Below are 71350 nucleotides of genomic sequence, written 5' to 3' on the forward strand. Positions count from 1 at the left end.
CGGGAGTGGGTGGTCAAGCCTGGCTCCCCCCTCCTGCTGGCAAGGCCAACCTGCCGGAGCCGCCCGTGTCGGCAACTCGGGGGCCGCCCTCTTTCTGGCTCCAGGGTCAAGTATTTCAACCAGGAAGCAGCTCAATATTTCACGTTCTTTGTTTGGAAACTGTTAGCTTTGAATAGGAAAATTCCGAGAGACCGGGAAGGAAAGACGGAGGAAAGTGGTTTCCTTCCTCCAGGTTCCCCCCCGCTCCCCCGTCCCCCCCACCCCCACCTCCCCATTTCTCTCCCTCCCCCCTCTCCCCCCCCAACGGCCCCAAGGTTAGTCAGCACCAGAGTATTCAAGTCTCTCCTGGAGGAACGGAGGCCCCGGGCCACAGTCAGCAGGCTGACACTAAACCTTTCTCGTATGTGCAGCGGCGCTTCGACTGGGGGCCGTCTTCTTCATCGTCCTCCTCCTCCTCCTCCTCTTCCTCCTCGTCCTCGGAGCTGTCCAGCGTGAGATCCACTACGTCGGCGCTGGGTTTCCCATTCTCGCTGTTCCCATTGGGGGGAGGTAAAAGGCTGTTCACATCAGAGGAGCCTGAGAAGGGCCCAAGGTGGGAAGGTTAAGATTTCACAAAAGCAGCTCCACTCTTCAGCGAGGGGGCCGGCCCCTAAGGAGGCCGACCAGCTGTAGTGCTCCTTCCAACTGCCCCTCCCCGCCTCGGCCTTCCCGCCCCCAGCGCCCCCTTTCCGGCCCAGCGAAGCTCCAGGGTCGGAGACTCAGCAGCCTCTCCTAATGGGGTCTTGCGCTCCGCAAGGGCCCGGCCGATGACCCTCGGCCCGCCTTGCTGCCGTGGCAGCGCCCCCCCCCAGGTTAAGTCAGCTGCCGGAGGGAGGATCCTTCCGCGGAGGCAACTCTGCAGCGAGGTGCACCTGCCGAGCCCCCCCCGCGGGCCGACGGATGCCGCCTCTTCGGAAGTTGGGTGCCTTAGTGCGGAGGTGCACTAAAAGGGCTGGCACTCTAGCTCCAAACCCTACTGTGCCCAGAGACCGGCAACGGCTCCACTCCTCAGCCATCCTGGGGGTGGCCCCTCTTGGGGGGGGGGGGGGAACGGGACACGGAGAAGTTGAAAACCTTGGATACTCCCAGAGACTGGGTTAGGTGTCAAGCCATTCAAACTGCCCCCCCCTCCCATTCCCCAACCACTTCGTCACCCCCATTTACCCACCAAGCACAAGAATGGGGCATTGGGGACTGCAGCTCCTCTCTTTCTCAGCTCGGATTGGACACCAGGAGCCATCTACCAGGTACTCGATCTCATCTGCGTCCTCGCACTCGGTCAGGATCTTCGACAGGAGCCTGGGAAGGGGTTGGGGGACGATGACGACAACAATAATACTACTAATAACAAGAGGAAGAGGAAGACTAAAGAGCCCCGTTCCAGCTCATCGTCACCGCTCTGAGCCAGCCTATGAGACCCTCTAGACCGTAAGCTCGTTGCGGGCAGCCAATGTGTCTACCAACTCTCTGTGTTGGCCTCTCCCAAGTGCTTAGTACAGTGCTCTGCACACAGCAAACGGTCAATAAATACCACTGATTGATCAGAAGGTGTCCAGGGGCACCATCCAATGTCACTGGGGCAGCTCCTCTGCCCTCCCAGGTCAGAATCCAAATGGGACTGGGCGACTGGCTTACTTAGGTCACCGGCTTGCTTCCTTCAACTCACGAGCCACGGCCTCTGCCACTACCATCCTGATCGGGAAGCCAGTCGCCCCTCGGGGAAGACACTCTCCGCCCCCTGCCCCAAGTACGAGTCTCGGCTGCACCCTGACTTCCAGAGTCAAGAGGGCCACCGTCACTGGATACACGGGACAGGGAAGGTCCCTGCGGGATAACCCCCAGGGTGAAGATAATGTCGGGCGCTCTCTTTGCAGCCTTGACCCGAGGCACCCGGAGACTCTCAGGTCCCCACCACCCAAGTGGAAAGTGGCTACTGGAGCTGAGGGGGCCTCGCCCCGCCCAGGGCCAACTCGCAGTGCCCTCCCCCGCGGCCCAAAACCAACACCTGAGAAATAAGCCAGAATCCCAGTCTCCTCGAGTGCCGATCGGCCCGAGGCGCTCCACTCCAGTCCATTCCAGGGTCCGAAGTGCCGGTCACCTCCCCCTCGGAGGACAACTTGGATACGGGAAGCTACTTCCCACTGCGCTAAGAAAGCAGCAAGGATTAGGCGTGGAGACACGGCTGGGTTCCGCAGCGGCTGAGATGCCGACTGCATTTACAGTGGACCCGAGTGCACGGAATTGTGCGATCTGCCCGTGTCAAGACGATGGTGTTTATTAAATGCTCACTGTGTGCCAAGCACTGTGCTGAGTGCGGAGAGAAATGCAAGATGATTCGTTCAGACCCGATCCCTGTCTCACGTGGCTGGCTCTCTAATTGGAGTCTACAAGGCTGCGCCGCTCCCCCACCCTTCCCCACACTGCCAAAGGGGATTCAGATCGAGGCTGCCATCAAAGGGCCAGCGCGACCACTGCTTCTGCAAAACAACTGATGGGTACAGGCTTGGCCTCTTGGAAATGAAGTTGTACAGCAGTGCATCACTTTGAAGGAAATCTAGTCACCATCAGGTGGAAGGATTTCCCTCCGGGTTTGGGCAGCTACCCGGCTCTCCCCTCTGAGCTCAGTCTGGACAGGAGTCAGGGGCCATCAGCTCCCCTCTTGCAGGGCCTTCCCTGTGTTTTGCGGCTGGGACTTTATGCAGAGATCTATGTCTCTGCTATCTCTGACTGCTTACGGACCTTATTCTGAGGTGGCGATCAGGCCCTTTTCAATTAAAAAAAAAAATCATCATCATCATTATTCCCGCTCCCCACTCCCAAATTTTGCCTTTAAAAAGTTTGGGAACAAATCTATTTCAGATCCCCCAATATTTAGGATACCCGGGGCCCATTTTTTGCCACCTGCTCTGGATTGAGAGCGGACACTGGGTATTTCAAGCTTACCCTCGCTCCAAGTCTTAAGACTTGCTGGTAAGGGGAACCCTAACCCTACTCTGACCCCAAAGAAAACCAGGTATTTACCCATCAATGACTATTTCGGCCCGCCCATCTTCCCCCATCTTGGGGTTTACGGTAATAAAATCCAAATAGAGAGTTCCGGCCCACAAGTACCGGTCCTGGACTAGGAGGTAAGACTGGGGTTCCAATCCTGTCTCCTCCACTGTTTTATGACCTTGGACATAGGGGGCCTATTGTCCAACTTGAGAGTGGACAGTTTCCAGCTGGTCGGTCCCCTCCCCAGGACTGTGTGTTGGGGGAGGGGAAGAGAGGCATCCTGGAGGGCCCATCAGTGGCCAATCTCCTTTCTGGCCTCCAGAAATAAAGGAGATTGAGGTGAGAAGTTTTCACTTCCTAGGAAAGCACCTGATTGACCACAGTGGTCTCTCTGAGGTAGCCGCCGGTCCCGCAGACACCCGGGAAGGGAGCTAGGGCCACGGTGAAGCTGGTGTCTGTCCCTTCAGCAGGCAACTGACTGGGGGGAACCTGACCGGCCAGCACCAGGGCCAAGCGAGCCTGGGGTGGCAGACTTGGAAGTCGGCCTACATATGTTGAAGAGTGTCTCCACCTGCTGGCGGGGAAGGACCCCGCCCTGGTGGAGGGTGTGAAATGGGTTAGGGGACCTCCAGTCCAGAGGCGCCATCTTTTCATTTTAAGCATGATGGCAGACTTGAGGAGGAATGGCCAGGGGGTGGGGAGAGGGAGGAAGAGTGATGGAAAGAAGAAGAAGAGGGAGGAGAGCAGAAGAAGGGCAGGAAAGAGGAGAGAGGGGAAGAATGAACAGGAGACAGGAAGTGGGAAGAAGAGAAAGGACAAGGTACTCACTGGCGTTTCTCCTCTTCCTCCTCCACCACCACTTTCTGCATCCTCGCTGGGGGCTGGGCAGTTCCCCCAGCCCCGACCCCGGGGCCCGGTGGGGAGGCGCCGTCCACCTGTCAGCCTTTCCCCGGCCCGGTCCGTTGGGGTGACTCGGGGGGATCCGCCAGAGGTGGGGCTGTGGCTGGCAGGCCTTCCCCAGGGTCGAAAGGCAGCGCGGTTCCTCTCACTCCTTCCCCAGATACCCGGGAGGAGGGGAGTCCACCGGCCTCACCCTTGCCCAAATGGCGTGTGTGTGTGCACGTGTGTTGCTTGACCCCAGTGAAGACCAGAGAAGTTGCGGTGGGCGCCTCTTCCTCCTCCTGCCAGCAGGGGGCAAAAGGTGGCGCCATCTTGGTTCTCCCTCCTACTTAGCCCCTGAGTCCCGGGTGGGACCCGATTATCCTGTATCTGTACCCCGGTGCTTAGTACAGTGCTTGGCACATAGTAAGCACTTATCAAATACCACAATCTCGGTCCATCTCTGGCCCCTCTCAAACATCGAAGGTGGGGTGCAAGGGGCTGGCTGAGGCCGCCGGCCCCGTCCTCAGAGCGATGGGCATAACGCTAATGGCTTCGCCCCCTCGATGCCAACTTCAAGGGAGCAATCGCTCCCACCGCCTGATCGGAGACCCGGGGAGCCGATCTGTGGACCGGCGTCCCAGGGGATGGGAGAAGGAACGGCTGCCTGACTCTCCCATTAACCCCAAACGATCGATCAATCCACCGATCGGGGCTGGATCGGAGAAGGCACCGCGGGAGGTTGGAGCCCAGAGAGAGAGAACGACCCCAGGCCTGAGAGCATGAAATGCCTCGCGTGGACTCACCCATCTATTATTAGCTGGTCATAGGGGGCAGGTTTGTCACAGACAGGGCACGTCCAAGTTGGCTTCTTTTCATTCATTTGGAGGTAAAACACGGCATCAAAGCACTGCAGGTGGGCGCACGTCTCTGCCCGGCAAGGCATAGACAGCCGCATCTTCACCAACTGCAGGATAGGCACAGAGTTAACCAACCGGAGAACGGCATCGAGGAGAAAGGAGGATCTGCTACATCCTCACTCCAAAGAACAAGGGACAATATGCGTAAGGAAGCTTCCCTCTGGAGCCGCAAGGGGAGGGCTACCGTTGGGGATAGACGGTGTAGAGGCGACAGCGGGAGACAGAGACATGGTCACCTGGGACCTACACACCCGCAACGCAGGGCATTGACCTCGGCTTGGGATGCTGGTCAATGGCTCTCTTCACCCTGTCCCAAAAGAAGGGCCCCTGTAGGGGTTTTCAGCGACTCACTGGACAGATGAGAGACACCCGGACACCGGTGGTGGCGATTTCACTGTCGGGATCCAGACGCAACTTCTCTTTAACTGCAGGATTGGGGATGGGGGAGAGGGAGGAGAGAGAGGGAGCGTGAAGACAGAATGAAGAGAGAGGGAGGGAGAGGGGAAGAAAGGGGGGGAGAGAGAACACACTTTTCACCTTGGGAAAAATCGAGCAGTAATATAGCTCCAGTCCCTTTGAAAGGCAGCGAAAATGAAGATCACTTGGGTGCGAACGCTCGAGTCCCCCACCCAACCTCCATTCGTGCCTGCGACTGTCACGGTCGCCCAATACGTTGTCGGTCCTCAGAACAGAGGCCTTCCGTTGGGAAGAAAAATAAAATGCTGGAAGCCTACATCCTCACCTCCCCTAAAGACTCCCCCTCTCTGACGGACAACATTCCCCCCCAGTCTCGTCTCTACCTCTCCGATCCCTTCTCCCTCGTTCCACCCCTCCCATCCCCAACCCGCTTTCTACGTAAAGAGGAATTATACAAAATGTGCAGGAGCACATCTGCTCTTCTGACATAACATTTGGGACGAGATAAAAATAAACACCGACCCATAGTCTTGAGGGCCTAAGTTACAAGAATTAGCCACAGCGCTGGCACTACTTGTATGTTGCTGACGTTCCCTATCACTGGGCGCATCCCTTCTCACGCTAGTCAGAAAAGGGACGAGAACGATACTTGCCAGTATATATTCCTGCTGACGGCAGCTTTTCTCTGGACCCGTCTGTAAGGCCTTATCTGTGGAAAGCTGCCCCAGAGGCCAGTGCAGCATATGATCCCCTGGCAAGCCAACTGCTGAGAGGAGAGCCTGTCTGCATCTTACCATAACAGAAGACACCTGAGCCCAGAGCCACACTTAGAGGCATAAAGAAGCTGAGAGGTCCTGCAGGACTTTCTCCCATCTCTTCCCTCCCAGTTTTGCGAAGGAGTGGGGAAGAACCAAAGGGAAGCACAAGGGAAAATAACTTTGATGTTTCCAACTACAATCGTTTTGAAACGTGACAAATTCCAACATAAATACACAACCCCAGGGCTTAGTGCTAGAGCACTCAGAAAAGTTCTGGAGTTGCTCTGGAAGTTGGGTCAGGAGGCCGTGAAGTTCCTAACTAGGGTTCTCTCCTCTCCTAATAAAGCAACTCTCAATCGAGGTGGAATACTCAACGCCTGAACTGATTATTCAGGTGTTCCTTGCTTTCTCTCCTTCCTTCAGCTACCTTGAAGGTTTCTCTACCCCCACTGGCACCTTCTACGACAAAGTGGGAACAGAAAGAAAGGGAAGTAGCTCTAATATGAATTTGGTGGGACTACTAGATAGGATGGAGGTTTGGGATTACTTGCAGTTTCATTTATCCCTTCCACCTCTCCATTCGCCCTTAAACATACAGATCAGAGTTGGCTTCGGACAGAAAGCAAGGTCAGTGGTCGTCTCGGGGCAGTGTGCGGCAAAGGCGGCGGCATGTTTCTTGACTTTCTCAAGATGGCCGCCACTTGGTGACCTCGACAAGATGGCGCCCTCACCAGGTCTTTCAAAGATGGTCCCCACACATGCACAGCATCTCTGCTGCTCCCCAGCTTCCTCTGACACCGTACATGTGTGGCTGCCATCTTTGTTTCATTTGTACAGTATTTCCCTTTCCCCCTTGCCTCGCATCCCTCCTGCTGACCCCAGAAATGAAAATGTCTGTCCAGGTTTGCTTTTGGGTTTTTTTTTTGTTTTTTAATTCAAGCACCACAGGATCTCCGATTTCCTTCCCATCTCCCCCCTGCCATCTCCCTCAGGCCAGGAAGCTTCTGGCAGTTGGGCTGTGGGGTGGAATGTTTCAGTTGAGGGGAGGGAAGGGATAAGAGGAGTGCAGTGGGTGGGGCAGCGTAAGGCCAGCCAGGCCATCTCGGTGAGGCCAAGCAGGGGCCAGAGGGCACATGGGCTCACAAGGGAGACCACAGCAAACCCCTTCAAACTATGAGGTGGCCACCCCCCTCAGTCCCGACTCTACCCTGCCCCAGAGGCCTGGATAACACTGCTATCTACTACTACAGACCCCAGGAGCTACTAGGGCTCTCCGGGGGTATCGGGCCAGAGGGCTTGCGTGCATTCCTATATCCATCCTTCCACCCTGGAACCCAGGGGGCCTTTTCTGCCACCTCGGCAGCTGGGGCTCAGGGGAGACACCAAGAGGGGTCAGCTCTGCCCATCTGGCTGGGGCAACGGGTGGGGAAGGAAAGGACCTGGGGGCGTCTGGACTGCAAAGCGCAGGAATGGCTGTCTAAAGTACAAGACGGGAGTGGCCCTACCGTTTCCCCCTCTGCCCAGCACCTGCCCAGGCAAGCATGCATTGGGAGGAAAGAGAGGTTGCTGACTAGTCTGGGAGTGGGTCTCATGGGTCCCATATTCCTTTTTGGCTCAGACACTGATTTCTCTCTCTCGCTTTCTGTGTCCTGTTTTCCTTTTTCAGTCTGAGATGGAAAGAGAGACCCAAAGAGAGGCTTAGAGGGGGAGAGCGACTGAGGCAGGCAAAGACAGAAAAAGGCAGACAGAGATCCAGAGTGACACAAATTGCCACTGGAGACCAACAACGGGGTCTTTAGCACATTATCTGAGCTTTCTTGCAACATGCTAATGACCAACTGGAGAGGGAGTTTTTAACTTCCCCCCAAGACCAACAATTCAGTACCCCCCACCCTGCTGTTTTAGTAAATAACTCCCTCTGAGTCAGAGTGGTACTTGGTAGCTTAGCAAAAATAAAAAAAGAAGGTTTCAAAATCATTAGAAGAGGCTGTTACTTCGCTCTTAACATTAGGCTCCCCCTGTGCTAAATTAGAGCTGCACAGCGAGCAACCCATGAAATCAAGTCTGCCTCCCCCCCCCCCCCCCCCCCGGAGCTTTTCTCCCTGACCACCACCTTCACCCCAATCTTTTTTTAAATAGTTATTTAAGCACATACTCTGTGCCAGGCACTGTACTAAGCACTGGGGTAGATACAAGCTAATCAGGTTGGTCAGAGTCCATGTCCCATATGGGGTGCGCCGTCTTAATCCCCAATTTACAGATGAGCTAACAGAGGAGTGACGTGACTTGGCCACGGTCACACAGCAGGCAAGTGGCAGAACCCAGGTCCTCTGCTTCCCAGGCCCAGGCTCTTTCCACTAGGCCACTCTGCTTCTGCTTAATCTCTTTTGACTCCTTTTCCTCTGCTTTCCAACACTCTCAGGTATCTCCTACCTAAAAACCCTCCCTCGATCCCCCCGGCACCCTCCGGGCATTACCCCATCTCCCTCCTACCACTTCTCTCCAAACTCCTAGAGTTGTTTACATGCACTGCCTCTGCTTCCTCTCCTTGACCGCCTATCTGGCTTCCGCCCCTCCACTGTACTGAGATTGCCTCCTCCAAGGTCACCAATGACCTCTTCCTTGCCAAATCTCCTGGTTTCTACTCCATTCTAATCCTCCTTGACCTTTCAGCACTCTGTGATGTTTGTTTTATGGTACTTGTTAAGCATTTACTACGCGTCAAACACTGTTCTAAGCGCTGGGGTAGGTACAAGTCCATTAGGTCAGACGGAGTCCCTGACCCGCATGGGACTCGCAGCCTTAAAGGAGAGGGAGAATAGATATTGAATCTCCATTTTACAGCTGAGGGAACAGGCACAGAGAAGTTAAGTGACTTGCCCAAGGGGACGCAGTTAGCAATTGGCAGAGCAGGGATTAGAACCCAGGTCCTCTGACTCCCAGGCCCGTGTTCTTTCCACCAGGCCACACTGCTTCCCTTCTCTACCACTGTGGGCCACCCCCACCTGGAAACACTAATAATGATGATGATGATAACACCAATGATAATGGTATTTGTTAGGCATTAAGTGCTAAGTACCATACTAAGCACTGGGGAAGAGAGGAGATAATCAGGTTGGACACAGTCCCGTAGGAAGGAGAACAGGTACTGAATCCCCATTTTACAGATGAGGAAACTAAGGCACATTCTGCTAGACCACCCTGCTTCCCACTATAATTTCTCTAACTCTGTCCTCTCCTGGTTCTCCTACCTCTCAGGCTGTTCCTTCTCAGTCTCTTTCACCAGCTCTACCTTCCTAAATACGGAATATCCCTCATGGCTCAATATTCTGGATCTCTTTCTGGTCTCCATTTACATCCACCCCCTTGAGGAGCTCATTCGCTCCCTTGGCTTCACCTACCGACGACTACCAAATTACCCTGGGAGTTCGCGTGGCCTAATGTAAAGGGCCCGGACCTGGGAGTCAGAAGACTTGGATTCTCACCCCAGCTCTGCCACTGGCCTGAGTGACCACATGCAAGTCACTTCGTTTCTTTGCGCTTCAGTTTCTTCATCTGTAAAATGCAGATACCACATCTGTTCTCCCTCCTACTTAAACTGTGAGCCCCATGTGGGACAAGGATGTCTCCCAACTTCTCCAAAACCTCCACTGGCTACCCATCCATCTCCCCATCAAGCAGAACACCTCACCGTCTGCTCTAAGGCAATCAGGCCTCTTTCCCATTACCTATCCTCTTCTCCCTTCCCACTACAATCCAGCCCACACACTTCACTCCTCTAATACCAACCTAATCACCGTGTCTCAAACTCATCTTTCCCACGTCGACCCCTTGCCCGCACCCTCCCCTCCTGCCTGGAACGCCCTCCGCCTTCACATCTGGCAGGCCAGTACTCCTCTCCATCTTTGAAGTCTTTTTAAAATCATCTCCTCCAGGAACACTTACTTGACCAATCTCGTCTCCCCACCCTATTTCCCTCCCTATTGCATCACCTAGGCACTTGAGTCTGCACATCCTAAGCACTTAGGAACTGGTCCCACCCTCACAGCACTTATGTACACATATATGTCCACTTGGTTGCTTCCCCTAACTGTAATTTAAACGTCTGCCTTCTTCACTACCACTTCTTTCAGTGAAATGCTTGTGCCCACTTACCCTACTGTACTTTCCCAAGCACTTTAGAGGCTTTCCCCAGCTAAGCCCTCAACTCCCCCGACCTGCCCTTCCACCGACATCACATTGGCTATGCTCGCCTTAGGCCCTTTGATACTCTCACCCCAGCCCCACAGCCCTTATGTACATTACCTTACACCCTGCCGTCTCCCCTCTCTGTGATTTAACGTTGGCCTCCCCCTGTGGATCGTAAGCTCCTTGTGGGCAGGGTCTACCAACTCTATTGATTTATACTTTCCCCAAACGCTTAGTACAGCGTGCTGCATGCAGTAAGTGCTCAATACGTACTGCCGGTAACAGTGGTTTTCCCCAGAATCTATCCCTTTTCTTGAAAAATATCCATCCCAGATTGGCACTCTCTCGAAGCCCGGGCCCCTCCGATAATTCATCAGCTGTCGTGAATAGGCTAACAGTCAGGTGGGAAGCGGAGTCGACCACTCAGTGGTATTTATGGAGCACTTACAGTGTGCAGAACACTGCACTAAGTGCTTGGGAGAGCATAACACAAAAGAGTCGGCAGAGGTTCCCCCAAGGAGCTTACCGACTAGAGGGGGAAGACAGGTTTCAGACTGATATATACACCAGTGTCGTGGGGATGGAGGAGGGGTGAAAATATCAGAGCGTTGAAAGAGAACAGACTGGAGCGCCCGGGTGGGCCAGAACTCTGACGGAGAGGAGGAGCGGTGGGGAACGATACTTGCGTAGCGGTTCGGCTGCCGCTATCCCGGCTGCAGGGATCAAGCCCAGCTCTCTCCCCGGCTGACGGCACCACCCACTTCTGCGAGGGCACACGCCCCATCAGCTCCAGGATGGCGACCCGCGCCTGCCGGATCGGACCCGGGCCTCCAAGGGTACTGCCCCGGCAGGTGCTGGATCCGTCAGGTGGGGGTGCCGCCATTCATTCATTCAGTAAATCGTATTTATTGTGTGAGGAGCACTGTACTGAGCGCATGGAGAGTACACCTCGGCAACAGATAGAATCGATCCCTAGCCGACAATGGGCTCACGGTCTAGAAGCGGGGAGGCAGACAACCAAAGAAAGCAAAACAAGTAGGCAGGCATCAATAGCGTCAATATAAACAAACAATTATAGATATGTACACGCCACCAGAGTGATGGGTGATAAACGCTCCTCCATAAAACACTTCACCTAAAGTGCCATGGCACGGGATGGGATGGCGCCAGGTGCCTCAATGGTGAGTGGCACTTGGAATTTCCCAGCCTAGATCGTTGTGGACCGGGAACGGGTCTCTCCACAGAGTAGGCACTCAAATACCACCGATGGATCGAGAGAGCAACAGAAGGCAGCTGCTGCTCGCTCACTCTGCAGCCAGTGGCTCTCTCTCTCCTCATTCTTCCCTACAATCCTCAATGGTACTTCCTGAGTGCTTACTGTGTGCAGAGAGCACTGTCCTAGGAGCTTGGGAGAGTCCAATACCACAGAGTTGGTAGATATGTTCCCTGCCCACAACGAGCTCACGGTCTAGAGGGGGAGACAACAATATAAATAAATCCACCACTGAGCACCTACTGTGTACAGAGCCTCCAACTAGTTATTTGGGAACCCACAAAAGACAGCTTGGAGGAGCTTACAATCTCTTATTGGTCCTTTCTGGCTCTGGGTACCCTGACATTCCAGCTTGTCAGAAGACTGACAGGTTGACGACAGAACCGAAGTCTTAACTATACTACTTACGCTCAAGAGAGCTCTCACCTTGAACTGACGTATGATCCAATGATATAGGATCGTTGGATCCTCTATCCAATGATAGTCAGCGTTTCCAAGGAGAACGGAAGGCACCTTGCATTAATGAACATCCTTGCAACATCATCACAGATGAGGAAACGGGGTAAAAGGTCTGGAAGGCCCCCTGCCCCATCTTAAACCCGCCAGACTACAGCTCTCCCCACCCACCCGATTTCAAAGCCTTCCTACATCCTTCTGGAAGCCTTCCTCAAGGAATTCAAAACAGCCTAGTCATCTCAATCCGCCAGCCCCGCTTAGCGCAGAATATTGTTACATCCTCTGCTTCACATTCTCTGTAAATCATTTCTGTCCCTCTCCTCCACAGACTGTGAGCTCCTTGAAGACGGGGCACTCGGGTCTTGTGCCCTACCTTGGAGCAGGGTAGTAAGCGCTTAGCTTACTGTTTCTGTTGTACTTTCATTCATTCATTTACTGAGCACGTACTGTGTACAGAGCACTGTACTAAGCGCTTGGGAGAGTACAATGTAACAATAAACAGATACATTCCCTGCCCACAATGAGCCAGGCGTTTACTACCGTGCTTCACGCTCAGGAATCACTGAAAGGTTGAAAACCCAATAAGCTGTGTGACCTTGGACAAGTCACTTGACTTCTCTGTGCCTCAGTGTCCTCACCTGCAAAATGGGGACTCGATACCAGGGCTCCCTCCTCAGGCTGTGACCCCCTTGAGGGACAGGGACTATACCCAGCCTGATTAACATGTATCGATCTCCACGCTTAGAACAGTGCTTGCCACCTAGTAAGCGCTTAAATACTATCAAAAAAATATATAAAAACACAAAAAAACTACCAGTCTCCTCATCCTCTGTTGTCCACTGAGAAGCTGTGTAGCCTAGTGGAAAAATTTTTGAGTTTCTTTTTTGAGTTTTTGTGGTATTTGTTAAGTGCTTACTATGTGCCAGGCTCTGTACTAAGCCCAGGAAGGATCCCAGGCCTGGAAGGCAAAGGATGTGGGTTCTATTCCCGGCTCTGCCATGTACCTGCTGTGAAACCTTGGGCAAGTCACTTCACTTTTCTGGGCCTCAGTTCCCCCATCTGCAAAATGGAGATTCAATACTTGTTCTCCTTCCTATTTAGAGTGGGAGCCCCATGTGGGACCTAATCATCTTGTATCTGCCCCAGTGCTTAGCACATAAGTAAGCACTTAGACATCATGATTATCATTTCACTGTTCATTACTACCTCTTTCAGAAATGGGCAGGGAAAATACAGAAGAGGCAACATAAACCAGGCGATTGTATTCCCCATTAGCAGTTCTGGTAAAAGCACTGGTGAGGGAAGAGGTTAGTTGTAAGCCCGTCAAACGGCAGGGACTGTCTCTATCTGTTGCCGACTTGTTCATCCCAAGCGCTTAGTACAGTGCTCTGCACATAGTAAGCGCTCAATAAATACTATTGAATGAATGAATGGTTTGTTTGTTTTTTTTTTTTTTAACAGCATTTGTTAAGCACTCACTATGTGCCAGGCACTGAGCTAACCAAGTAGAGACAAGCAAATCGGGTTGGACCCAATCCCGGTCCCACATGGGCCTTGATCTTAATCCCCATTTTACAGATGAAGTAACCGAGGCAAAGAGAAGTGAAGTGATTTGCCCAGTATCCCAGAATGGACAAGTGGAGGACGCAGGATTAAAACCCAGGTCCTCTGGCTCCCAGACCTGTGCTCTTTCCACTAGGCCACACTGCTTGACGCCTTCCTGAAATACCTGTCCCCTCCGATAGACAATCTTCGCTTTTCTTCTCCTCAGCTCATAACCTCTCAACTACGACCTCAGCATTTACGCATGCTACAACTTCTGCACTTATCAATTTACGTACTCTAAAGCACTTACTCATCCTTGCAGTCTCCTTTTGGGTAACTAGCTGAATCTCTCTGTCCTAATGATACATAATTTTCTGGGTGCATATCTGACCTGTTAGATTGCATTCAGTTGTCCTTTCTACTCTTAGATGGTGAAATTCATCTATGAATGCATGTGTGACTGGAAAAGTCATTGCAGGATTCATAATCCCAACCATACTCTCATGTTTCCCTGCAGCTTCTGACACACGTTTTTTGCTTTTGCCTCATCTCATTATCACCCCTCAGGGTCGCACCTGTAGAGTCTCCAGTACTCTGCCAGTCTCGGCTCCGGGAGGGAGAGTCAAGCAGAGGCCTACCCATTCCATTCCTCGCTTGGGCAGCAGCTAGCAAGTGGAAGGCAACCTGCTACATGTCAAAAGTCTTTGAATTCAAAAGTCTTTTGAATGACTTTGAATGAGAAGCAGCGTGGCTCAGTGGAAAGAGCACGGGCTTTGGAGTCAGAGGTCATGGGTTCAAATCCTGGCTCGGTCATTTGTCAGCTGTGTGACTTTGGGCAAGTCACTTAACTTCTCGGTGCCTCAGTTCCCTCATCTGTAAAATGGGGATGAAGACTGTGAGCCCCACGTGGGACAACCTGATTCCCTTGTCTACTCCAGCGCTTAGAACAGTGCTCGGCACATAGTAAGCGCTTAACAAATACCAACATTATTATTATTATTAAAAGTCACCCATGCTGGGCAGCGGCGGCATGGGAGAGAGTCGAGGGCGGAGACGCGAGTTTACTGTGCGGAAGGTGGTGATGGTAAACCGCTTCCGTGTTTTTACCAAGAAAACTCTCTGGATCCACTACCGGAACGACTGCAGACGGAGAGCGGGGCGTTCTGGGAGAGATGTGTCTGTGGTGACGCTATGGGTCGGAAACGACTCAACGGCATAAGACATCTCATTATTCTCACAGAGCTTCTGCTCAAAGAAAGTGGCTCCTGTTTCGATTTTTTTTAATGGTATTTGTTAAGTGCTATGTGCCAGGCACTGTGTATTAAGCACTGGGGTAGATCCAAGCTAATCAAGTTGGACACAGCCTCTGTCCCGCATAGGGCTCACAGACTTAATGCCCATTTTAAAGATGAGGTAACAGGCACAGAGAACGATGATGATGATGGCATTTGTTAAGTACTTACTATGTGCCAAGCACTGTTCTAAGCACTGGGGTAGATACAAGGTAATCAGGCTGTCCCGTGGGGCTCACAGACTTCATCCTTGACCAAGGTCACACAGTAAATAAATGGCAGAGACAGAGTTGGAATTCAGGTCCTCCTGACTCCCCCGCTGACTATCTACTAGGCCACGCTGCTTCTCGATTAAAGTATGCCACAGGGGTCTGTCCTGGGCAACGGTCTCCCGGCATTCTGTTGGGATGCAGCACTGTCTGAGGAGTGGCCTAATTAAAAGAGCCAGGGCCTGGGAGTCAGAGGACTTGGGTTCATTCCATCCCCCCGCCGCCCCCCGCAAGTCCCACAGCACTTATGTACACATCTGTAATTTATTTATTTTTATTAATGTCTGTCTCTCCCCCAAGACCGTAAGCTCGCTGTGGGGAGGGAATGTGAATGTCTTTATTGCTGGATCACACTCTCCCAAGTGCTTAGTACAGTGCTCTGCATACGGTAAGTGTTCAATAAATGCGATTGAATGAACGAATGAGATGGAATGACATGGACTGCATCCAACCTGATTAGCTTGTATCTACTCCAGTGCTTAGTACAGTGAAAATGGCAAATCTCTAATGTGTTAGCACAAGGAGTCTTTTTGCCGCACAGGATGTGAAAACACTCTGCAAGTTACATTCTGATAATGTACAGAGGTTCACTGAACTCCCTCACTCCCCTGTCCTTCCCATTTTTTCACTGCCCAACCCACAGTAAGATTTCTCTGCTCTTGTGCTCAAGCCACAGACTGCTGCTGGTGGGATCCAGAGACTAGGTCGATCTCGTCCACCTCAACCTCATCCTCACCTGCTTTAACTCTGCCCCCTCATCCACCCAGCAACAATATTTCTCCAACCTTACTGACTCCAATACCCACTACCCGAGTCAGCTGTTTCTAGTATTTTACTTCCTCCTTAAACCTTTTCTCCTCCCGTCCACTTCCATCTTTTACCCCTGATGATCTTGGCACCTATTTCATTGCTAAAATTAAAATCAGCAGGGAGAAACACCTCGAAATCTCTCTCTTACCTCTCCAGTCCCTACCCGCTTCCAACCCCTCATCCACTCTCATCCTTCCCTGCCAGGTCTCAAAGAGATTCTGCCTCCTTTTGGGATCCTTTCGCACCTTATTAAATCACTTGCACCCTCCTTTCTCCCCTCCTTGACCTTGAGCTCTTTAAACAGCTCTCTAATTTCAGTGGCTCTTTTTATCCACATATTTCCTATCCTAAACAAAACCCTCCTTCAACCCCAGTGCATGCTCCAGCTATGGCCCCATCCCCCTCCTACCACTCCTATTTCAAACTCCTCGAACAAGCTGCTTACACCTGTAGCCTCCATGTCCCCCCTTCCAAATCCCTCCTGAACTCTCTGCAATCTGGCTTCCACCCCCTCTACTCCATTGAAACTACTCTCTCCAAAATCACCAATGACTGCCTCCTTGCCAAATCTAACAGACTCTATGTAATAATAATATCAGTTACCATTATTGTTATTAGTTACCATTATTTATTAAGCGCTTACTATATGCCGAGCACTGTTCTAAGATCTGGGTTAGATACAAGGTAATCAGGTTGTCCCACGTGGGGCTCGCAGTCTTAATCCCCATTTTACAGACGAGGGAACTGAGGCACAAAGAAGTGAAGTGACTTGCCCAAAGTCATACCGCTGACAAGTGGCAGAGTCGGGATTAGAACCCACCACCTCTGACTCCCCCAAGCCCATGCTCTTGCCACTAAGCCACGCTGCTTCTCAAATACAATGCCATCAGATCATACACAGTCCCTGTCCTACATGAGGCTCACAGGGAAGGAGAACAGGCATTGAATCCCCTTTTTACAGATGAGGAAACTGAAGCACAGAGAAGCAGGTAAATGGCAGAGATAGGATTAGAACATAGGTCCTCTGACTCCCAGGCCTAGGTTCTTTCCATTAGGCCATGCTGCTTCCATCCTCTTTGACGGCTCAGCTATCTTTGATACTGTGGACCTTCTTCTCCTGGAAACTCTAAGTTTGGCTTCACAGACGCATCCTCTCCTGGTTCCCCTCTTATCGCTCCGGCTGCTCATTCTCGGTCTCTTTGGCGGGCTCCTCCTCCACCTCCCATCCCCTCCCTAACTGTGGGGGTTCCTCAAGGCTCAGGTCTGGGTCCCCTTCTATCCTCCACCTCCACCCACTCCTCTGAAGAACTCACTCACTTCCACGGCTTCAGCTACCATCTCTATGCCGATGATTCCCAAATCTACCCCTCCAGCCCCAATGCTTCTCCTCCTCTGCAGTCACACATTTTCTCCTGTCTTCGTGACATCTCTACCTGGAAGCCCTACTGACACCTCAAACTTAACATATCTAAAATTGAACTCCTCTTCCTTCCCAAATCCTCTCCCCCTTCCAACTTTCCCATCATTGTTGACATGACCACAATCCTGTTTCACAAGCCCACCCTATTTTCCCTCCTTACTGCAACACACATGGATTTGAAGCCCTACCCTCCCCATTGCCTAGATTCACACCCCACCTCCTCATAGCACTTATGTATGTACTCGGTTGCTTCCCTACCTGTAATATATTTTAGTATATTTTAGCTGTAGTATTGTAAACTCAAGAGCAGGGATCATGTCTACTTACTCCACTGTACACTCCCTAGGGCTTAGTACGGTGCTCTGCAATCAGAAAATACCCAATACCATTGATTTAATCGATCCCCAAAAAATACTAAGTGTGTTAAGCAGGGCAGAGCAGTATAGACTTTGAGCTGTGGACAAGGATCCCCTGGAGCCGGCTGATATATTATTACCTTGGTTTTCTCTACACTTACTGCCAGTACCTTATGTCTGTCTCATTTGACAAAGTGGCTTCCAAAAAGCTGCAAATGTCTTTTGGGGGGGGGGGGGGGCCCTAGGGCACGGTAATCTAAGTACAGGCTTTGGATGAATTCCCCTCTAGACTGTAAGCTCGGTACAGGCAAGTAACATGTCTACCTACTCTGTTGTGTTGTACTCTCCCAAGTGCTTAATTCGGTGCTCTGCATGTAGTAAGCGCTCCATAAATAGCATTGACTGAATCACCCAATAGGATCAGGGTTAGATCTGCATCTGCCTTTCTCCCTCAGGCTCTAAACTCCTTGAGTCCAGTGACTCTACCTTCTAGTCTTAATGTTCCTGAGTAGCTATAATACACTGCTGCATATGCAGTTGGGCTCGTTGGGGGCAGGGAGCCTCTCTGCTGATTCTGTTGTATTGTCCTAAGCACTTACTAGAGTGCTCTGCACAAAATAAACACTCAATAAATATGACTGACTGCTCAATAAATACTAGTGGTGATGCTGGAAATCTGTTGAGTTGGAAAAGTTTCTATTCTAGCACCTGCATCCGGATTTCATTAGATAAGCATTGCCTATGTGCTTGGCTCTGTGCCCCTTAAGCCCTCTGATACTCACCCCAGCCCCACAGCACTTATGTACATATCCTTAGACTATTTCCCCTATCCCTAAGAAGTGTGGTATTTGTGGTTCACTTTTTCAAAGTACATGGCCAGGTTATCAGGGGCAAGATATGGAGGAGGGCTGGGGGGGTGAGGAGGGAGTCAAACATCTGAAACAACTGGCAAGGGCAACAGGTATGAGGGTCAATAAGGATGGAGAAATAACGCTGCTGGGCAGAGGAGAGGGCAGAGCTAAAGCAGGCAAGGATGAATTTGAGATGGATAAGGTTTGTCTGATACCTGGATTTCCACCAGCAGTGCTTTACTGCTTGTGCATAGGAGCAAAGGGAGCAGACCGTTGAAGTGATCCAGGGTTTTGGGTTAGTGGTACGAGATTGGTGAAGAGATAGGGGAGCAAGTGAGTTGCGTTCTGTAGAGAGGGTAGTGTTGGCATCAATTTGGTCATCATAGGAAGGTGGTTTGAGTATGGAGACTAAATGGGGGATGACGACTGGAGAAAATTGGTGCTGGTTAACAGATGGGAAGTGTGTGCAGGGGGAACGGGACAGATTTGCGGGGAGGGGGTGTGTGGGAGAGAAGGCAGGTGAGGAGGCTGTGGTCAGAAAGAGGAATTTCAGAGTTGGGGAGGGTAGAGATTATACGGTGAAGGGAGACAATGAGATCGAGAGTGTGTGTCCAAGTTGGTGAGTGGGTGAGGTGGGATGGAGCAGGTCGGTGGAGTTGAGGATAGAAAGCGGGCAGCGGCAGGGTCGTCAATCAATACCATCGATCGACTGATCCTCCGGCATGGCTCCTTAGAATAAAGTGAACAGGAGCGGTCCACTCCTCATCCCGGCTTTATCCCCATCGGAGGTGGGGAACGAATCAGATGAGGCATCCCTAACTTTGACCCAGCCAGCATGCCGTCGTGAAGTAGTCTCTGAATCCTAATGGGCTTTTCAGGGCGGACAAATTTAGGAAACACACGTCCTGAGTTAGCTTTAAAGCTCAGCTCCGAAGTTTTCATACGGTCTAGAAAAAACACATATTGGCGTTCTGCTGCTCCCTGTCCTTTTCCTCAATGTGACATGCCGCAAAGATCACGTCCGCTGTGATTTGAAGCCACATTGTGATTCTGACGAGATCTTGCCGTTAGGTGTTCGGCATAGCTTGGGATCTCTTACTCTTTCGCATCCCTCCACCCTGTCAAACATGTTTCTTAAACTGATCTGCACGTCGCTGCACGTTTCTGTAACCCTCACTCTCATCTGAGTCATAAGATGCTGCAAAAGGCGTCGGGGGTGCAGTCATACTTTTGCTGCAAGTAGACTTTTTCCTCTTGGTATCATTTGCATCAAGCCAATTTTGCTGCCTTCATCTGACTAGGTCCAGTGTCTCTGATGGCTGCCTGGTAGAGAGTACTGCAGACAAATGCCCATCACTCTTTATTTAAGAGACTGGAGGTGGGATTCCCTGTCCAGAGATAGGACTGTTGAACTGTTGACTGTACTGCAGCGCTCCTTTTGGCTGTCCTCATTCTCCAGGAGCTTAGCTATCTTGGCAGTTTGGAAGCTACTTGGGAGAGTGATGAGCGTATTAAATAATGGTCTGTCCAGCACACACACACAAACAATTATATTGATAGAGAGAGAAAGTTGCCCTACCTATTCCAAGACACCACTGACCACGAAGCTCACCTATGAGCACATATGTGACTGAAAAGGCCAGTGCGGAACCCACAGTCCCAGCCTCACGGGGCACACACAAAGGCTGACCCCGGTTGTGCGGTCATGTTTGATGTCCGCGGTGCCTGGTGTCGGATTCTCTTTTGCCTCCTCATCTCTTGTTCCTTACGAAGCTTGTACTTAAGAGCTGCTCCTCCCTCGATCTGCATTTGTGACTGTTCTTATGGCTACTCCTAGAGAGCACTGAATCTACCACCCAGGTTCGCCCAAGTAGGCGGTGTTTTTGACCGGAGCCAGCCCCTGCTTAGTCTTGGTAAGGGTGGGGGAAGGATTTCTGTCCTCTCCGTCTGTTCTCCAGATGGGATGGCTGCCGATCAGTGAGCTGGCTCCAAAAGGTAAGCCCACAGACCTTAATTAAGCTGATGGAAAGGTAGGCTCAGGAAGTGGGGGTGGTTGACCTATTTTGAGGATTTTTTTTTTTATAGAATTTGTAAAGCGCTTACTATGGGGCAGGTACTGTACTAAGCACTGGGGTAGATAGAAACTAATCGGGTTGGACATGGTTCATGTCCCGCAAGGGGCTCACAGTCTTAATCCTCATTTGACAGATGAAGTCACGGAGGCACAGAGAAGTTAAGTGACTTGCCCATGGTCACCCAGCATCACATGTGGTGGATCCGGGACTGGAACCCAAGTCCTTCCGACTCCCTGGCCCATGCTCTATCCACTAGACCACACTGCTTCTCTAAATCTACACTGGCCTTGCTGGTGAGTATCCTAGTTGATGGTTTTAAATGTGTGAATTTCTTCTCTAATTCAAATATTACTTATGAGCAGAGGAGTAATGGGAGTTTCACCATTCTTCAAAATCCTCAGGCCGAGTTACCTTGGGGATTTTGGAGACTCCCCATCTCTCTCTTGTTCCTTTTAAATGCCTGTTCTGGAGAAGGGATGTCTTTAATGCTCCTCCCGCTGGGTATGTGAGTAAAGGGGCCCCTTATCTAACAGCAATCCCCTGCACGCAACCACGGTCTCCATGTCTTAACATCCACTTCCCACACTTCACCTTGACAGTAGGGAGGAATTTGCTGGGTCTGGCCTTCAGGAGCCTTGTGCAAATCTGTCAGCGCGCCTCCGGCGGAAATAACTGCCCACCCCTAAATTAGACAGTGGTTTACCAAGGGAGACTAATGCGAAAATGGCTGCAAACCCCAGCCCCATCGCTATGGTGATTCAAACCAGGCTGGCCAGAGGGGTCATACCGAGCCCTGGGCTGAAGTGCGGGGGAAGAATTGAGGCTGGAAAGCTGATGCTGAGTCATGGGGAGGCCAGCAGTTGCTATAGTATTTTTACTCCTCCCGAGGGTGAACCTTCTGAACGCATGAAGTAGAGGGAGACGGGCCAAGGATGGAGATTATTAGCATGCCATTTTACACAGGGAAGGAAGAGGAGGCAGAGTGGCTGAGTTGCCACAGATCACAGAACGAACATGCACCCGAGGCAAACCGCATCTAAATAGAGAGAAAGCAGAGAAATGATACCATCGTTGGCAGCCTCGTTTTCAATTCAACGACTGGAGCTGTAGGAGCAATTCTGCACAGCCGGGCTGGCTAACTCTGAGTCAAGCTCTAAGAGACAGGATAACCGATGCAGCCCTAGGGTAAGCTTCCTGACAGGTCCCTGGATTTTACTTCATTGGCAGTGGCTAAACAGGGTGCTGGTGGCCCAGCAGTACTTCCTCTTGCCCACCCCGGCCTGCCTTGGTTGGATTGGGAGATCCTGAAATTCGTTCAATCACATTTCTTGAGTGCTTATTGTGTGCTGAGCACTGTACTAAGCCCTTGGGAAAGGACGATACAGCAGTAAAGAAATGCTGGGAAGGTGTTTAAGCCATACTGAACCTATAGGTCACAAGCTATGGTTAGCTTTTTTTTTTTTTTCTTTTTATGGTCTCTATTAAGTGCTGTTCTAAGCGCTGGGGTAGGTACACGTTAATTAGGTCGGGGACAGTCCCCGTCCCGCGTGGGTCTCACAGTCCAAGCAGGAAGGAGAAAAGGTACTTAATCCCCATTTTACAGGTGAGGAAACTGAGGGACAGAGAAGTGAAGAAATGACTTGCCCAAGTCCATAAAGCAACCGACTGGCAGAGCAACTGGCAGATCCAGGATTAGAACCCTGGTCTTCTGCCTCCCGGGCCCGTGCTGGGGCCAAGCTGCTTCTCCGAGTTAGGCCTCAAACTGTTATTGTTACACTGGCTGGGTGGCTGGGTGTTAGGTCTGACCCACATTTAAGCAAGGCAGAAGCAACATTATCAAAGGAAAATTTCTCCCCCAAGCCACCATAAGGCTAATAAAAATAACACTACTACTAATAACCACGGTATTTTTTCAGCACTTACTCCATGCCCAGCACTGATCTACACACTAAGCACAAGATAATCAGGTCCGACACAATCCCCGTCCCGCACAGGCTCATAGTCTAAATAGGAAGGAGGTCAGGTACTAACTCTCCATTTTAAAGATGAGGAAACAGATGCAGAGAAGCTAAGTGACTCGACCGAGTCTCAGCAGACACACGGAGGTGCTGGAATGAAAACCCGGACCCTCTGACTGCCAGGTCCGAGCTCTTTCCACTAGGCCACACTGCTTCTCCAACAGGGTACTGACATTAGCATCATTAGAAATACGTGCAACTGTTAACTCTTCCCCCCGCCCCCAAATCGCTCCTCCCTCAGGCCCTCACGGAAACATTGTTCAGTGGGTGGGGAGCAGGGCCGGGACGTGCCTAGACAGGTTTCCTCCGAGTAGACTAGAAATCACGCGGGGAGAGAAACACGTTGGTAGATGGCTTCTCCTGACAGAGCCTCACTGAGGGGGCATTCTCTGTGCTAGGTTTGCCGAACCAGCATGAGGCACCCTCTGGATTCTCTGATCTTCGAGAAGAGGGGTTCTCAATTCAGTGGCTCAGTGGGAAGTCCAGGATTCAGAGAAGAGGGAAAGGCCAAAGCCGACCTTGGGCCCAACACGATCGACTTTGGATCACGTACCCTTACCGGGCTTCTAGGGTGGGGAGGAAGGGGCAGTCTAAGGTCCAGACAAGCCACCGGTCAAAAGAAGATCTACCGCGCCCTATGGGTGCAGGGTCTCGGCTCACTTCCCTTTCTTTTGGGAGCGAGCCTAAGGGCTTACCGAGGGCCTTGCAGAGCTCCGGGTGTTTCACGCCAATGTTTTTCAACCTCTGCAGCAATTCTGATGAGGTCAGTTGCCGCACTAAGTACAAACCCACTGAATAACTCTGGAAACAGAAAGGGGAGGGTGAGAGGAAAGAATTAGGAACTGGCCACCTGCAAATCCCAGCCGGCCGGGCCACTAGCTCTGGGGCACTTACTTTTCCGTAGTTCCCCCAGGTGACAGTGATGCGATTTGTTGCTGAAGATAGGTACATGAGGTTTGTGAGATTAATTGGACGGCAGGGTCGTTTGGGCTCCACTCCGGGCTTGTTGGATGGATAGTAACCCTGAAAATAGGAGGCACGGGTTTTATTAGACGGGAGAGAGAGGTCCCTCTGGCCATCTTAAAAGAAAAACCTGATCGTTTAGCAAACTTCGCATGTCAAGTGGGGCGGTTTTACAAGGATTTTTTTTTGCAGACTCCCCACTGCCACCCCACCACCGTTTCCTCCTCCTCTTCCAACAGCAGCTCATCGGTCTCCGTGAATAGCAACCTCTCGCCTTCTGCAGCAAAGGAACACTTCGAGGATGAGGAGGCTTACCGGGACTGAGCAGTAGCTGTGATTCACTTTCACTGCAATGTTGGGAGGGTACTGATCCTCCTGAGGGCAGCTTGTGTCTGTGTAACAGATCCTGCAAGGAGAGAGAGAGAGAGAGAGAGCAGACTGGAGTTACAAAGCCGAAAAACCGCCTATCGCCACTCCGTTCCCCCCGCCCCCACCAGTGCCCCTCTTTTCACTGGGAATCAACCCCAGGTCCTTTCCAGCTCTCCCGAAACCCCGCTGAAGGGCTGAGAAAAACTGGCCGTTTCAGAAAAAACTCCTTCATCCCCAGGGAAGTGGAGAGCCGGGTGCACAGCACTGTGCTAGGGGCTATAGAGTACGCCAAAAAAAAAAAAGGAGACATAGAATCTGGGTCCTGAAGGAGTTTGAAATCTAATTGGCGGGGGCAAGAAACATAAAAACAGCAAGTGTGGTGTGTGTTAAGCGCTCAGGCTGTGTCAAGCACTGTGACAAAGAGCTGAGGGGAGATACAAGCTAATCGGGTCAGACACAGTCCCCGTCCCACACCGGGCTCACAGGCTAAGTACCAAGGAGAACAGATATCGAATACCCATTTTCACAGAGGAGGAAACTGAGGAACAGTGAAATGAAGTGACTTGCTCGAGGTCACCCAGCAGGCAAGAGGCAGAGGCGGGATTAGAACCGCCTCTAATTAGAATCCCGGCTCCTTCCACTAGGCCACAGTGCTTCTCTAAAACTGATGAATGTCAAGAGTAGAGAGAGAACAGATGTAGGTGACAGATCCGGTGAAGAGATAAATACACATCTGAGGCGACTGACGGGACAGCCTTGACCAGAAACAGGGGGGTTAGTCAGGAGTATCTCCAATTTTCTTAGGGCCGACATTACTCAGCAGCTACAGAAAGAGCTTCCTATCCCTAGGTTGTTGGTCCATATCTTCGCAATTCCAGGGAACGTGAACTTACCTTAGGACAACTTGAACAGATTTCACCCCGGGCTGCAACTCCCTGACAGGGCAAGGGAGCGAGAGAGAAAGAAAAATTCAGGTCATTAAAAAAGATGAACACCTACAACGTCAATGCCTAAGTATCACAGTTAAAAATCTGGTTATAATGGCATTCAAGGAATCAAGAAATTAATGGTACCCTTGCCAGATACACTAACGGGGGAAAATGCGTCAGAGTTTGACTTCTGTGGCCAATTCTCTGGAACCAGGATACACGAGACGCTACCTCAGGTAACGTTCTACAAGAGAGTGTTAAAGTCAGCTTCTCCTAGACCGGACTGACTTTACGTAATGCTTTTTGTCCAGACCTCTTTCCGGGTGCTTTCATCTCTCCTCACTTGGCATTTCTGGGCTCTGTACAAGCACCTCTTGCGGGAAGAATTTTCGGTGCAGCACGAGTACGGTCAACTTTTAACAATGAACATACCTCAGAAAAAAGCATCAGCAGGGTGGAGCATGAGGAGAGAGCACAGGAGGGGGAAAAAAAATCCCCAAAACAAAGAATGGGTAGTGGGAAGGAAGGAAGGTTAAGGGAAAATAAGCAATGAAAGTCTTAACTGGGATCGGAGGGACTGAATAGTCCAAATCCCTGCCCGGCAGAGTCACTCGAGTGGATTTTCCTGCTCATCCCAGCTAAGAGTGGAAGTGCTAATGGTGTTACAGGAGGAAAAGGAGCGGTGAGGCCTCTCCTACCCTGATGGCCCCCACAGTGCTGACTGGGCTTTTCCCACCCTCAGCGCTCCATCTAACACATCTCAAACATTTCAGCCAAACTCTTGTAAGGTAGGAGGTCCCTGGGAGCCCCCCGATGACGGCGAGTGGGAAGGAAGCAGCCCCTCCTGCCCCTTGTGTCTGGAAGGCCTCCAGCAGACAGAGGGGAGCCTCAGCCCTGTTTCACCCATGGTGAAACAGGCACAGAGCAGCTAAATAACTTGCCAGAAAGTCAGTCACGGCCAGAACAGGAACCTCACAGTTCAGGGCTCTAGCCACTCAATTGCCGTTGTCAAGGAAGACTGAAGTGAGGGAAATGAAATCAGTGACAGACAGTATGTGAATGAACAAAGTTAACCCCCGCTCCCTCCCCTGCCCCCCTTCCCCCCCGGCAAAAAAAAAATATATATATATCCCTGGATCCATTCAGTTGGCTCCCTCAGGGCTGTTGATAAGCCAGTCAGTTTCTCTGGGCGGTTGAGGGCGCTTCCAGCTGGACATAGGATGATCAAGACTTCACAAGGAGTAGCATCAGACACCCAAACCAAACACTAGACACACGTCCCCACAGCATCTGGCCTTTCGTAAGCAGTCCAAATTGTCAAGGAGAACTAATCAATTCCATTGCCATGGGACAGATTATTCTCTTCCTCCTCCCACCAGCCAACTGTGAGGCTCCTTCCACTCTCGCGCAGACTCTCCTCCAGGTGGATTGTGGAAGGAGAGAATTAGGTAGTGCTGCTTTTGGAGAAGCTAGGAAACGTGAGCCAAAATGGACGTCACGAGCTAGCGGGAGATTCTGTGCTCTGTTTAACATGGGGTGAAGCTGTTTAGCGTTCAAGTGAAATCTCAAAGACCTCATCAGCTTGGCTCCAGTTTCGCCTGTTCGATGCATGGCAAGGAGAGCACTAACTAGTTAAGGAAGGCAACAGACTTCTCGCTGGAGATTTGAGATACAAAATAGACAATGCGTCTTCAGAATACTGCCCTCCTAACTTGCTGACCTTCGCCGAGAAAGTGCAATAACGGCAACCATTTCGGGTCATCTGAAATGGCCGATTTTCCGTCCCCGGAACCCTGCCTCCATCACACTGCCACATGTGTGACTCCGATGCAATCGGCATCCTTAAGGGCTGCAACAGACTAGGGTCTGTTTGGAAATGTTGGGACAGAATAGGCACATGCCACCATCCACGTGCATGCGGTCAGCTCCCGGGTCCAAGCCCACTGGGCTGAGCATCTCGGCTTCTTTCCTCCACTCCTTGCCGGCCTGCTAACCGACACCCTGGCCTGCGGCTCATCGTGTCTCTGGCCCAGGCACTGGACTGACGAGCCCTCTCTGACCCCAGCATCTAGAACACTGCGCAGCCTTGCCACTGCAAATGATATCGTGCTGGGCGGCTACAATGAGCGAGGGAGGGGCACAGGGGAGAGATGCCGATCCATCACCCAGTTTCAGGCTAACTGTTTGGGGCAAGAACCAGCCACCGGCGGTTAGGAGGCCCGCCAGGAAAGGGATGGCTGGCAACACCGTTACCAAGTCAGTGAGAGTCAGAGTCCCGGAAGGAGTCAGAGAGATCCAGCTTTACCAGGGGAAACTGTTAAGTGAGCAAAAAGTACCTGGAGTTTCTGATCAGCTCCACTTGTCTTGGTGTCAATGCAAAAATGCATGGACTCTCCTGAAGCTTCTCATTATTCTGTGGGACTGAGACAAAAGAAAGAGGAGCAGAATTTATAGTCCAGAAACACTGCAAAACGGACGCCAAGCAAGTTCCCTTTTCTACTAAAAGCTCCTCAAACCAAAGAAAAAAGACGGAGACCAAATTATTTTGTCACAGAAACTTCTTCCCTTGGATTTCTTTCAAGTGAAATTAAAATGGGGGGGGGGGGGGGCAGAGACAAGACCCGTGGGACTCAGCGGTTCATACTAATAAACCATGAGAAATAACCAGCCCTTTTTCATGGCAACGGTTTGAAAGATTTATCTTCAAATGACTCATCACGGTCCACGTTTCGTTAGCGGAACCTTCGGGGTACGGGAGATTTGACTCCCCACAAATGAATTTCCGGCTCTAGGGACAATGAGTCAACAACTGGAGATTAAAGGGGGTTGGGAACACACACCTTTATAAACAAAAACCAATCAAGAATAACCTCAAACCTTCCAAAATACCAGACCAGCTCCACAATAGAGCCGTCGGGCAACCAAAGATGCAGATGATCACCCGAAGAGGAAAAGGCGTAAGGATAGAGCACTTTCCAATTTCCCACCTCAAAAGGGGATTTTTCCGGGTATTTTCCCAAGAACCTGGTAATTGTTTTGTATTCATTCCAGCATAGCCACTACTCAAGGAAATCTGCAGGATGACTGGGTTTCCCTACTCAGACGTCAAACTGCAAGAAGTCTCAAGAACAACACCCACCTTCCCCAAAACCAATCTCACAAGGTGGGGGGAGAGGGGAGGGGTAGACAACCAGAGGGGTCGGGGGTGGGCAGGGACAGAGAGTTGCGCTAGAGGAATGGATAGGCGGTTCGCATCGGAGATGTCTTATCTCTGTTGCCTGATTTATTCATCAAGATCATTTCTATTTTTCTTTGAGAGCCAGTCGGAACGCTAACCTCTGTGTCTGCAGCATTTGGTAAGGAGCACAGCTGGCTCCTGGTTGCCAGAGGGACGCATTTGCCTGGGAAGCTGAGGGAGGCGGAGGTAGCTGAGACCTTGCGGGGGGAGGACAGCTGGCTGGATCCCAAATGATCCCTTCGCTGTCCAGAGGTGCTTACCTCAGAGCACCAGGTGGTGATAGCGGCCTGAAGGGGAGGAGGATTGGGGTTGGTTTTGAGGAGGTCCCCGATTCTCCCCCATTCCCAGAAGGGAAAAACAGGAGGGCTTTAGGGGACAACACGAGGCTTCCTTCGGTGGCTCCGGGCGGGGGGAGCTCTATCAGCCGGGAGAAGGGCTGAGGAGACCCCAGTCCGCCCCACGGGTAAAAGCTCCAGGCTCGAGGAGCAGCACGAGCCAGGGGACGGAAACTGAAGAGTTGAAAGCGAGGTCAAGTTGGAAGGCGAGCTTGAGAGGAGTGAAGCGTGTGAACTTGGGAGTGGCAGGTGAAGAGAGCCGATGCACAAGATGGAGAAAACGGGTGGAGAGTTTTGAAGCCGGGGGCAAGGGATCTTTGCTTGATGCACGGAGAGATGGGCAGCCGCTAGTGGCTTTGGAGGACTGGAGAGATGTGCTCATCTGGGAAGCAGCACAGAGTAAGGGGAAGGAGGTGGTTGGGGAGGGAGGCTGGCGGCCCAGCTTGAACAAGGATGAGATGGTTGTTTGGTGGAGGGGAAAGGGCAAATCTGGGAAATGTTGTGGAGGAAGAAATCAGTAAGATTTAGGAGTGGTTGATTGAACATATGGGCTGAAAGATCAGTTGCTCTTTCCCCCACAGCCCAGAGAGCAATGGCCTCCACAGCCACCCACTGGACATGGATGCTTCACAGGAATCCAAACTTGAAGTGCCCATAAAATGAAAGGCAAAAAAAAAAAAAAAAAAAACTAAAAAAAAAACAACCACCTAGTGCAGGTGCAGTTTTCCTTCCTACAAGGATACAGAATCTGCAACCTTGTGTCTGGAGACCAAGATGAAGAGGTGGCATTGGAATCTCCATCACCTATCGCCCAATCTGCTTGAGATGGCCAGGAAGTATGGAATGGGGGCCACGGGGGGCCAAGATGAGCCAAGAATCCCTTGCCATAGTCACTTGGGTGGGGACACACCAAATAGGGATGAAAAACTGGGTTTCAGCTTCATCTCTCTCATCACAGCCAGCTAAGCACAAATGTCCACAGGGTAAAGGTATGTACATGGATTCAAAGGAAGAAAATGATCAGACGCATCTCTAGGACACCTCTACTTCGATGTCCTGCCGTCACCTCAAACTTAACACGATGACAACAGAATTCTTTATCTTCCCACCCAAACTCTGTCCTTCCCATCACCATAGATGGCACCACCATCCTTCCTGCCTCACAAGCCAATAACCATGGCATCATCCTTGACACCTCTCTCTCATTCAACCTATATATTCAATCCAATCACTAAATCCTGTTGGTTCGGCCTTCATGACGTCACTAAAATCCACCCTTTCCTCTCCATCCAAACTGCTTCCACATTAATCCAAGCACTTACCCTACCCTGCCTGTATCAGCCTCTATGCTGACCTCCCTGCCTCCTGTCTTCCCCCACTCCAGTCCATACTTCACTCTGTTACATTTTTCTCCAAAACCATTCGGTCCATGTCTCCCCACTCCTCAAGAACCCCCAGTGGTTGCCCATCTACCTCCACATCAAACAGAAACTCCTTACCATCGGCTTTAAAGCCCTCGATCACCTTGCCCCCTCTTACCTCACCTCACTATTCTCCTACTACGACCCAGCCAGCACGCTTCGCCCCTCTAAAGCTAACTTATTCACCGTACCTCACAGACAGAGGAGGAGCAGGCAAAAGAAAACGAGAAGAATTGGCCAGAGAGATATGGGGGGGGGGGGGACCAGGAAAGGACTGTGTCACAAAAACCTAAGTTAGATAGTTTTCAGGAGAATACTTTCTACTTAAACACCTGTGGTAAAATAGGCCAGGGACTGTGCCCAACCTGATCATTTTGTATCTACCTCAACTCTTAGTACAGGGCACACAGCTCTTCAAAAGCAGCAGCATGGCCAAGCGGGAGTCAATCCTGGCTCTGCCGCTCGTCCGTGTGACCCAGGGCAAGTCACTTAACTTCTCCATGCCTCAGTTACTTCATCTGTAAAATGGGGGTTAAGACTAAGCCCTGTGTGGGACGGGGATTGTGTCCAACCTGGTTATCTTGGATCTACCCCAGCGTTGGGTACAGTGCCTGACACACAGTAAGTGCTTAATAGATACCATTGAAGAAAACCCCCATGATTATTTATTAAGTACTTAGTTTGGGGGTGCACGACTGAATCCCTCTTCCAGGCCAAAGCACATGGTCTTGGAGGATCTGGTCTGAATACATGGTACGGAGCCTCTGTAATCATTCTCTCACCAGCTTAGACTGTGAGCCCCATGTGGGGCAGGGACTGTGTCCGACCTGATTAGCTTGTATCTGCCCCAGAGCTTAGTACAGTGCCTGGCACATAAGCGCTTAACAGGTTAAAGTCTCAGTGAGTGAACCTCTAACTGAATTTCTTTTTACATTCTTCTTGATGGTAATTTGGATTAAATATTTGTTGCTGGTCGTCGTTCTTTCAGCCACACTTACTAAGGGTTGAGAAGAGTTGCCATTCAGACCCTGCCTTCTGAATGCTCTGGGTGCAGGAAGGATGGAAGTGCTACTCTATATCATATATAGGTCAGCAAGGAGGTCCCAGTCTCATATATCTCATCAGTCAAATACAGAAACACATATTAGACTCTATCGTAATCTCCCATAACCTCAGGTTTCTCTCCTCTAGGACCTCTAGATACAAATCTGAAGGTCTCCTCTAGTCTTTTTATATTACTGTAACATAGCTATACTTTATATATTACAAATTTATTGATGTTGACTTCTGTCTCCCCTCTAGACTGTAAACTCCTTGTGGGCAGGGAATGTGTCTGCCAACTCTGTTACACTGTCCTCTCCCAGTACAGAGCTCTGCAGATAGAAAGCACTCAAATACCAATGAGGATAATGGTCCAACCCAAGGCTCTCCTCTGTGGCCCCCCAACCCACAACCTGACCCTTTAACCAGCTAAAATAAGCCTCCTGTCCCTCACTGGCTGGCCGCGCCTACCACCTTGCTCCTAGGCAAAATACTCAGATTACAGATTACGCTTGTACCGTCCAGAAGAGCATCCCCATCTCTCACACCAAAATGCTTCTGTCTGACCCGATTTACTAAGTAGGAATTTCCTCTCTAAACTGAATAACATTCCAACTTGGAACTCCACAGTTCATTAGGATATGTCTCTGAATCAATCCAATTGTGAGTGAGGCCAGGTAAAAAGAAGAGAGCTGACCGAGTTCCTTAAGGCTAATGGTAAGGAGTTTCGGTTTGATACATTCATTCAGTCGTATTTTTTAAGCGCTTACTGTGTGCAGAGCACTGTGTGATGAGGAGCCAAATGGGTAATCGTCGGAGGTTTCTGAGGAGTGAGGAGATATGTGCAGAAGGACGTTTTAGAAAGATGATCCGGGGAGCAGAGCGAAGCATAGACTGGAGAAGGGAGTCGGGAAACGGGCAGATCAGTAGTCAAGCCAGGATATGTCGAGTATCTAGACCGGGCTGGTGGCCATTTGGATGGAGAAGGGGCAGATGGAGGAAATGTTGTAGAGAGGGGAGAAAATAAAAATTGACAGGATTTAGCAAGAGACTGAATGTGGGAGTTGGAAGAGGGAGGAGTTATGGATAATGCTACGGTTGTGGGCTCCACAGTTGGGGAGGATGGTGTTGTCAGCCATGTTGAGAAAGTTAGGTGGAAGGGAGGGCTTGGAGGACAGACGGGGAGTTCAATTTGGGGACATCGTGAGCTGGAGGTCCTGGCAAGACAGCCATCCACGGGGAGATGTCCTGCAGATAAGTGAAAATGCGGGGGGAGGGGGAAAAGGCGGGGCTAGCAAGAGGTGATAGCTAAAACTGTGGGAGCGGATGTGTTCTCTAAGTAGAAAATATGAGGCGAATAAGGGACCCGGAACAGAGGCTTGAGGGACACCTTAAATTAAGGGGGGAGGGGCATAAGAGGAGCCAGCAAAAGTGATTAAGAGGTAGGAGAAAAACCAGGAAAATCTTTGTTAATGAAACCAAGAGTTAAATGTTTCCAGAAGGAGGGAGTGGTCCATGATATCAAAGGCAGCTATGAGGTCAAGTCTCTCTCAACTTCTCGTTACCACTTGGACTTAAACACGGCCAAGCGCTTCTCTTCCATAATTCTCCCTCGCCCAGCTCTGCTGAACCTGTGGTGGCTTGCAGCCCCATCTTGCTCATAGCCCAAATCTAGAATCTTGGCTCCTTCTCAACGTCTTAATATCCTCCAGTCACCAAAACGTCACCTCACTGTCCGTTTTTTTGAATCCAGCACTTTTTGGTCATTTCCCCAGTTTTTAAAAAATGGTATCTGATAAGTGCTTACTATCTGCCACACACCCTACTAAGTGCTGGGGGGAGCTACAAGGTAATCAGGTTGGGTACAATCCCCATCCAACATGGGGCTCACAGTTTTAAACCCCATTGTACAGATGAGGTAACCGAGGCACAGAGAAGTGCAGTGACTTGCCCAGGGTGACAGAGCAGACAACTGGTGAAGCTGGGATTAGAACCCAGGTTCTCTGACTCCCAGGCCTGGGCTCTTTCAACCAGGCCACACTGCTTCTCTGTGCTGTAACCTCTTTGGTCTCCCTGACTGAGGCCTCTTGGCCTTTGAAGATCTAAGACTTTGATTCTTTTCTCTCTCTCCCATCTCCTCGAGGGCATCAGCACCTACAATGATGGTCCTACTGACCCTGCCCACTTTCACCCTCTTCTCAACTGACCTTTCACTCCATCCCGCATCACCCTCACGCCAACTTGGGCATACACCAGACACCGTGCCACTCCTCGCTCTTCAACCATACCCTCCTAACCCTGCCACCTCACCCATATCTCCTCACTCCCTCTATCTGCCCTCTGCCTCCACAGACCTCCAAACTAGAGCCTCCAACTACCTTGCCCCACCTGGACCACCTTGCCTCGCGTTCCCTCCTCTCTCTTGAAGCTGAAGTCCAGGTCCTCAATACTGCCCTTCCAACATATTCAACCCCCACCTCCCCACCCCCGATCTTCCTCCATTACTCTCGCACCACCAGCCTCCAGCTCTGGATCTCCCCCACAGTCCGTTTCCTGCTCTCATGCAGCTGAGCAATGTTGGCAGAAATCCCAAATCCAGCCTGACTTTTCCACTTCAAATTCACCCTGGCTTGCTACAATTCAGCCTCTCTTCTCCTCAAGAACACTACTTTTCCTCTCTCTGACTCCCATACCCACATACTCCAGACCTTTAACTCCCTCCTAAAGCACCCACTGGCCCCACTTCTAACCTCACAGATTATTTTACGGGCAAAACTGACACCATAATACACGAACATCTCTAAGTCCCTTCTCTCCCACTTGTGAGCCCCACCCTAGACAGGGACCGTGTCTGATCGTTTAACTTGTACCCTCATCGCTTGGACTGACTGCCGTTAATTCCTCAACTCCCACTCCCCCTTCCTAGCTGCCTCAAAGAGATCTCAAATATCTATCCCCACGCCCCGGGCTTCTGACTTCATCCCCCTCACCTCTTAGAAGACACATCGGCCCACCTTTCTCGACTCCCTGACCGCTACCTTCAACCCGCTCACTCTCTGGTGGCTCTTTTCCCTCCGCCTTCAACATACTCATCTCCTTTTATCCAAATAAAAGCAACAAAAGCAGCCTTCTCTAGATCTCACTGCCCCTGCTAGCTATTGCCCCGTCTCCCTGCTCCAGATCCTCCACTGGATTGTCTGTATTGGCTGCCTTCTCATCCCGTTTTTCCACCCTCTTCATTTCCACCAAGATTGCAGTCTCCAAGGTCACCAATGAACACCACCTAGCCATGGCCAATAAGCACCACTCTGTCCTACTCGTCCCTGACCCCTTGGCCGCCTTCAACACTGTGGAACTCTCCTTCCTCTGGGAAGTGCTACCACACCTTGGTTCCACCAACCCAGATGCCAGAGTCGGAGTTTGACCCAACTTTAAAATCGAGGCGGTTCATGGTTATTTATGGGGTGATGACAGGAGGAGAGGAGAAAAGAGATCTGGAAAAACTGACATCATTCCCCTGAGCCAGCTTGGGTAAAAGATTATACAGCTCCTAAGCAGTGTGGCCTAGTGGAAAGAGCCCGGCCCTGACCAGAAGACCCGGATTCTAATCCCAGCTCTGCCACTTGTCTACTGTGTGACTTTAGGCAAGTCCCTTCACTTCTCTGTGCCTCAGTGCCCATCTGTAAAATGGGGATTTAAATACCTGGTCTCCCTCCTACTTAGACTGTGAGCCTCATGGGGGACGGGGACCGTGTCTGACCTGATGAACTTGTATCTACCCCAGCACTTAGAATAGTGCCTGACATGTGGTGAGCACTTAATAAACAACATCATTATAATTACTAATTCAGGAGTGAGACCATCCCAAACAAAGACCCAGAACTCTGGCTGAATAGGTGCTATGATGTGCTTTCACACCCTGGGAAAGGGATGGATAAATTTGGGGTACAGTTGGAGGAATGCAAGTGGGATGGCAAACTAAGGTGCAGAAGGAATCAGGTAGGGCATCGCTCCAGGATGGTCCATCTCGGGGAAGAAAAATGTTTTTGTGAACACTGCGGGCAGCTCGGGACACGCTTCAGCTGTGGGTTTGAGTGCCACATCGCTACCAGTTATAGCAAAAGAGCACGGGAGGACGGACTGCAATTCAACCCATCGATGGTATTTATTGAGCGCTTACTGTGTGCAGAGCATTGTACTAAACGCTTTGGAGAGTCCACTACAAGAGAGTTGGGAAAGAGGTTCCCTGCCCACAAGGAGCTTAGAGTCTCTTCAATTACATCAGGTGGAATCTCTGTGGTAAAACCAGGCACGTATTCGTGGAAGGCCCCATAGACCAGTCACATTTAAGTTCCAGCAGAGGAAGAGGGCAGTGGCTGGGGAGGGGAGACACAGAGAAGGAACCAGAGGGACCGTGAGAAGATTGGAGAAGTCACTGAAATGGATTCAGGCAAGCTGACAAGATAAATGTGATGGGCAGAAGAACCAGGAGAGCATGGGATGTGGCATATGGGGTGAGTTTAGGGAAGAGAAATGGGACACCCTGGTAATTTGAGAAACACAGTTGAAGACCCAAGAAAGCATGAGGCAGGTGGAAAGGGAGCCGGTACGGGGCACGTCACAGTGACTGACTGGACAGAAGTACAATGGTACTGAGGGGGGGTTGAAAAAGCAGAAAAGCAGAAAAGGGAGGTGGTAGTTTTGGAATAGCTGGTTGGGGCTGTGGATATGTGAGTCAATGAGGGAGGAAGAGAAGTGATGTCGAGAAGAAAACGGAGCTGAGAAAGTATGAAAGTATGAATTTGAGGGTGTAGGGGGGAGAAGAGTTGGCTCAGAGCCTGGATTTCTGCCATCTGGGTTTAGCCACTCGGGCGCAGGAGTGGAAGAAGTGAACTGTGGGTTCAGGGCTGCTGTGGGTTGGAGACTGGAGACTGTAAGCTCACTGGGGCAGCAAACGTGTCTTCCAATTCTGTTGTACTATACTCTCCCAAGTGCTTAGTACAATGCTCTGCACCCAGTTAGCGCTCAACAAATAAGACTGACTGGATGCGTGTGAGAATGACAGAAGGATGGGGGGGGGGGGGGGGGCAAGGGAGTTGAAACTGGTAGAGAGGGCGGAATTGAGGACATGTATTTTTGTAACTAAGGATGGGATGGAGCTTAGACTAGGTTACATGGCCTTGGGGTAAGCGGACTGGGTTCAGAGTACCGAGACCGTGATAGAAAGGGAGGACCAAATTTGAGGGGCAGGAAGTGTGGGTGAGGTGACAGGTCAGAAGACTGTGAGAGTGGTGAATGAGAGTTAGTGAGGTTAGAGATGAGGCATCATTTGCAGATGACAAGATCAAGTATGTGTTCATGCTGCTGAGTAGCTGAGGGGGCGTGTGGTAAGAGGTCGGCGGAGGAGAGTGGGGAAGAGGGCGGCCGGGGAGGATGGGGGTGTCCGTGGGATCGTCAATGTGAAGGCTGAAGTCCCCAGGGGTTAGCGAGAGAAGGGAGTGAACGGGAAGGCGAGGAAAGTGTTAAAATCGGGAAGAAACACAGAGGTGGGACCAGGAGGGTGGTAGATAACAGTGACCGGTAGCTGTCGAGGGTGACGGAGAAAGACAGTTTGGAGCTCGGAGGAAGAAGAGACAGCAGAAGCGAATGGGACACAGCGGGCGAGGAGCAGTGCTTTCCACCCCCATTCCACAGGAGCCGGGGGGGCGGCGGGAGAAGATGGAGGGGGGGGGGGAGTGTGCTCACAAGCACACACGCGGCGGGGGAAACAGTGTCATCAGGTGAACGCCAAGTCTCCATGATGGCACGGAGGAGGAGTGAGTCAGGAACAGGATGAAAGGGAGTTTGCCCACGGAGCAGCGTGGGTTCCACCAACGCCAGAGATATCGAGCTGTGTAAGAGGAAACGAGGACTTTGTGGGGACAGCTGGAGAGGGTCACGGATGAGGGGTGGGAAGGAGGAGGGGGCATTCTTTCCTCTCGCAAAGCCTAAGAGTGGGAGAGGCACCTGCCAATCCTCTGTCCTCCTCTCAGTTGTTAGGGGAGGGGAAGGAAGGGAGCGCAACTGCTGGCTTGGGGTACGTGGGGTGGCCAGCACTGCGTGAGGTATTGGCGTGGTGCTCAGGTGGTCTGGCTGTGCTGATTTGGGGGACGGGGGAGGTTTTCATCTGTCTTTGGATGCTCCACTCCATCAGCCAGCTTTGATGCTGTTGATCTGTTAATTCTACTTTCAAATCAATGGTATCTATTGAGTACTTACTGTGTGCAGACCACTGTCCTAGCACTTGGGAGAGTATGCCACAACAGAATTGACGGACGCAAAGCGTTTAGTTCAGTGCCCTGCCCACAGTAGGCGCTCTGTAAGTAGTGAAGATAAGCAGGTTTCGGGTGCCCCTGTGCCCCTCTAGCCCCAATCACGCATGTGGTGGTTCCACAGATGCACATTCATTCATTCATTCAATAGTATTTATTGAGCGCTTACTATGTGCAGAGCACTGTACTAAGCGCTTGGGATGAACAAGTCGGCAACAGATAGAGACAGTCCCTGCCGTTTGACGGGCTTACAGTCTAATCGGGGGAGATGGACAGACAAGAACAATGGCACTAAACAGCGTCAAGGGGAAGAACATCTCGTAAAAACAATGGCAACTAAATAGAATCAAGGCGATGTACAATTCATTAACAAAATAAATAGGGTAACGAAAATATATACAGTTGAGCGGACAAGTACAGTGCTGTGGGGATGGGAAGGGAGAGGTGGAGGAGCAGAGGGAAAAGGGGAAAATGAGGCTTAAGCTGCGGAGAGGTAAAGGGGGGATGGCAGATCTGACCCTTGGGACTAAAACTCCTAGCTAAAACCCCTGGGGTTTAAGGAAGGACACCCTGGGAAGGAGCCCAGTCTGACTGCTGGCTTTAGCTTGACCTAGGTCTTATTTGTGCTCTCATTAGGCTCTTAGACATCAGGACCAGAGCTAGTCTGTACCCAATTCAGGCCCGTGTGGGGCTCCATCTCCTGGCACCCCCACCCCAAGTTCTCATAAGAGAATCCCAGAATATTCCCTCTCCAGTGGTTGCCTAACAGCTTCCATATCAAACAAAAAACTCCTATTGACTTCAAAGCTCTCCATCACCTTGCCCCTTCTTACCCCACCTCCCTTCTCTCCTTCTCCAGCCCAGCCCGCACACTCCGCTCCTCTGGTGCTAACCTTCTCACCATGCCTCCATCTCGCCTGTCTTGCCGCCGATCCCCGGGCCGGGTCCTACCTCTGGCCTGGAACGCCTTCCCTCCCCAAATCTGCCAATCACTCTTCCCTCCTTCAAAGCCCTCCTGAAGGCCCACCTCCTCCAAGAGGCCTTCCCGGACTAAACCCCCTTTATCTCAGCTCCCCCTCCCTTCTGCGTCACCTGGACTCGCTCCCTTTGCCCTCCCCCCAGCCCCACTGCACTTATGTATATGTATCTATAATTCTGTGTATTTATACTGACGCCTCTTTACTTGTTTTGATGTCTGCCTCCCCGCCTCTAGACTGTAAGACAGTCTCTCTCTATTGCTGCATTGTATTTTCCGAGCACTCGGTACGGTGCCCTGCACACAGTAAGTGCTCACTAAATACGACTGAATGAACGCGAGGAGGAAGAGAGATGGGTCAGTGGTATACAATGTCTAGGTCCAGAAGATGGAGGCTATATCTTTTCTATCTCTTTCCAGCTTTCATCCCATCTCCCTGCCCCATTCCCCCATTCCTGTCCAAACTCCTTGAATGAGTCATCTACGATCATTCCCTTTCTTCCCCTCCAACTCACTTCTTAATCCACCGCAATCTGGTTTCCACTCCCTCCGTTCCACTGAGACTACACTCTCCAGGTCACCAATGACCTAATCTAATGAGCTCTATTCTAGCCTGACCCCTCTCACCCTCTCGGCCACCCTTCTCTTGGAAATGCAATCCTCCCTTGGTTTTACTGACCTCTCGGTTTTCGTCCGACCTTTCACGCTGCTGCCTCTCCATCTCTTTCACAGGCTCTTCTTTTGCCTCTCCCTTCCTAACTACGGGGGATCCGCAAGGCATTCTCGATCTCCTGCTCGTCTCGCTTTACTCCCGCTCCCCTGCTCGTCTGACAGGCCGCCACTCTCCCCAGCTTCAAAGCCCTGCTGAAATCACATCTCCTCCAAGAGGCCTTCCCTGACTAAACCCTCGTTTCCCCACGCTACTCACCCTACTTTCCGCGTTGCCTACCTGCGCCTGTACTCCTTAAGCGCTCTGCTGCTCACTCCAGCCCCACAGCGCTTCCGCACCTATCCTTAGCCTCTGCTGTTTCCGTCATCTGTAATTTCTTAACGTTTGTCTCTCCACCACTGAACTGTAAGCTCCTTGAGGGGTGTCTACCATCGCTATTGAGTTGTCCTCTCCCAAATGCTCTATACAGTGCTCTGCACATAGCAAGGGCTCAATCGATACCACTGACTGCTCGGTGAGCTAACTGGCTCACACCATTTCAACTGTATTTACTGAGGGCTTATTGTGTGTGGCGCTCTGTACTAAGCGCTTGGGAGAATACTATATGGAAAATGACTCCCACGTCTACCCAGCGAGCTCAAACATCCCTCACATTCTTCTTACCTCCAGGATGTTGCCACACAAATTTTCCACGGGCACCTCATACTCGATATGTCTAAAAACCAAACTCCTCGCCTTCCCTTCCAAACCCGCTCCTCTTTCTAACTTTCCCATCCTCATCGACGGCATCATCCTCCCCGTTCCAGAAGCCCGGAAGCTTCATTTTTCTCCTCAGCTCCTCGCTGTCATTCAATTAGCACATCTGGTCTGGTGTTAAATTCTGCCCGTTTGTCCTCCACATTTCCTGGATCCATCTCTTCCTGGCCATCCAAACGGTCCACAGCCCAACTACGCTACTGCAACAGCTCCCCAACTCATCTGCCGGTCTTCCGTCGGTCCCTTCTTCGATCTGTTTCCCTAAAACAGCATCTGGCATACGTCTCTTCGCTCCTCAAAAGCCCCCGATGGTTACCCATTTCTTTCTGCAAGCAAAAACTCCCGGCCACTGATGTCAGGGCATTCGATCAGCTTTTCTCCCACTACCCCGCAGTTTGCACTTTTCGTTTCTCTCAAGCTAACCCTCTCGCCGTCTCTCGTTCTCGTGTCTCCCCGTCCTTGACTCCTGGCTCACGCCCTTCCTCCCGCCTGGAACCTCCTCCCGCTTCTAATCTGTCAGCCTACAGCCCTCCTCATCTTCAAAGCCTTCCTGAAAATCCACCTCCTCCATGAGGCTTTCCCCGATTAAGCTCTACCGACCTAGGTCTCATCCATCCCGGCCCTGCCACTTGCCTGAGTGACCCAGAGCAAGTCATTTGACTTCTTTGTGTATCAATTCCCTCATCTGCAAATGGGGATTCAATCCCTGTTCTCCCTTCTACTTAGACTGTGAGCCCCAAGTGGGACCTGATGAACCTGTATCTACCCCAATGCTTAATACAGTTCCTGGCATATAATAAACGCTATAACAAATATCACCATCATTATTACTGGGTAGAATGGCTATTTTTTCCTTCTATTCCGGTTTTTCATTTCATTCAATAATAACCAGTTGTAGTTCCCATCTGTTATCGTATTCTTCCATCAGGGAGCTGGAGACCGCCACTCCTCGGGGAACCAACACACCTCACACAAACGTCATTCTTCGGGCGCAAGCTTTATCGTTAGATCCCTCCCAGCAGGCAACACGATAGAGGGAAAAAAAGTAGAGGGCAAAGTCTATTCTGAACGTGGTGATTTTGCCATTCGGAAATAACTACGGTGCAATGCCAACATTGAAGTGTTTGCCTTGGTGTTGCATCAACATTTGAGCATACGGTATGACAAAATAATTGTGTTGTATTGTTGTTCCCGGTTCAGATCTTGGCTAACCAGCTCTGCTATTTTGAAAACTGGGATTTGATCCTCTGTATTCCAAAGGTACTAGCTTTTCCAAACCACAACCCCACAAGCCAGGGCTCTTAAACAGAAGGCTAGGTCCTACATGTGTCGAAATGAGTTGTTACGATCGCTCACCTAATACTGCTAGCTACGTGCCCCAAATGGGGACTGCATTAGCAAATCAGAAATACCCAATACCATCCAGACACCGATTCGGATTTTGGGGGTGGTTTAACCTCCTTTGTTCTTTCTGAGTCAGTACAGCAATTCAGAATTTACAAAAGGAAACAAACATTCCCAGGGATCCAGTGACTAATACTCCCCTGGGAGTGATGCACTGTGGGGGAAAATTCCAGGATCTCATCTTTCTTTTCCCTAAAAGAGTACTTGTTAAGCGCTTGCTATATGCCAGGCACTGTACTAAATGCTAGGGTAGACATGACACAGTCTATGTCCCTTCCAGACTGCGAGCACGTTATGGGCAGGGACTGTCTCTGTTGCTGAACTGTACTTTGAGCGCTTAGTACAGTGCTCTGCACACAGTAAGCACTCAATAAATAGGACCGAATGACTGAATAGGGCTCACAGTCTTAATCTCCATTTTACAGACAAAGCACTGTGGCACAGAGAAATGAAGCGACTCGCCCAAGGTCACAGAGCAGACGAGTGGCAGAGTCGGGCTTAGAACCCGAGTCCTCTGACTTCCAGGCCTGTGCTCTTTCCACTAGGCTGCTTCTCTTATCTCTGATCTTATCTCTAATCTTCTTTGACCTGTTGGTCAAATGCTGGATCAGAACACCCTTTGCAAAGATGTGTAGAGAAAAGATGTGTAGAGAAAGATGTGTAGAAGCCGAATCTTCTACCAAACTCACTTGGATGACTTGCCCATTACTTCTCCCTTGTGTTGACACAGCCTTAATCAGCGGTATTTATTTAGCACTTCTTCTATGCAGGGCACTGTTCTAAGCACTTGGGAATGTAGGACACAACAGAGTAGGTAGATAACGAACGATCTCTGCCCTCAGGGAGTTTGCGATCTAGCTGGGGAGAGGGACAGCAAAATAAAGTGGGGGGGGGGCGGGGGGCAAGACTGTAAGCCCGTCAAAGGGCAGGGACTGTCTCTGTTACCGATTTGTACATTCCAAGCGCTTAGTACAGTGCTCTACACATAGTAAGCGCTCAATAAATACTACTGAATGAATGAAGCAACAGGACTACAAAGACAGAGGCGTATAAGTGCCGTGGGGGCGGGGTAGGGCAAATATCAAACGCCCAAAGGTCATAGATCCAAGTGGGCACTCCCTCCCTCTTCTGTCAGACTCCAGCTCTCCTCATCTTCAAAGCCTTCCTGAAAATCCACCTCCTCCATGAGGCTTTCCCCGATTAAGCTCTACCTTCGCGGGTCTCGTCCATCCCGGCCCTGCCACTTGCCTGCTGGGTGACTTAAAGCAAGTCCAATGGCAACTCAGAGGGAGGAAGAAGAGGGTGGGACGATGAGGGATTAGTCATGGAAGGCTTCCTGGAAGAGAGATCATTTCAGTAGGACTATGAATAATGATAACACCAAAATAATGGCTTTTGTTAAGCAATGAGTCTGCGTCAAGCATGGTACTAAGCCCCGGGGTAAATACAAAATGACTGAGTTCCTTAAAGCCAATGATGAGGAGTTTCTGTTTGATGCAGAGCTGGATGGGCAACGACTTGGGGGGGGGGGGGGCCTTGAGGAGAGGGGAGATGTGTGTAGAATGAATTTTAGAAAAATAAGCCAGGCAGCAGAGTGGACTGGAGAGGCTAGAGGCAGGGAGGTCAGCAAAGAAGCTGATGCCATAGTTGAGGCAGGATATGAAAGTGCTTGGACCAGGAAGGCAGCCATTTGGATGGAGAAGAGGAGGAAGATTCTAGAATGTTGTGAAGACAGAACTGATGGGATTTGGTGACAGCCTGAATACCCGGGCTGAATGAGAGAGATGAGTCAAGGATGATGATGCCAAGACTGTGGGCATGTGAAACACGGAGGATGGTGGTGTTAACAGTAATGAGAAATTTGAAGGGGGGGGGGGGAGGAGAGGGTCTGATTGGGAAGATGTGTTTTATTTCGTACAGGTTACATTTGAGGTGTCGGTGGGGCATCCAACTACAGATGTCCTGAAGGCAGGAGCAAAGGCAGGATTACAGAGGAGGGAGGTGTGGAGGGCTGGAAAGATCAGTCAATTGATGGTATTTACTGGGCACTTACCATGTGCAGACCACTGTAATAAGCGCTTAGGAGGGTACAACACAACAGTCTGGGGGACGGACAGTATAAATAATTTATGATACCTCATTTATAGATATGCACTTAAGTGCCATGGGGCTGAGGGTAGGGAAAAGATCAAATGCCCAACGGTCACGGGTCCAACTGTAAAGACGACGCGGAAGGGAGAGGGAGCCAGGGAAAGGAGGGCTTAATTGAGGAAGGCCTCCTGAAGGAAATGGGAGTTTATGATAGATTTGGGAGTCATCCACAGTTGAAATGGTGGGAGTGAATGAGTTTTCCAAGGGAGTGGATGTAAATGGAAACTAGAAGGGGACCCAGAACTGAGCCTTCAGAGACAGCCCCCTCCCCCTAAACAATTAGAGGATGAGAGGCAAAGGAGAAGTCGGCTATGGAGACTGAGGAGCAGAGGAGAGGTAAAAGGACAGGAAAGGACTGTGTCAGTGAATCCAAGGTGAGAAAGTGTTTCCAGGAGCAGGGGGTGGTCCACAGTGTCGAAGGCAGCTGAGAGGTGGAAGAGGAGGATTAGGATGGAAGAGAGTCTGTTGGATCTGGAAGGAAGGAGGTCATTGGCGACCTTGGAGAAGGCAGTTTCAGTGGAGTGGAGGGGGAGGATGCCAGATTACAGGAGGTCAAGGAGAGATCTGGAGGCAGGGAACACATCATTCAAGGAGTTTGAGACAGGAATGGTAGGAGGGAGATGAGGCAACAGCCGGAAAGGGCGGTGTGGTCAAGGGAGGGTTTTCTTTGATCAGGGGGTAGGTGGGCATGTTTGAAACCAGAAGGGAAGAAGCCACCGGAGAATGAGCAGTTGAAGATGGCTGTCAAGGAAAGAAGGGAGAACGCGAGAGTTTTAATAAGGCGCAATGGGATGGGCTTGAACGCACAGCAAGAGGGAGCAGGTTTTGAAAGGAGGCAGGAGACCTCTTGAGAGCTGGCTGGGGAGGATGAGGGGGGACAAGAGAAGGGTGGGACTGGAGAGGTGCAGGGAAATCTGGGGGACTTCACACCTGATGGTTTCAATTTTGTCCACTAACTAGATGGCACGGTCATCATGGTCAAGGTGAGGGGAAGTGGGAGGGACGGGGCTTTAAGGAGGATGAAGTATCGCTGCTGGGTAGAGAGTTATTAGCAGGGGAGGATGAGTTTCAGATGGACGAGGTCGGCCCAACATCTAGATTTCCACCTCGACATCAAACCTTGTCAGTTCTACCTCCCCAACATTGCTAAAATCCACCCTTTCCTCTCCATCCAAACAGCTGCCGTGTCGACCCAAGCACTCATCCTTACCCCACCTCGACTACTGCATCAGCCTCCCATCTCTCCCTACTCCAGTCCATACTACTCTCTGCTGCCTGGGCCATTTTTCTAAAAAAAGAGTTCAGTTCACATTTCCCCACTCCTCAAGAACCTCCAGTGGTTGCCCATCTACCTCCACGTCAATCAGTCTTACGCACTGGCTTTTAAAGCACTCAATCACCTTGCCCCCCTAACCTCCCTTGCCCACCACGACCCAGCCTGCACACTTCACTCCTCTAACACCAACCTACTCGCTGTAACCCGATCTTTTCGATCTCGCAGCTGAACCCTCGCCCACCTCCTGCCTCTAGCCTGGAACTCCCTCCCACTTCATATCTGACAGACGATCACTCTCCCCGCCTCCAAAGCCTTACTAAAAGCACATCTCCTCCAAAGAGGTCTTTCCCAACCAAGCTGTCATTTCCCCTACTCCCTTCTCCCTTCTGTGTTGCCCTTGCACTTTTATTCACCCCACCCTTAGTCCCTCAGCACTTAGGTACAGATCCATAATCTGTTTTCATGTCTGTCTCCTCCTCAAGACTGTAAGCTCCTTGGGGGCAGAGAACATGTCTACCAAATCCGTTACACTGTACTCTCCCAAACGCAGTACAGTGCTCTGCACAGTAAGCACTCAATAAATACTATTAATTCCCCCAACAGCTCTCCCGGGTAGAAGAGTGGAGGAAGTGTACTGTGGAGGTGGGCCAGGGCTGCAAGTTGGTGGCATGAGATTTACAGAAGGACAGGGAGTGGAGGATGTGGATTTGCATGTTGAGAGATCAACGTGGAGCACGATAACTTGGGATAACTGAAATGGGGGTGGGGGGAGAGATTGGTGGTCGCTGTGTCAAGACAGGATAGTTTTACAGCGTGGGGAGGGGCGGGGGGAGAGGTCGAAGCCAGGTGAAGGGTTTATGGTCAGAGACTGGGATTTCAGAGTTGGTGAGGTTCGAGATTGTGCAGTGACTGAAGCTAATGAGCTCAAGGCTGTGCCCAAGTCAGCAAGTGAGTGAGATGGGGTGGAACAGGAGGTCAGTGGAGTTGAGGAGAGAGGAAGCAGGCAGAGGAAAGGTTGTCGGGCACATCCGCGTGGATACCGAGGATTGGTGTAGGGACAAAGAGAGAAGGAATAGGAGAAAAGGAGCAAAATGCGAGAGAAAAATCGAGGGGCAGTAGATGACGGCGACCAGTAACCGTAGTGGAAGGTAGAGATGGGTGACCTGGGCTTCAATGGAGGAGAGAGGGAAGGAGGGAGAGGGGTGGTAGGAAAGTGGCACTGGGGAGCGAGAAGCAGGCCGATTCCTCCCCCTTTCCCAGTGAGTGTTGGGAAGTGGGGGAAGACGAGGCACCCCTCTGGGGAGAGCAGCAGGGAAGACAGTGTGGTCTGGGGAGAGCCAGGTTCCAATGATGGAGAGGAAGAGCAGTGCCTGGGTCATGGATGAATTGGGGACGGGGGTGGGTGGAGGGGGGAGGGAACGACCGCAAGTTTGGGGCAGCAGGGGGTCCACAGACCGCAACACCTCCAATTTTCCACATGGCACTATCAGACTACCAATATTTTACTAGTTCAGCGTAAGAGAGCTTTAAAGTTTGGGCTAACTGCAGATGCAGGAAGCCCAACTGGGGGCACATGAAGTATAGCTAATTCAAAAAGGAGCTCGGAACTCAAGTCCCTGAATAGCAGAGACACCCCCCAAGTCAGAATCCCGTCACACGGGAGCGGATGGAAACAAACACAGGGAGACCTCTGAAAAGTGAGATGTTTAACCGAAGAGAAGGGGTTCACCGAGGGCTCTTCTGTTTCCTAAAACTTATGATTGCATATTAAACCGGTACGATTCAGTTTACCCAATCCACTCCAAGTCAGCTTTTACCAAACCACACAATGTCCACAAGAGGAAACGCCATGTAGAACTGGAGTCTCCAGTTCTCCACCTAAAGGAGGCAACTACAGTACATTAACCACAAGTAACTGCTATCTACTGCCTTCACTCAAAAGCAGCATCCCCAACGTGACCAACTACTATGACGGTTGGTCCGCCCTTTCCATTTAATCGCTGTTATCACCTGCTCTCAACCAACTGCTTACCGGTATCCTTTCCCCTCCTCGACATGTTCATGGTTTACCTCCTCGACGGGGGCCCACCAAGTGGGCTCTGAACCCCAGGTCAACGAACTCCGGGTTCTAGTTTAGAAACGCTCCCCCAAGCGGGCCAGGATGAGGACTCGGGAGCCCCCAAGGGATCCTTCTTCTTTAACGCGGGGGTTGCAGTCTCGCAGACCCTCGCGTTAAGGAGAAATCGGGTTGTAGAATACTTACGCCTCGACCAGCGCCGCCTGCATGGCCGCAACTGTTTCTTCCAACACCTCCTGGCACTCTATCCAGACAGGCACATGTTGTCGGGAGAACGGTCCCTAATTCCTCAACAGCATTCTATCCAAAACGTGCAAGGAAAACACGCATTATGGCACAACTGTACCCCTCTAATACATACCATGGCTCAGCAGCTCATTGCCAGCACAGAGAAAGCGCAAACTCTGAGCTCTAAGGGGTAGGGGTGGGGTTGGGGGTGGGGGAGAGGGACACAACAGAAATGCTTAGAGAAGCAGGTTTCACCTTTACGGTTGCTCTCTGATTGGTTAACTGTGAATTGGTGAAAGGAAGCCTTAGGTCTTAAGGTCAGTGGATTTACCCGGAGGACAGGGATTATAAGACTAGTGACAGAAGAAGCAGGACCTATATATATATATTTTTTAAATAGCGTTTATTAAGCGCTTACTATGTGTCAAACACTGTTCTAAGCGCTGGGGTAGATACAAGTCATTAGGTTGGACACAGTCCCTGTCCTGCATGGGGCTCACAGTCTAAGTAGGAAGGAGAACAGGAGAACCGAGGTGCAGAGAAGTGAAGTGACTTGCCCAAGGTCACAAAGCAAGCAGTTGGCCGAGCCGGGATTAGAACCCAGGTCCTCTGACTCCCAGGCCCGTGCCCTTTCCACTGGGCCACGCTGCTTCGGAGGGTCGATGCCCTGATTTAACCCAATGCCCTTATGGGGCGGGCGCAAGATACAGCAGCATTGTTTTTGGACATCAAAAGGCATTTCAGTAGTGTAGAGCAAGAGCTTCTCAAAGCTACCCACTGTTCTCAATCCAGGAGGACTAGGGACCAAACAGTAACCTGAAAACAAAAAACTTGAAAGAAGGAGAGAAATAGCCTAAATAGAGCCCCACCACTTCTTAAAAACTCAAATTCTTTGTACAGCTGCCGCCTCTCCTTTCCCTCCCATTCCTTAATTCAACAACAGGAATCCCGTCAGCCCCCGCCCCCGCCCCCCACCCCAGCTACTACCCGAGGCCCACCGTCGGCCTGGAAGAAGATGGCTCACCTAATTCCGTTGGCTTCAGCAACTCGTCCAAGACATTGAAGAAGGGCAGTTTCACGAGCCGCACTTCCGGCTTGCCGATTTTGGAAGGTAACCGACTCAGTCCGTTAAGATATTTCCCATAGAGCACGGGATAGTCAATGTTGGGAGCCGAAATCGAAGTCCTAGCAACAGCACTCCCCCGGTCAAAGGACGAATGGAGGGAGAGGGCATCCATAGGCCGGTGGGGCTGCACCGGGTGCTCGGTGCTCTTCTTAACGTAGCGTGTCTCATAGAGTTCCTTGATCTTCTTGAAAACTTCGGGGCTACAGTCAAACTGAACCAGTTGCAAGGCTCTGGTGACAAGTTCATGTTTAAGTCCGCTCTTACTTCGGCCGACAAAACCTAGGAGCATCTGGAGATCCGAGACTCTAAAACTCATCACCATGTTCTATATGAGAACAATCGCAAAATAAGTTAAAGTTTCCTAAAAAGTCGATACCTCCCAAACCCCCCAAAGCTTTCGCAGTAGCGCTGCTAGCCGTGACTTTGGAATAATAAAGGGAAAAAAAAATCATTGCCAGCCATACCTATTCTTCTAAATAGATCAGCTACCCTACCCCTCTAAATCATCACTTCCCCTCTCTGCGACTACCAAGATTCTGGTCCAAATTGTCTATGCAATCAAAAGAAAATGTTCATTGCAAGTCTCCCCTTTCAAGTATTACAGTTTTGACTAGATACCTTCTATTCAAAACGATCGAGCGACTTAAAATGCCGCGGGGGGGGGGGGACGTGTGAGTGGCTGCTGTAACGGCCTCAGAAATCAGAAATACTGAGAATTACTGGCCCAGAATACGATGCGCTACCGACTGCCTTCTAAAAAGTAATCCAACCCACAAATAGTAGTGACACAGGCTAGGAACTGAACGACCACAAAATGACGCATATAGTTTTTTAATACATTGCATTTTCAGGATAACTGAAACCAGCAATGACTATTTAGGGGTGCCCACGTTTAATGTTTAAATTCTAGTCATGTATTTTTTCCCCCTTTCTGAGACTTTAGAGGAAAAAAAAATCAATGATACTTATTGAGTGCTTACTGTGAAAAATGAACCATCAGATGTTGACAGTAAGAACCCAAGAAAATAAGGAAGGCTAGGATTTAACAGACACACCCACTATTTACAATATTCCAGTACCGCACTGTAAATGAAGGGAGGGAGGAGGGGAGGGAGGAGGAAACATGGGGGTGGGGGGGTGTTAAGGGCAACCTGTTGAGCAAAGTGAAGAAAGCAAACAAGCTTAAAATTAAACATTACTGACTTTTCTCATTTCAGGCTGTTACCAGAGCTAAGCATGTTTACATAAAGCAGGCTAAACCTCAAGACCCTTTTACAATTTCCATCTCCCGAATGGAGTTTACAAGCGCAGAGGTGCCTTCGGCACATTTCTGCATCAGATTATACAGACGGGTCAGGACTTTGGGTACCCACAGGCTGCAGAGAAGACAGTGCCCTCATGCCACCAACATTTCTAGTTTTCGGGGGCCGGAGAAAGGATCTGGGCTAAGTGTGCCTCACCCTCGACTCTCCTGTCTCCAACCCACTGCCGACGCATGGACCTCCTTCCCCTTTCAAATCCACCAGGCCATATTCCTCCCCACCCTCCAAGGCCTTCTAAAAGGCCGCCTCCTCCGAGAGGCCCGCCGTGATTAATCGCCACCTCCCGGTCGGCTCCTCCCATCTGCTAGCCTCAGCACCTGCATCTAACCATTTCAATGGCCATTAAAAGAAAAAAAACGTGCATCCAATTGTTCCCGCCGTGCTTACAATTTTAGATTGGATTTTAAGTTTCTCGAGGGGAGGCACCCTGTACTGCTACTTCTAACTGCGCGTTTCCAACGCAGTAGGCAATCGTTACCCATGACGACGACGAGGACGAAGTAGTCGGTAAATCTACGGACCCGTAATTCTTCTAAAAGGTTCGGCCACATGACCGGGAAGGCCTGTGGAAGACGGGCCTTCCCATTTACCCGCGCTAATCCCCATCCTAATTGTTTGGGGCCTTCGGCACGCTCGTCGTGCGGGGCACCCCTCTCTCGTGGGCATCGCGGACAGGAAAAAAAATAAAAAATACCAAAACGAACTTTATACTTTTCAAAACGATCGACCGTACCCGGGCATCTGTAGCGCCCGATGGGAGAATTAATTGGAGAGGAGGAGGGGAGGGGGAGAACCCCGAGCCCAAGTCACTTGATGCTGCTCTGCCTTACACTGAGCTCGACGGTGTTTATAAACAAATCTAAGGAACGGGATCCCGGCGATTTCCCTGGCCACAGTTCAGATTCGTTCAACACGACCGCCCCCCCCTCCCCCACCCCGTTTTTTAAGCTGCAGGTTGATCCGCCAACCAGACGGGCACCGGGTCGGCCGGTGGCGAGATGCTACTGCCCCCCCCCCACCGCTTTGCCCCGGGGCGGCCCCACTGCAGATCTGCTCCCAAGTCTCCCGGGCGGGAGCTTTCATTCGTCACTCCTCCCCTCCCGCTCTGGGCCCGAAAAGGAGGGAAAGGGGGCGCGCTCGATCCCCCCTCGATTTACTCGAGACTCGAAAGAGATCGGCTCGCAGCCAATCCCCCACAACGAGCCCTCGCAAGATATTCCCCTGGCCGGTAGGGAGGGCAACGGGCCCAAGTCTCCTCCCCCGCACCCGCCGCCTCCTCAGGCAGAGCGGGGGGGGGGGGGGGGGGTGCGATCCTCGAGGGACCGGGGAGGGGGGAGGGGGCGACGTCGACCAGCGGGACCCGGCCGGGGGGAGGGGGAGCGGCCGACGGCGGGGAGAGGGGCAGAGGGAGGGCCGTGGCGGGGCCCCCGTGGGGTGGGGTCGGAAGGAAGGCGGCCGGCTCGAGCCGGGAAGGGGAGGTCCCCGGCAAGGGGGCGGGGGCGTCCCGGGCCCCGCCGCAGCCGGGAGGCTAGTGCCGGCGGCCGGCGGGCCCCGGCCGGCCCCGGCCGGCCCGACCGCCGCCCTCCTTTCCCTCCTTCCCCTTGAGGAGGCCCGGCGCGGCCCCACCGCCTCGCGCTCACTCACTTTGGCTTCCACCAGCTCCGCCGCCATCTTGGCCACCAGCGTCCCCCCGCGCCGGGAGGCCCGAGCGTCGCGTCACGTGGCCTCCAGAGGGGCGGACCCCGCCGCCGATTAGCGCCGCCCACCCGCCCTCGGGCCTTTCTTCTTCGGGCCGCGCCAAGGCCCTCGGGAGTCCCGCCCTCCCCCGAAAGGCCGACCAATCGACACGCCGGCTCCGCCGCGGGACCCCGCCCTCGCCCTCTTAAAGGGCCACAAGCCCCCCTCCCCCCCTCCCCCCGGGCCCGGCCGGGGGCGGGAGTCTTGTTGTTGGCCGCGCCTGTCGACCTCATTCATTCAGTCAGTCATTCATTCATTCAATCGTATTTCCTGAGCGCTTTCTCTAATAATGTTGGTATTTGTTAAGCGCCTACGATGTGCAAAGCACCGTTCTAAGCGCTGGGGGAGAGACGGGGTCATGGGGTTGTCCCACGTGAGGCTCATGGGCTTCATCCCCATTTTCCAGATGAGGTCACTGAGGCCCAGAGAAGTGAACTTCTCACTCTGCGCTTCGAGGCGCTCCATCCCCCCGCCCCCTCCTACCTCTCCTCCCTTCTCTCTTCCTACTGCTCACCCCGCACGCTCCGCTCCTCTGCCGCCCACCTCCTCACCATCCCCCACTCACGTCTATCCCGCCGTCAACCCCCGGCCCAGGTCCTACTGCAGTCTTGGAATGCCCTCCCTCCTCACCTCCACCAAACTAACTCTCTTTCCCTCTTCAAAGCCCTACTGAGAGCTCACCTCCTCCAAGAGGCCTTCCCAGACTGACCTTCCCCTTTTCCCTCTGCTCCTTCTCTGCTCCCCTTTCACCTCCCCTCAGCTAAGCCCCCTTTCCCCCCTTTCCCTCTGCTCCTCCCCCTCTCCCTTCCCCTCAGCACTGTGCTCATTTGGATATGTTTTTATTACCCTATTGATTTTTGTTAATGAGGTGTCCATCCCCTTGATTCTATTTATCATGAGAAGCAGCGTGGCTCAGTGGAAAGAGCACGGGCTTTGGAGTCAGGGCTCATGAATTCGAATCCCAGCTCTGCCACTTGTCGGCTGTGTGACTGTGGGCAAGTCACTTAACTTCTCTGTGCCTCCGTTCCCTCATCTGTAAAATGGGGATTAAGACTGTGAGCCCCACGTGGGACAACCTGATTCCCCTATGTCTACCCCAGCGCTTAGAACAGTGCTTGGCACATAGTAAGCGCTTAACAAATACCAACATTATTTATCGTGATTAAGTTGTCTTGTTTTTGTCCATCTGTCTCCCCCGATTAGTCTGCGAGCCCATCAGTGGGCAGGGATTGTCTCTATCTGTTGGCGCATTGTGCATTCCAAGCGCTTAGTACAGTGCTCTGCACATAGTAAGCACTCAATAAATACTATTGAATGAATGAATGCATGAATGAAGTGACTGGCCCACAGTCATACAGCTGACAAGTGGCAGAGCTGGGATTCGAACCCGTGATCTTTGACTCCCAAGCCCGGGTTCTTTCCACTGAGCCACGCTTTCTATGTGCGGAGCACTGGACTAAGCGCTCGGAAGAGACAATTCGGCAAACTCTGTGCCAAGCAGTGTTCTAAGTGCTGGGAGGAAGCCGTGGTTATCGCGTTGTCCGCCGTGGGGCTCACAGTCTCCATCTCCATTTGACAGATGAGGGAACTGAGGCCCAGAGAAGTCAAGTGACTTGCTGATGAGTGGCGGAGGTGGGATAAGAACCCAAGCCCGGGCTCTTGCCAGTAAGAACTCCCTGGGGCCGCCCCTTCCGGCGGTCATCCGCAGCTCGCTGTATGGGGAGAGGTGACCGGGAGCCCCCCCGCACCCCAGATCTTTTTGGGGGGCCCACCACTCTGAAGATGCAATCTCAGAGACTGGGCGGGTAGAGGGGCACCTCGAAAATAGCGTGGACGAGGACGTTCGCCCTACCCGTATTTGGCCCGGCAAGTCTCACAAACTCCCAGAAGGGAGGGAGCATCCCACAGTGGAAAAACCAAACAAAACACAAAAACAGGCTAAAGAAGCCTAGTTTGGAGATAAGGAAGAGCTCTTGGGTAATGGGGCAGAGATTCTTCTGCCTGATCAGCGAAGCAGGGTTCCCACAGGATTCCCAACGTGACTGTGAAGGCCTGGTGGGGCCTGGTAAGTGGAGCAAAGCCGAATTGTGCCGGGTGGGGGGTCCGTCGGGTAACCATGACTCGGTCTTCTGTTTAGATAGCAGTCGGGATACTGGATTGCCCCGGGAGATATTTGGGCTTGATCTGCACTTCGAAAAGCAAAGCGATCTCGACCGTCGATTAAGCGTCAGCCGTTCGCAGCAAGCGAGGGAGAGTACGTGGCGCGGTCTTACCTTGGCGAGGTTTGAAAACCTAAGGGAAAAAGCTAAGGGAGTTCTGTTTTGGACGCGTTAAGCTTGAAGTGACCGGAGGACATCCAAGTAGAGATGTCTTGAAGGCAGGAGGAAATGCAAGACTGCAGAGAGGACGAGAGATCTGGACTGGAGATGTAGATTTGGGAATCATCGTTAGAGATGGTAGTTGAAGCCATGGGAGTGAATGAGTTCTCCAAAGGAGTGGGTGTAGATGGAGAATCGAAGGGGACCAGAACTGAACCTTGAGGGACCCCCCCCCCCAGTTGGGGGGGGGGAGGGAGAGGAGGAACCTGCGAAGGAGACCGAGAATGAGCGGCCAGAGAGATGAGAGGAGAACCAGGAGTGGACAGTGTCAATGAGGCCAAGGCTGGATAACGTTTCCAGGAGGGGGGGTGGTCGACAGTGTTGAAGGCAGCCGAGATGTTGAGGATTAGGATGGAGTGGAGGCCGCCGGATTTGGCAAGAAGGAGATCATCGATGACCTTTGAGAGGGCAGTTCCTGTGGAGTGAAGGGAATGGAAGCCAGATTGGAGGGGGTCAAGGAGAGGATTGGGGGAGAGGAAAGTGTAGACAACTCGCTCAAAGAGTTTGGGAAGGAATGGTAGGAGGGAGATGGGGCGGTAACTGGAGGGAGCCGTGGGGTCCATGGAGGGTTTTTTTAGGATAGGGAGACATGGGCGTGTTTGAAAGCAGTGGGGAAGAAGCCACTGGAGAGCGAAAAGTTGAAGATGGCTGTTAGGGAGGAAAGAAGGGAGGGGGCAAGTGTTTTGATCAGGTGTGAAGGAATGGGGTCAGATGCTCAGGTGGAGGGGGTGGATTTTGAGAAGAGGCAGGAGATGTCCTCTAGAGATACTGGTGGCAAAGATGGGAGAGTTGAAGGGGGGCAGAAGGGGAGAGGGACTGAGGAGGGGGCGGGGGAGATTTTAGGGAGATCACGCCTGCTGGTGTCAATTTTCTTAATAAAGTAGGTGGCCAGGTCACTGGGGGCAAGGGATGGGGGAGGCAGGAGGACAGGGGACCTGAGGAGGGCGTTAAGGGTCTGGAACAACTGGCGAGGCCATTGGGCGTGGGTGTCAGTAAGGGCGGAGAAATTATTAATTTTGCCGGGCAGGGGAGAGGGCAGAGTTAAAGAACGCAAGGATAAACCTGAAGTGGACGAGGTCGGCCTGATATTTAGATTTCCGCCAGCGGTGCTCTGCGCTTGTGCACAAGAGCAGTGGAGGCGGATTGTGCAGGTGATCCAGGAATTGTGGGCTAGTGGTATGAGATCGACAAAGGGATAGGAGAGCAAGTGAGTTGAGTTCGGTATGGTAGTGATGAGAGCTTCAGTTTGGTCATCAAGGGAAGGTAATTTGGGTATGGAGGCTAAGTGGGGCATGATGAGTTGAGGAAATTGGATGGGGTCAAAAAATGGTCTCGGTGGGGGAATAGTACGGATTTATGGGGAGGAGGTAGGTGGGAGAGGAGGCAAGTGAAGAGGGTGTGGTCGGATAGAGGATTTTCAGAGTTGGTGAGGGTAGAGACTGTGCAGTGGCTAGAGATGAGATGGAGTGTGTGTCCAAACTGGTGAGTAGGTGAGGTGGATGGAGCAGGAGGGCTGTGGAGTTGAGGAGTGATAGAAGGAGGCCAGCAGAATAATGATAATAATCATTATGGTATTTATTAAGCGCTTACTATGTGCCAGGCACTGTACTAAGCACTGGGGCGGGTACAAGTAAATCGGGTTGGACACAGTCCCTGTCCCCGGTGGGGCTCACAGTCTCAATCCCCATTTTACAGATGAGGAAACTGAGGCCTAGAGAAGTGAAGTGACTTGACCAAGGTCACACAGCAGACAGATGGTGGAGCCGGGATTAGAACTCATGACCTGCTGACTCCCAGGATCGTGCCCTATCCACTATGCCATGCTGCTTCCCTTAGCGTGACCCCAGCAGAAGGATCATCAGGAACATCTCTGTGGATATTGAAGTCCCCAAGGATCAATGTAGGCATGGAGAAAGAAAGAAGGAATGTGTGGAAGGGATCAAAATAGTTAAAGAAGTTGGAGGGACCTGGGGGGGTGGTAGATGACAGTTACTAGAAACTGGAGTGGGCGGTAGAGACGATGATATGGGCTTCAGAGGAAGGGAAAGAAAGGGATGGGGGAGGTGGAATGGTGCGAAAGTGACATTGGGGTGCTAGAAGGAAGCCGACACCTCCTCCTTTCCCAGTGAGTCTGGAAGAGTGGGAGAAGATGAGGCCCCCCTGGAGAGGGCGGCAGGGGAAAGCCAGGTTTCATTGATGGCGAGGAGGAGTGATTGAATCAGGAACAGGTCAAGGACAAAGGGAAGCTTCCCAATGATGGAGCGGAGGTTCCACAGGCCGCACTTCCCGAGCCTGGTGGCCGGGGTGGGGGACGGATTTGGGGGAGGGGCGACCCGAGGGGTGGAGTGGGTTTGGATGGGAGTGATGGGGATGGGATGGGGGCTGGTGTGATGACAGGGATGAAGCAGGGAGGAGGGGTGGGGGAGTTGTGGTGGGAGGCGAGGACTGGGATGGGCTGACAGGATAGGGGGACTGAGTGGTCATGGTGGGGCCGGTGAGGTAAAAGACAGCAATGACGACTTAATCCGGTGATACCCGGAGGAGATGGTTGAGTTGTCCTTGGGTCATTGAGAGTGAAAAGACCAGTGATTAGGAGAATCCTGAGGAGATGGTTGAATTGTCCTTGGGTCCTTGAGAGAGAAGAGGCCAGTGAAGAAGAATAATAATAATAGCATTTATTAAGAGCTTACTATGTGCCAAGCACTGTTCTAAATGCTGGGGTAGATACAGGGTAATCAGGTTGTCCCACGTGGGGCTCACCCTTTTAATCCCCATTTTACAGATGAGGTAAATGAGGCACAGAGAAGTTAAGCAGCTTGCCCAAGGTCACACAGCAGACAAGTGGGGCAGCCGGGATTAGAACCCACATCCTCTGACTCCCAACCCCGGGCTCTTTCCACTAAGCCACGCTGCTTCTTTAGGAACAAACTGGGAGTGAATTAGGAGTAAACTGTTGTCCTACTCAGTTGCTTCCCTGAGCTGTAATTTATTCTAATGTCTGACTGTAAGGTCCTGGAAGGCAAAGGTCATTTCTACCCACCCTGATGAAACTGTACTCTCCCAAGCATTTAGTACAATGTGCTACACAAAGTGAGCGTTCAATAAATGTCACTGATTTCATTAGAATATGGTAATAATAATAATAATTGTTGGTATCTGTAAAGGGCTTACTCTGTGCTAAGCACTGTGCTAAATGCCGGGGGTGGTTACAGGATAAACAGGTCAGACACCCGCCACACGGGGCTCACAGTCTAAACGTTAATACAAATGATCATTATATTGTCGTCGTTATTATTACAGTATTTACTCAGTGCTTACAATGTGCCAAGCACCGTATTGGCTCAGTGGCAAGAGCACAGGCTTCGGAGCCAGAGGTTGTGGGTTCTAATCCCAGCTCCTCCACTTATCAGCTATGTGATTTAGGGCAAGTCACTTCACTTCTCTGGGCCTCAGTGACCTGATCTGGAAAATGGGGATTAATAATAATAATAATAATAATGTTGGTATTTGTTAAGCGCTTACTGTGTGCAGAGCACTGTTCTAAGCGCTGGGGTAGACATAGGGGAATCAGGTTGTCCCACGTGGGGCTCACAGTCTTAATCCCTATTTTACAGATGAGGTAACTGAGGCACAGAGAAGTTACGTGACTTGCCCACAGTCACACAGCTGACAAGTGGCAGAGCCGGGATTCAAACTCATGACCGCTGACTCCAAAGCCTGTGCTCTTTCCACTGAGCCACGCTGCTTCTCTGGCTTCTCCAATTCCAATTAAGATTGGGATCCCCATCTGGGGCAACCCAATTGCCTTGTATCTGCCCCAGCGCTTAGAACAGTGCTTGGCACATAGTTAGCGCTTAACAAAATACCATTATTGTTATTATTATTATTAAGCACTGGGATAGGTGCAGGATAATCAGGTTGGACATAGTCCCTATCCCACAAGGGGCTCACTGGCTAAGCAGGAAGGACTAGGATTTTTAAATCCTCATTTTACAGATGAAGAAACCGAGGCCCAGGAAAATTAAGTGACTTGCACAGGATCACAAAGCAGGCAAATGGCAGATCTGGGATTAGGACCCAGGTCTTCTGACTCCCAACCCTGTGCTCTATCCATTAGGCCGCACTGCTTCTCAAGTATATCCTATATGCTCTCTTTGTGAAGAGAATATTGGTTTTTAACATTTTTAAAACCACAAACAATATAAAAGCAGAGTTCCTTTGGGCAGAAGCATGTCCAAATTGCCAGTAGAGTAAAGTGCATATTCTGAAGGGTTATGCCTCACGTTTTAGGCTGCTGAACTTTTCTCCTGGCCCCAAGTGTTTTCAAATTGACCCTTAAATTTCTTAAATGAAGTGCTAACCTCAGAACATTGAGTTCAGTCCTGTCTCTCTGAGGTTCTAAAATCCCAACCATTCCATTTCCCCTGCAAGCACCTAATTTTCCCCCAATGTTCGGCTAAAATTACCGCTAATGGAAGCCTGAATGGCAGAGAGACCCCTGGGGGGAATCTAGTGACAGTAAGTGAGTTAAGCGTCAGTGTAAGTAACACCAGGGTACCCTGTTTGTTTCCACCTAGAAAACCCTGAAAAACATTTCGGAAAGGTGCTAAAATAATCTGAATTGTTGAAACTGGGGAGGAAAGCAGAGGAGGGGAAGGACTTTGTACTTATTTCCAAACTTCCATAGAATTCTGTCCTGAACTTTGCTGCCTTATAGCTGCTAGAATAACAGTATACACACAATTACCTAACATGGCTTTTTATCTCCTTGGGTAAGCACTGGAGGGGAACAGTGGGAGGGAATCAGCCGGAGTGAGGGGAGTTTTGGGTGAAAGGGAACTGTCAGATGGAGGGGGAGGTGTTATAAGGGAGAGGCGCTAACAAGAGGAGGTGCAAAAATCCATGGTTTCTACAGGCACAGTTAGGCCTACAGTCAGACTGCCTGTGGGTTCCTTGAGTCTCCAACCAGGTGAATGATTAAACCATCCGAGTGGATGATTGTCTGCCCTTTCTCTTGCTAAATCTTGCCTGTTCTTCCTCCATAATATTCCCAGCTCTGCCTCTTCTTCTCCCTGCAAACGGTCACCTCCCTGGATCAAGTTCTTGTCATTTTCCGACTATACTACTGCATCAACCTTCTCACCGGTCTCCCTGCCTCCCGTCTCTCTCCTCTTCAGTCCATACTTCACTCTGATGGCCAGATCACTGTCCTACAACGTTGTTTATTATTATTAATCGTCATCATCGTCATCATTATATTTAAGCGCTTACCATGTGCCAAGCACTGTACTAAGCCCTCGGGTAAATACAAGATAATCCGGTCCCGCATGGGGCTCACGGGAGGGAGAACAGGTATTGAGTCCCTGTTTTGCAGATGAGGGAACTGAGGCACAAGAGAAGTGAAGTGACTTGCCGAAGGTCACACAGCAGGTACATGGCGAAGCCGGGATTAGAACCCCGGTCCTCTGACTCCCAGGTCTGTGCTCTTTCCACTAGGCCACTCTGTTTAGCTCACATCACTTCACTCACTCCTCAAAAACCTCCAATCGTTCAGGCAGTCAGTGGCATGTATCGAGCGCTTACTGTGTGCAGAGCTCTTGGGGGAGTGCGATATAACAGAGTTGGTAGATACATTCCTGGTCCACAGTGTAGAGAGGGAGACAGACAACTAAAGTTGTCTTTTAGACTGTGAGCCCGTCGTTGGGCAGGAATTGTCTCTATCTGTTGCCGAATAGTACATTCCAAGCGCTTAGTACAGTGCTCTGCACGCAGTAAGCGCTCAATGAATACGATTGAGTGAACTAAAATAAATTACAGATATGTACATCCAAGCAATGATCCTTATCATTGATCTCAGCGCTCTCCCACTAGCTCTTGCTGTTATAATAATTATAATTATAATCACAATAATGACATTTGTTAAGCGCTTACTATGTATCCAGCACCGTACTAAGTACTGGCGTAGATACAATTAATCAAGTCAGACACAATCCCTGTCCTATATGGTGCAGCTCCAGGGTTGGGGCTGGGGAGAAAGCCGGCTTCCGCTCCCACTGCTCCCGCTCTCTTGACTGGCTGGACACGGCCTCCAACTCGGCCCGGGGCCCTGTGGTGTCCCCATGGGTCTCACAGGGCCCTATGTAGCCACAGAAGCTCCTAGAAATCTTCTGGCCGCATCCCCCCACCTCCATTCGCTCCTGTGGCTTCAACTCCCGCCTCTGTGCGGACGATTCCCAAATCTACATCTCCAGCCCTGATCTCTTTCCCTCTCTCATATGGCCTCCTGCCTTCAAGATGTCTCTACTGGGATGGCCTCCTGTCGTCTCAAATTTAACAGATCTGAAACAGAACCCCTTATCTTTCCACCCAAACCCTGTCCTCTGTCTGACTTTCCCATCACCGTAGACGGCCCCACCATCCTTCCCGTCTCACAGGCCCGTAACCTTGGCGTTATCCTTGACTCCTCTCTCTCATTCAACCCACATATTCGATCCATCACTTAATCCTATCAGTTCAACCTTCACAACATCGCTAAAATTCGCCCCTTCCTCTCCATCCAAACTCCGTCCAAACGTTAATCCAGTCATTTTTCCTGTGCCACCTTGATTACTGCATCAGCCTCCTTGCTGACCTCCCTTGCCTCCTGTCTCTCCCCACTCCGGTCCATACTCTGCTCTGCAACCTGGATCATTTTCTTACAAAAACCTGCAATCTGTGTTTCCCCAATCCTTAGGAAACTCCAGCGGCTACCCCTCCACCTCCACATCAAACAGAAATTCCTCACCATTGGTTTAAAACACTCAACCACCTTGCCCCCTCCTACCTCACCTTGCTACTCTCCTGCTACAGTTCAGGAGGCTCACACTTGGCTCCTCAAATGCTAACCTTCTCTCTGTACCTCGATCCCATCTATCTTGCTGCTGATCTCTCGCCCACGTCCTGCCTCTGGCCTGGAATGCCCTCCCTCCTCATATCCGACAGACGATCCCCTCCTTCAAAGCTTTACCGAAGGCAGCTCTGCTCCAAGGGGCCTTCCCTGACTGAGCTCTCTTTTCCTTCTCTTCAACTCCCTTCTGCATTGTCCCGACTCGCTCCCTTTATTCACCTCCCTCCTAGCCCCACAGCACTTAGGTACATAGCTGTAATTTATTTATTTATATTAATGTCTGCCTCTCCCTCTAGACTGTAAGCTCACAGAGGGCAGGGATTGTATCTATTATATTGTAGTCTCCCAATTGCTTCGTACAGTGCTCTGCATACAGTAAGCGCTCAGTAAATACGACTGACCAACTGACTGCTAGGAGCCAATTTTTACTTTCACCCCTGATTGCCGGTTGTCTCTTAAGCTTTTCCCTGCTGCTCCCACTATTTGTAAATACTGTACAGTGCAGTGTCCCCCATTAGATCCCGGCTCCACCACTTGTCAGCTGTGTGACTTTGGGCAAGTCACTCAACTTCTCTGTGCCTCAGTTACCTCATCTGGAAAATGGGGATTAAGACCGTGAGCCCCCCGTGGGACAACCTGATTACCTTGGATCTCCCCCAGTGCTTAGAACGGTGCTTGGCATGTAGTAAGCGCTTAACAAACACCATCATTATTATTAGATTGCAAACTCCTTGTGGGCAGGGACCGGGTCTTCTAATAACAATAATACTGACTGTAATCTTTGGTAAGTGCTTGCTTTGTGCTAAGCATTGTACTCAGCACTGGGGGAGATACAAGATAATCAGGGCACCCAGGTGCTGTCCCACATGGGGCTCACAGCCTTAAGGGGAGGAAGAACAGGTATTGAATAGTCCATTTTACAGGTGAAGAAACTGAGCACTGAGAAGTGAGGCGACTACCTCAAGGTCACCCAGCAGGCAAGTGACAGAGCTGCCATTAATAATAATAATAATAATAATAACAACAATAATAATAATTGTGGTATTTGTTAAAGCACTTACTATGTGCCAAGCACTGTTCTAAGCGCTGGGGTGGATACAGAGTAATCAGGTTGTCCCACGTGGGGCTCACACTTTTAATCCTCATTTTACAAATGAGGTAACTCAGGCACAGAGAAGTTAAGTGACTTGCCCGAGGTCACACAGCAGACAAGTGGCGGAGCCGCGATTAGAACCCACGTCCTCTGACTCCCAAGCCCGGGCTCTTTCCACTAAGCCACGCTGCATTAGAACCCAGGCCCTCTGACTCCCACGCCTGGGCTCTTTTCCACTAGGCCACGCTGCTTCTCCAAGCATCGTGAAGGGCACACAAATGTCTTTTACGTGCAAGACCCCTTTATGGCTGACGGGACTACCACATGGCACCGTTGCTGCGAAGGGGCTCCGTGACCCAGCAGGCAGTCGCCATGGTAGCCAGTGGGGCCTCTCCCCGCTATTAACCGGATATCTGTCGGGATTCCTTGCAGAAAGCCCTAGGTAGTTCTTCTATCAGAAGCCTTTGCCATTGATGGTGTAGCACCAGATCAAAATCCAGGTCTCCTGATGCCAGAGCTGTGCTCTTTCCCCTGCACCAACAGCAAGAAGTAGGGACTCGAAGGCCAGAGAAAGCTGTATCGGATGCAGTGAGCACTCCCGACGAGTTTACACTTTATGAGGGAGACCAGCAGGTAAAACCTGCTAAATATGCAAAAGAGAAAGAAACATAAGCCTACATATAAATAATAAATGCAAGTGGATTCATCAGTCAAATAAGCATACGGACATGAAAGTGCTGAGGGGAGGGCTGGGGAGGTCAGAGTGAGAGATGATTAAGAGCTCTGCTTGGAAGGAAAGATGAAACCAGCTGATAAAGCACATTGACGCCAATGATGTGTTCTGTTGTTTTTTTTAGGAGCCAGGCGATGGGGAGCCATTAGAGGTTCTCGAGGAGGGGAGTAAGATGTTCCATGGGTATTTTTAAAAAAAAGAGATTAGTTCAGCCGTATGGTGGGGTTGACCTAAGAGGGGAGAAGCTGGGGGTAGGGAGACCAGTAGAGGAGGCTTTTACGTTAGTCTGGCTTAGAGGGGATGAGAGTATGTGGCTTAACGGCCAATTTTTCATTTTGAATGCAGGGTCTGGCCAGCCCATCAGTCAGTGGTATTTTATTGAGCATGCACTGGTGTGAAGTGTCGTACTCAGTGCAGTGGAATACATAGACGTGATCCCTGCCCCCAAGGAGTGGACAGTCCAGAGGAGGAGACAGGCACTGAAATAATTTACAGACAGGAGGAAGAATAAAAAGGAGAGGTGTACATGAGTTAATGCTTACAAAATATGGTAAGATAGAAACATTAGTGCTACGGGCACCTGTGAGTACATCAGTCCCTAATAGTAATAATGATTGTGGTAATTTTAAGAGCTTATTATGTTCCCAGCTCTACACTAAGTATCGGAGTAGATACAAATAACCAGAAGAGAAACAGTCCCTGTCCTTCACTGGGCTCAGAGTCTAAGGGGGAGGGAGAAGAGGTATTGAATCTTTATTTTACAAATGAGGAAATCGTTCATTCATTCATTCAATAGTATTTATTGAGCGCTTACTATGTGCAGAGCACTGTACTAAGCGCTTGGAATGAACAAGTCGGCAACAGATAGAGACAGTCCCTGCCGTTTGACGGGCTTACAGTCTAATCGAGGCCCAGAGAAGTGAATGACTTGCCCGAGGTCACACAGCAGGGAAACGGCGGAACCAGGATTAGAACTGAGGTCCTCCGACTCTCAGGCCCGGACACTTTCCACTAGGCCAAGCAGTTTAGGTGGTGCAGAAGTGTTGAAGTGGCACCTGGGGGGAATAGAGCCTGTGCCGCCTCAGTTTCTTCATCAGTAAAGTGGGGAATCAGTACCTGTGCTCCCTCCTGCTTTGATTGTGAGCCCTAAGTGGGACAGGGACTGTGTCCAACCCAATGATCTTGTATCTTCCCCCATGCTTAGTATAGTGCTTGGCACAAATTAAGTGCTTAAGAAATACCATTATTATTATCATTCTCAGGAGAGGAGAAGTGTGGAAGGGAGTCCAAGTTGGTCATGATGGCCTGGGATTAGTGGAGATCAGAAATCTCTGTGCAGTGAAAGAACAGTTTTGTGGATAGAGTGTGTGACTGGGATGGTAGGTTAGGAGGTTATGGTCAGAGTGCTAATTAGGCATTAGTGAGGTTAGAAATGGTACAAGGGATGAGGAGTAGAAGCTTTATGGCCTAAAAGAAAGAACACAGGCCTGGGTGTCAGGAGACCTGGGTTCTAAGTCTGCCCCTGCCACATGCCTGCTGTGTGACCTTGGATAAGTCACTTGATTTCTCTGTACATGTTTCCTCATCTGTAAAATGGGGATGAAATACCTGTTCTCCCTCCCCCTCAGGCTTGGAGTCCTATGTTGGACACGGACTGTGTCTGATCTGATTGTCTTGTATCTATCTTGTGTACTTATCACAGTGCTTGGCATATAGTAAGCCCTTAAATTCCACAGTTCAGATTTTTAGAAGGTTTCCCCTCATGAGGGAGGCAGCATAGCTTAGTCTTGGGGGTCAGCAGCTTTTTTGTGCAAGAGAGCCAAACACAAATGAAACCTTTGAGCAGTTGGTGCCAAAGAGCAAAATTGAGTGAATAAGCACACATCAAAGCAGTTTACTTTGGTTTTAAATCATAGAGGACGCCTACTGTCGAGGCCAGGGCTGCCCCCGCTTAGCATTCAGCATGTTTTTATCTGTTCATCTGTGACCTATTTAGTGCCATTTCTTTAATCGCCTACCTTGGTTTTTAGCATTTGTATCTATGCCTTTACTCTTTTTGAAAGCCTGCAAATTGTGTCTGCCTGTCTCTCCTCTTAGATTGTATCGATCAGTGGTATTTAGTGAGCACTTACTGCGTGCAGAGCACTCTCCTAAGCACTTGGGAGAGTACAGTACAACTGAGTTGGTAGACAGACTCCCTGCCCAAAATGAGCTTGCGGTCTAGGCTGTTCTCGGCTTGAGGGCAAGGACCGTGTCTTCTTCTCCTCCCAGATACCAAAACCCATAGCCTAAGGTCCTGCACACATTAGACATTTTTGTTTTTTATGGCATTTGTTAAGCACTTACTTACGTGCCAAGCAGTATACTAAGCACTGGGATAGATACAAGCTAATCAGGTTGGACACCATCCACGTCCCACGTGGGACTCACGGTCTTAATCCCCATTTTACAGACGAGGTAACTGAGGCACAGAGAAGTGACTTGCCCAGGGTCACACAGCAGACAAATGGTGGAGCTGGGATTAGAATCCAAGTCCTCCTGACTCCCAGGCCCACGCTCTAGCCAATAGGCCACGTCACTTCCCTGACATTCAGATACCGATGATGATAATGACGATGCTGAAGAAGGGAAATGGGTGGGGTTTGAGTGGGATTAGGCGGGATGGGTCTTGGGAGTGACTGGCAGATTTCAAAGAGTTCACTGATCAGAAAAAACCTCATTTAGGGTCTTTTCAGCCAGCTCAGAAGACTTTAAACCTGGCCAGAGTCACAGGGGTGAAAACCATGCCCTTCACCCAGAGCTGGTCCGTATGGATCTAAGAAGGATTATGCAGTATTATAGACTGATAACATAGTGTGTGGTACCAGATTTTAAAAATCAACTTTTATTTTTAACAAGCACAGGGAAAATTAAAATGGGGGGAAAAATCCTTGAAATCCAACTGACTTTTAAAGAAGCAGCGTGGGTTGGTGGAAAGAGCCTGGGGTTGGGAGTCAGAGGTCGTGGATTCGAATCCCGCTCTGCCACTTGTCAACTGTGTGACTTTGGGCACGTCACTTAACTTCTCTGTGCCTCAGTTACCTCTTCCATAAAATGGGGACTAAGCTTGTGAGCCCCACGTGGGACAACCTGATAACCTTGTATCTAGCCCAGTGCTTAGAACAGCGCTTGGCACATAGTAAGCCCTTAACAAATACTATCATCATCATCACTGCTGCTTGTCTTTGTTCGAAGAGTTGGGTCGCTTTGCACTGTGGTACTAAAGTCACTAAATCCAGCCCCACTGTTTGGCTCAGGCTCCCGAGGCAAGGAGATGTTTGTCAGGTGGGCTGAGGCATCCCTGCAGCGTATGCTGGTCTAGGATTCAGGAAATATTCTTTGACGATGACGGGAAAGATGCGTGTCTCATGCTGTTTTCACCGGCAGGAACATCACCGCGCATTTGGTGTTCCCCTAGGGGCCTTTTAGAACATGTGAAAGCCATTTACACTTGGTCAGATTCCATTTATGGGTTGACAAACCCCTATCTAACAAAGGCCTACCTAGGTGGTCAGCCCTGCTGTCGGCCCTTTAGAAAGGACACAGCTCTGAGGATCAGGAGACCTGGGTTCTAGTCCTGGTTCGGCCTCCTGGGGCTTTTACCGCCAGCGGTGCAGATTTCTGATAGAAGAACTGCCGAAAACGCCCCATGAAAAATGGAAGACTCACGTGGGTTCAGGGCCTCTGGCACAGGGTCGGCACTATGCTGGGGTCATTGGCCAAAACGTGTCCTGCACGTTGAAAAACAAGAATAAAAAAGCTGTGTGTGTGTACCTTACAAGGTGTTGCATCTCTCCCCACCTTCTCACTCGTTTGTGTGGTGGTCGTTTCATTTTTTTCAACGTTATCTGTTAAGCGCTTACTTTGAGCCGGGCACCGTACTAAGCACTGGAGTAGATTACACGCTAATCAGGTTGGACACGGTTCATGTCAATATGGGCCTCACAGTCTTAACCCCGTTTTACAGGTGAGAAAACTGTGGCACAGAGAAGTGAAGGGATTTGCCCAAAGTCACACAGACAAGTGGCAGAGCTGAGATTAGAACCCAGGTCCTGCTGACTCCCGGGCCAGTGCTCTATCCCCTAGGCCATTCTGTGCTGCTTTGCAGTCAATCAATCATATTTATTGAGCAGTAAGCGCTTGGGAGAATACAACACAACAATATAATAGACACATTCCCTGCCCACAGAGAGCTTACACTCTAGAGGGGCAGACAGATATTAATATAAATCACAGTTATGTACGCTAAGTGCTGTGGGGCTGCAGAGTGGGTGGTGAATAAAAGAAGCAAGTCAGGGTGACGCAGAAGGGAGTGGGAATAAAGGAAATGAGGGCTTAGTCAGGGAAACTCGTCATACTTGAGAAGCAGCATGGCTTAGTGGAAAGAGCCTGGGCTTTGGAGTCAGAGGTCATGGGTTCGACTCCCGGTTCTGCCACTTGTCAGCTGTGTGACTGTGGGCAAGTCACTTAACTTCTCTGTGCCTCAGTTACCTCATCTGTAAAATGGGGATTAACTGTGAGCCTCACGTGGGACAACCTGATTACCTTGTATCTACCCCAGTGCTTAGAACAGTGCTCTGCACATAGTAAGCACTTAACATTATTATTATTAGTGGAAAGAGCACGGGCTTGGGAGTCAGAGGTCTTGGGTTCTGATCCCGGCTCCACCATTTATCAGTTGTGTGACTTTGGGCAAGTCGCTTAACTTCTCTGTGCCTTAGTTACCTCATCTGTAAAATGGGGATTAAGACTGTGAGCTCCATGTGGGACATGTACTGTGTCCCACCTGATTAGCTCATATCTACCCTAGTGCTTAATACAGGGCCTGGCACATAGTAAGCACTTAAAGAATACCATTAAAAAAGTAAGAAAGAATTAACAACTGTTCTGTAGGCTCAGACATGTACTGTGTCCCCATTATAGGGAGAGCCAAGCTTTCTGGTCAAATTAGGACCTGTTTCCCTATTCTTGTTCTACTAAGGAGTCAAAGTAAGTAAGGGTCTCTAAATATCAATTTCACTCTGTTAAATGTCCCAGTCAGGGAGAGAGCGGTACCTGGAACAGTTAACAGGTTTGATTATCTGGAGCAGAGAACTTGACCAGTTGTATGGGGGAATGTAGTAGGGTTTTTTTGTTTGTTTTTTACTGGTTTACTGGTTAATGGTTTAATGGTTTAATGCCATGGCAAGTGCTAGGATAGGTCCAAGCTAATCAGATGTCTCACATAGGGCTCACTGTCTAAATTAGAGGGAGGAGGATTTAATCCCCATTTTCAGATGAGGTAACTGAGCCATAGTGAAGTGATCTGCCCAAGGTCACACAGCAGAGAAGTGGCCGAACCGGGATTAGAATCCAGGTACTCTAACTCCCAGGCCTGTGCCCTTTCCACCAGGCCACGCTGCTTCTCCGGGAGTTGTCATGGGGAGAGGAAAGAGTGGACCCATCAATCAGTCAATCGATGGTATCTATTCTATGCTTGTTGTATGCACAGCACTGTACTAAGCGCTTGGGAAAGTACAATGTAACAGGATTGGTAGACACATTCCCTGCCCACAGTGACCGTGTAGTCTGGAGAAGGAGACAGTCATTAATATAAATAAATTACAGATATCTACGTAAGTGCTGTGGGGCTGAGGGAGAGGTGAATAGAGGGTGAAAATCCAAGTACAAGGGTGACGCAGAAGGGAGTGGGAGAAGAGGAAAATGAGAGCTTGGCTTAGTTGTGTAAGGCCTCTCGGAGGAGCTGGCTTTTAATCAGCCTCATGAAAAACTATAGAGGCCGAACCAGTAGAATTTAGAGACTTATTGCATGTGGGCGGTAAATGAGGGAGAGGAGTCAACGATTATGCAAAGGTTGCAAGCCTGAAGAGAGAAAGGGGTAGTAATGGGGATAGACAGTGAGGGGAAAGTCAGGAAGAGGAGAAAGTATCAAAGGGGTAGGAGTGGGCGGGCAAGCGGTTGGGTCAGAAAGAAATAAATCACTGAGTAAAAATCTTCTGCCTCAGTAGTTCTCCCCCTCTAGACTTGTAAACTCCTTTTGCGCAGGGAATGTGTCTGCTATATTGTACTTTCCCAAGCACTTAGTACAGTGCTCAATTAATACGATTGGCTGACTAGTCCCTTGCTGCCTGCTGAGTTTAAAGATTCAGACTCAGATGTAGTCATTCAAAGGTGACTACAAGCCTGTAACTGAGTAGCGGGAGTCCAGGTAGCTCCTAGTTCAATTTCCTGAGGTCGGAGTTGCTAAGGCAACCATTGAATTTTTGAACACCCAAAGTTTCAGATGGGGCCGTGGAGCTGCCTGAGTTTAATTCCTTCACCCAGGTTTGGTAGAGAAACCCTTATTTACCAACAAAATAGCTTCACATTCTGGCATTTCTCCCATACCATGAATTTTCAGGATGCATTTTGGGGGAGTTAGGGAACACTCTTTCAACAATATTGTGTGTGTTTTGACAATGTGATGTCAGAAGAAACGGTGCCAGTCAAACCGTGCGTACTATAATGCGAGGTTGACTTTAATAATAATAATAATAATAATGTTGGTATTTGTTAAGCACTTACTATGTGCCGAGCACTGTTCTAAGTGCTGGGGTAGACACAGGGGGAATCAGGTTGTCCCACGTGGGGCTCACAGTCTTAATCCCCATTTTACAGATGAGTCTCTATGGCCTTCGTAACTATCAAGATGGAGGAAATGGCCCTTATTCATTCATGCTTACTCCAGGCTTGATCTGAGACTGGCTGAAGAGCTCATGGGGAATAGCATTTTTCTAAAAAAGAGTAGCACTTATTTTTTTCCCTCTCCCATTCACACACACGTGCACACACACACAAGATTATGAGGGCTTGGGGCTGAGAGGTAGAAGCTACCAAGGAACCAATTCTTTGACCTTCCTCCAAAGAGAGAGAGAGGTGTAATTTATTTGCATTAAATGCCATTAGCAATGAATCATTCACATTTTGCATCTAACTTGGTGGTAACACGATAGGCCTAGGAACTGGACTACAGGGAAGAGACTGGCAAGGGTCTTTTGCCATCTCACAGCTAATCCATTCCCTGAGAGGGAATCAAGCTGTGGACACCCAAGAGCTGGGCCTCCCTCTCTCATCGACCAAAAGCTGGGCCTCCCTCTCTCATCGATGGATGCGGCAGATCGACCGATGAGGAGATGCTGAGGATGCTCAGGTCAGCAAAGGCCAATTTTGGGATGACCCTCAGTACAGTGGCATAAAGTAGCAGAAATGAAAGGACTGATGAGGGGAACACTGGCTATATCACTGTTAAATCATTCCCCAACTGGTGGGACCAGGAGGACTCAGAGCTGCATTCTCCATCATTTCCAGCTCAAATTCTAGCCCATAAACTCTTTCCAGGGAAGACGCCCAAAAGCATCAATGGGAAAATTGACAAGGAACCCAAGCTACACAGTGTAGTTTAAAAACCCAGTGCTCCCAGCACTCTGACAAAATTGCCCTTTTCATTTGAAAATGATGCTTTATGTGGGTTCTTCGAGAATGTGACCCCATTTTACTGGAGAACTATTTTACTTAATGCCTACTCAATCACTGTTATAAGTGCTTGGGAGAGAACAATGGAGTAAGAGCCAAGGTCCCTGCCCTCAAGAAGCTAACTTGAAAGACAAGCAGACAGCATTATTTAGACTGTGAGCTCATAATGGGCAGGGGCTGTCACTGTTTATTGTTGTAATGTACTTTCTCAAGCGCTTAGTACAGTGTTCTGCACACAGTAAGCATGCCATAAAATTGAATTGATTATTAAAATTGGACAGGGATTGGGCATCAGGTTGTAAACTTCCCTACTAGGTTGTGAGGTCCTTGAGGTCAGGGATCCTGTATACCCACTCTCTTGTCCTCTTCTAAGTGCTTAGGATAGTGGTCTACTCAGAGTAAGGCCTCAATAGCAATGGATTTTAGTTTTATTAAATAGGCATTACTCTAATTTGGGAATGGCAACCAAGGGATAATCCAAAACTCTCAAAAGTCAGTTAAATTCCAACCTCCCACTCCCTCACATGCAACAATCTGTGAGGGTTTACTAACCTAAATCTGTTTGGAAGTTTGTGAAGGAAAACTTTATGGGCAATTGAGGGTGGCTGGCCTATTAAAAGATTTCTTTAGCAGGAGTGAGCCCAACGGGAAGGCACAACTCCACACCTCTTTTAGTTGCTGGTTTCAACCCCACCCCATCCCGCCCACTTTTACAGTAGCAGCGAACAAACAGCTAAATTGGTTAATTTGAGCTTCTGCCTTCACTTCTTCCACCACCTGCTCTCCAGCGGAGGTGTTAATAAGGCAGCACGGCGAAAACAACAGGGAGACAATAGGGAGAATAGGCGATTTGTCCTCAGATAATAAAGCCTTGATTATATTAGTGACTGTGGTTTGAGGCTGAGGAAGAGGAGGAAGGGAAAAAAAAAAGGACAGGGGAAGAAAATCAAGGAGATCAGGCAAATCCTTTTCTAGGTCTTATCTCCCTTCTGTTCCAAGATCTCAAAAACCATCAATTGTTTCTCCCTCTAACACTCCTTCCCTATACTCTCTCTCCTTTTCCTCAGCTCTTTAAAGGTTCTCTTTCCTTTATTCCAGGCCTTGCGCAGATTCTTCAAAAAGAGGAAAAAACACCCAATAAGTAACAAGGCACATCATGTTTAGGGGATTATCTTTGTGTTTGAATTTTGCTTCTCTGTGTATCAGTGTATCCAATTTGGAATGGAGATTAATCTCTTTAATTTATGTATCAGTGAGCCCTTCAGAACATGTTGGTGGATAATCAAATGTTGACATTCTTCCTTTTAGGATGTGTGTTCTGGTGAAAACTGGATAGTTCCAGGTTGGGGGATCATAATAATGGCAATTATTATGATATTATATGAGAAGCAGCATGGCTTAGTGGAAAGAACACGGGCTTGGGAGTCAGAGGTCATGGGTTCTAATCCCAGCTCTGCCACTTGTCAGCTGTGTGACCTTGGGCAAGTCACTTAACGTCTCTGTGCCTCAGTTACCTCATCTGTAAAATGGGGATGAAGACTGTGAGCCTCATGTGGGACAACCTGATTATTCTGTATCTACCCTAGCGCTTGGCACATATAAGCACTTAAATACCAACATTATTATTAATAATTGTGGTTTTAAGCACTTATGTGCCAGGCACAGTGCTAAGCACTGAGGTGATCCAAGCAAATCAGGTTGGATAGAGTCCCTGTCCCACATGGGGCTCACGGTATTAATCCTTATTTTACAGATGAGGATCATCTTGTGTACTGTGAGTCCCACCTGGCCAACCTGATAACCTTTATCTATCCCAGCA

General features: G+C 50.4%; 1 protein-coding gene across 1 annotated transcript; it reads right to left on the reverse strand.

Annotated features, from left to right (window-relative positions):
• Window positions 1-279: 279 nt before the first annotated feature.
• On the reverse strand, window positions 280-50897 carry PIAS4 (protein inhibitor of activated STAT 4). The gene is made up of 11 exons (XM_029052910.2): window positions 50798-50897; window positions 47730-48156; window positions 27158-27242; window positions 24786-24827; window positions 23839-23929; window positions 23455-23583; window positions 23256-23361; window positions 5184-5257; window positions 4719-4879; window positions 1208-1338; window positions 280-576 (listed from the first exon to the last, which is right to left on the reverse strand). Exons 1-11 carry the CDS (start codon window positions 50822-50824, stop codon window positions 374-376), a joined length of 1476 nt encoding a protein of 491 aa, XP_028908743.1. The 5' UTR covers window positions 50825-50897; the 3' UTR covers window positions 280-373.
• Window positions 50898-71350: the final 20453 nt, after the last annotated feature.

The sequence above is a fragment of the Ornithorhynchus anatinus genome, chromosome X2, assembly GCF_004115215.2.
Source record: "Ornithorhynchus anatinus isolate Pmale09 chromosome X2, mOrnAna1.pri.v4, whole genome shotgun sequence".
Lineage (NCBI taxonomy): Eukaryota > Metazoa > Chordata > Mammalia > Monotremata > Ornithorhynchidae > Ornithorhynchus > Ornithorhynchus anatinus.

Excerpts from the sequence above, each read along its gene's own strand:
- PIAS4 (XM_029052910.2), bottom strand. The coding sequence starts at position 50,824 with ATGGCGGCGGAGCTGGTGGAAGCCAAA. Across the intron at positions 24,828-27,157 it reads GAGCTGATCAGAAACTCCAG|GGAGTTGCAGCCCGGGGTGA; the intron begins GTACTTTTTGCT and ends TTGCCCTGTCAG. Across the intron at positions 5,258-23,255 it reads GGAGCTCTGCAAGGCCCTCG|TTAAAGAGAAGTTGCGTCTG; the intron begins GTAAGCCCTTAG and ends CCAATCCTGCAG.